The 72,089-nt window shown below is 41.8% G+C and overlaps 1 long non-coding RNA gene across 1 annotated transcript; it reads left to right on the forward strand.

The window, feature by feature from the left end:
• The first annotated feature begins 47,511 nt into the window (after positions 1–47,511).
• LOC115079408 lies at positions 47,512–51,319 on the forward strand. The gene is made up of 3 exons (XR_003853283.1): positions 47,512–47,653; positions 50,913–51,063; positions 51,167–51,319. It is a non-coding gene; the product is annotated as an uncharacterized LOC115079408 (long non-coding RNA).
• Positions 51,320–72,089: the final 20,770 nt, after the last annotated feature.

The raw sequence follows: 72,089 nt of genomic DNA on the forward strand, positions 1-72,089 counted from the left end.
TATAGACATGCGCGCGCAGGTTATAAAATAGTGCGTGTTTATGGGTGCACAGCCCTTTTAAAATCTACCTTTAAGGTTTTCCTTTCTCTCCTGGAGTTTACTTCATCTCTGCTTCCTGCCATGTTGATAGTAACATAGAAATACAGACCAAGGCGGCAGATAAAGACAATCCTGCCCAACCACTTTTCCCATCCATGTCTCCTGTGTAGCTTGAAAGTCCCATGAACCTTCATTCCCTGTGGTCCTGTTTTGTTTATTTCCGACATTCAGGCATGGAAGTAACAAGCCATTTAACCAGGAAAATGATTCCATGTGTTATTTGAAACCAGGGATCCTGTGTTAATACCGACCTCTCTGGCTTTCACCCTGTCTCAATAATATTCATGACTGTGATTGGTCTGGCAAATATAAGTTTCTTTTAGAGCAAAACCTACATACATTACTGTAGATGTATAGCTGGTCACCTCTCTCTATATTAATCTCGATGTTGCAAAAATATTATTTTCCTACAAGATTTATCCACATTTTGTACATCAGTTATTCATCATTTTTATGATACCTACTACTATTATATATTAACCTGATGATTCAACTGAAGAGCTCAGTATATGAAAACTGGAAGTTCAACAATCATCAATAAGTATTTGTATAAAAAAGAAATGAGTGATAGCTGAGGCAAAAGATTATGCATCTCTGGTTGGGAAATATACATTGCATAAGGTAATGAATCAATATCTTTAGTTGCCAGGGGATGCGGTTAGTGCAGTTAGTGTAGCTGGGTTTAAAAAAGGTTTGGATAAGTTCTTAGAGAAGAAGTCCATTAATGGCTATTAATCAAGCTGACTTAGGGAATAGCCACTGCTATTACTGGCATGCCGTGCACATGTTATAAAATACAGGGTCGGCACACGCAAGGCTGCGCAAAATTGGCAGCCTGAGCACGCCGAGCCGCGCAGCCATCCTCCGTTCCCTCCGAGGCCGTTCCTTCCAGCCCCCCCCCCCCACCTTCCCCTATCTAACCCACCCCCCAGCCCTAACTAATTCCCCTCCTACCTTTATTTTACAAGTTGCGTCTGCCTGAGGCAGGCGTAACTTGCGTGCGCCGGCCAACTGCCAGCGCACCATGTTCCGGTCCAGGGGCTGGTCCACAGGCCGTGGTCACGGCCACGCCCCTGGAATGCCCCTGGGCCAGAATCATGCCCGCGGCCCCGCCCCCAGACATGCCCCCGACACGCCCCTCCCCGGGAAAGCCTCGGGACTTACCCGTGTCCCGGGGCTTAGGCTCGTCACGCGCAGGGGGTGGAAGGGGCAGCTTTTCGGAGGTTATGCATGTAACCCTTTGAAAATCTACCCCTTGGTGTTTGGGTACTTGCCAGGTACTTGTGCCCTGGATTGGCCACTGTTGGAAACAAGATGCTGGGCTTCATGGACACTCAGATTGACCCAGTATGGCAATTTCTTATGATAGATTTTAAAATTCACACACGTATGTGCGGGCAGTACGTGCAGAGGGGGCAAATTTTCGATTAACAAGCACGGCAATGCAATCAGGCCTCCTCCAGTTCCCTCCCAGTCCGCTCCCTACCCCGCTAGCTAAACTCCCTCCCTCTTCCCCTCTCCTCTCCCTCCCAAAACCCTTCTTATGAACTTACTTTTTTTTTTTTATTTTATTACTTACTGCTCCTCATCATTGGCAGAACTGGATAAAGGTTTGCATGGACTTTACACCAGTTTTCAACATGAAAGTATGTGTGCATTGCATGAGTTGCTTGTTAGGCAAAGATATATATATATGAAAATGCTATAGGTATTTAGTATAGGACTACTGCGCCTTTCCTAGTCCATGGGCTTCATTTTCAGATCCCCTTGTTTGCAGTTATCTGAGCCCTGTCTCGGGAATGCTTTTCAGCTAGCCCTCAGGTCACGAGATGATCATTCTGGTAAATTAATAAATTGTATCCCTCCCTCCAGCATCAATATTCTTCCTAACACACAGCCTTGAAGTATTAAATGAAAGACCTTCATAAATGTGAACCTTCCAACCTCTTAGAGAATGCCTTGTGCTGCTGGTTCAGAATTTAAATTGGAGGTCTCAACACACATTTTTATCTGGGGGTTTTTTTTCTTCATTGCACAATAAAAAATTTAACTTGAGCACTTAGCTGCTGCTGTTAAAATCGCTGCATGAGGGAATACTCCTCGCAGAACGGATAAGGCGTCTCTTCTGGCACCTTCCGCATTCATAGCAGAGTGGCCTGGGCTAGGTACATTTACATGTTGATAAATTAACACCATTTATTTATTTATAAAATGTATAGTCCTTTGATCCACAAATCTCAACGGATAACAAAGACACACAGACAGTTAAACCATGGCATAAAATAACATACTTAAAACAAATCTGCAATCCTCGTCCCCCCACCATTCCTGTTGGTAACAGCTTCTCAAAACCCTCTCTGGAACATGGAAATTAGGACACCATGTCCTGGCAGGCATTAAATAATAGGAGAATACTACCCTTGCTTAGCATGAGCTCAGTCATTTCTCATTTGCATATGTTGTTCCTTCATTTGCATATAAGGGCTCTCACATTTTTTTCTCGCATAAACTAATCACTTGTTAAACAACCAACATGCGAATTAGAAAAAACATTAAATCCCAAAACATTTGCACCAATCTGATAAATTCTATATTATTGTTTCCTAAGATTAAAATGGGCAGCACACTGAATCAGAATGGGATATTATACTTTAACTGGGATCCAGCTCTTTCATACATTGACTAATGGAAACATCATGCGGCCTATGCAATAAACTTTAGCATGCACGTAAAGGTGAAAAGACATTTCTGCAGTTCTTTGTTTTATTGAATATCTATGACCAAACTACTGAAAAATGCCTACTACCTGCACCCAGTTATAGTCCATAGATAGATTTATCCTTTGCTTGTTTCCAGATGACATCCTCACCCTCCTTAAAGCCCCGCTGAGCTGCCCTCCTACCCTCCTTAAAGCCCCGCTGAGCTGCCCTCTTAGATAAAAAGCTTCTCTGACTTCCCTTCTCTTTATGAGGCACTTGAAAGCCACAGATGTTCCTTTTTCCTTTTTTTTTTTATTCCTCCACCAAAAAATGAATACAACCTTCTTATGGAAAACAACAAAAGGGGTACGACAAGTGAGGTGATCAAATTTGCAGATAATACAAAAATATGCAAGTAGTTAAATCACAAGTGGATTGTGATAAATTGCAGGAGGACCTTGCAAGATTGGAAAATTAGGCATCCAAATGGCAGATGAAATTTAATGTAGATAAGTGCAAGGTGATGCATTTAGGGAAAAATAACCCTTGCTGTAGTTACACAATATTAGGGTCTATCTTAGGAGTTAGCACCCAGGAAAGAGATCTAGGCGACATAGTGGATAACACATTGAAATCGTCAGCTCAGTGTGCTGTGGCGGTCAAGAAAGCAAACAGAATGTTACAAAATATTAAGAAGGGAATGGTGAACAAAATGGAGAATGTCATAATGCCTCTATATCGCTCCATGGTGAGACCGCACCTTGAATACTGTGTGCACTTCTGGTCACCACATCTCAAAAAAGATATAGTTGCACTGGAGAAAGTGCAGAGAAGGGCAACCAAAATGATAAAGGCATGGAATAGCTCCCCTATGAGGAAAGGCTAAAGAAGTTAGGGTTGTTCAGCTTGGAGAAGAGACGGCTGAGGGGGGATATGATAGAGGTCTTTAAGATCATGAGAGGTCTTGAACGAGTAGATGTGACTCGGTTATTTACACTTTCGAATAATAGAAGGACTAGGGGGCACTCCATGAATTTAGCAAGTAGCACATTTAAAACAAATCAGAGAAAATTGTTTTTCACCCAATGCACAATTAAGCTCTGGAATTTGTTACCAGAGGATGTGGTTAGTGCAGTTAGTGTAGCTGGGTTCAAAAAAGGTTTGGATAAGTTCTTGGAGGAGAAGTCCATTAACTGCTATTAATCAAGTTTACGTAGGGAATAGCCACTGCTATTAATTGCATCAGGAGCATGGGATCTTCTTAGTGTTTGGGTAATTGCCAGGTTCTTGTGGCCTGGTTTTGGCCTCTGTTGGAAACAGGATGCTGGGCTTGATGGACCCTCGGACTGACCCAGTATGGAAGTTTCTTATGTTCTGATGTTATATTATCCTAATTTAAAGCTGATTCAATAGGGGGATATTTTTTTCAGAAACACAATAGCAAGGGAGGGGAAAGAAACTCATCAGAGGCCTTTCAGGAACACTGAATTTCTATTAGTAAAATCTTCTTACCTTCAAATGTAGCTGTAAGAACCTTTTAATTAGCTGAAAAGCAAGTGGAGTATGAGAGAACAGTGTTCTGTAGCAGTGAACAGCACTCCTGGCAGCGTGATCAAGGACATTTCTAGAGTATTCAGCAGTTACAGAGAGAAATGATCTTTATTTTAACTCAGGCATACTGGGAAGTTGTGTCCCTCAGGGCGCTTTGTCTCTGGGTCATCAATATTTTGTTTTGCTTGCCTTTTATTCAGGAATTCATTTCATTTTAAAGCTGCCGGGGACTGCTCTGTGACGTGCAGCACCAACTCCTTTCCGTTCTAAGGATAAGTTTTTCCTTTGAAATAAAATTTCCTGTATTGTTTCACTTTGTTTTGAAAATGAAGCAAAAAGAAATCAAGCTTCATTTGTTTTTGTTTTACTTCATTTTGAAATGCAGGGAGGGCTTCCCAACCCCAGCTCGTAACCCATGCGCAGGTGGAAAGGGAGGAGCAATCTGCAGCTGCTCCTGCCTCGCTGGGCCTCCATTCCAAAATGGCACTGGTGGGCCTGGGGGCCAGCGACCTCTTACTGCAGAGAGGAAGCTCTGTGAGGAAGGGCAGATGGACATCCAGGGAACGACATTCATTCCTCCACCGTCGCCGTCTGCCAGCAGCATTCTGACCCAGTGGGGCAGGAGTGGCGTTCCCCCTCCCTATCAGAGGGTGATGGGGCAAGAGTTGGAAAGTGATTGCCAGTGATATAGGAGGGACAGAGATGCCCGTGAAGTGGCACGGAGTAACAGATAGAGAGCGCGGCTAAAACATGAGGTCAACAGGAAGCATTTTAGCAGCTTTTCTTTAGAAACAAATTGTACGGGGAAGCCCTGACATACGTGTCTCACTCGCTGTGTGACCTCTGAACTGTCAGTAAGCAAGAGTTTGGCAGGTCAGAGAGGTGAAAGGTGGGGGGGAGGGGGGGTCTCCCTGACCCCCACCGCCACACCTGGGGAGTGGATCGGAGAGCGCACTTGTGCCCCTTTTGGCCTGGGTATCCGGGGCCTGCAAAGTTTGGCGCCCCAGGCAATTGCCTGTGCCCAGATCAGATTGCAAGTCCCTTCTGCATCTGTCATCGACTTTGTACAGTTCTGTGTACAAGAACGGAGTAACTATTAGGGGCCTGCACTGAACGGCTTTTCCATTTTGTTTTGGCTTTCGTTCTGTTTTCGTTTTTGTTTGTTTCAATTTGTTTTAAAATGAAAACATCAAACACAAAAACATTTGGGTCCGCCCCCCCCCCGGACCCCCACAAGCACTAACCCCATTCAGCAATCCTCTGCTGCTCCCCCCTCCCTCCTGGACCCCCACAAGCACTAACCCCATTCAGCAATCCTCTGCTGCTCCCCCCCCCCCGGACCCCCACTAACCCCATTCAGCAATCCTCTGCTGCTCCCCCCCCCCCCGGACCCCCACTAACCCCATTCAGCAATCCTCTGCAGGTGCAGACCCCTCTTTTTCATTTAGGGGGAGGGGAGTTCATTTATCAAATGTTTTTTTTTTTTGGGGGGGGGGGGTAGGAGGTTGTTTGCCAAACCCCCAAAGAAGCATTAAACAGAAAAAAGTTCCCAAACAAAAAACAATTAAATGGAAGTCACTGCAGGGTCCTCCCGGCTGCAAACCCTGCCCTGGGGGTGGGGTCCGGCCTGGTGCTCCCTGGTCCCGCAACGACCTGCTCAGCTCTGGGGGCCTGCAGCAAGGTCAGTCCAGGTCTTACTCCCTCTTCTTCTGCTCCAAGATTGGGGAGCTCCCACCCTGGCCCCCCGCTTACCCCCCTTCCCGGGTCCAGGCCCTCCAGCCCTGGTCAGGACACTTTAAACATTAATCGCTTGGCCTGAAGGGCAGCGTTGAAGTGACCGCTACATCTGGTGCCACCGGCCGCACTGGAGAAAGCCCAGGCGATGCCACGTTGCCGCCATCCTGCCTCGTTTGTGATCATTTCGGAGGAACCCGGAAGCGGGTAAGAGGGGGTCCGGGGTGGAAGCTCCTCATCCCTGGCAGGGAGGAAGGGGACGTGAGCCCTGGTCCCGGCCTCAGTTTGACCAGGGATGGGGTCCGGTGCCAGCTAGGGAGGCCTTTGCAAGGGGAGAGCCTCGGGGCTAGGCCACCTCAGGGAACCCCCAAGCACGGGGACAGAGACCCTGCCAGGGCCACCAGAAATGCCAGAAAGATGAAACTACCAAAACTGTTCACAAACCAAAAATGGCCTTATTCATTGCATCTCTGACATTTGTTCAAAATGAATGCACATCCTAGGAGGCAGCTGTGATGGGCTAAGCCTCTACACAAAACTGTAGAGCTGGGCTAAGGGTCCTTAAGCGTAATATTGAAACGGACACCTGTGACCTGCGGATTTTGTGTGTGGGGGGAGGGATTTGGGATCACTTCTGTGCCTTTCTTTCTCAGAGAACCCTGCAGAAGGGGTAAGGGTGGTCTGGGTTGGGAGACCATTTATTTTTATTTTTTTCTTTTGTGGCTTTTTTTTTTTTTTAATTTTTCTTCAGGAAATGAAAATGAGACAAACTGAAATAAACATTAAACAAACCAAAATCTGAATAACAAAAAATAAAATAAAATAAGCAATTTTATTCCCATCACATCCTATCAGAAACCCAATATATGCAAACTTATCTCATGCATATTAATTGTGCATATCCTGAAAGCTCACAGGACAGGTTTTGGAACTCAGATCTAAGTAGCACTTCACGTTGAACATCTATTTGGTGAGTCATTACAATTAAAACAATAAATATCTTAAATGTTATCATAGTGATTCACATCTAATGAAGAAATTATGGCTGCACTGTGGCTTACACCTTCTTCCAAACCTTTATCATTGTGATTATCCAATTATCCCTAATATAATAATTTGTAAAACAGCATTTGCCATTGAGAGGTTAGGGTATACACTGCAGAAGGAAGAATAGATGCCTGGGTATGAAAGGAAAAGAATATTGTACTGTACATGCTCATGAGACTAAATTCAAACGAGCCAATTCACTGTTATAAATTCTGAGAAGAAGAACTGCATTTACTGGCCTCCTGCAGGGATCTTGGATGGTAATCAAATATTGTGCTGTAGCCAGAATATGCAGCATGAAGTCAAACCTCTTCCTGGCATGCAGCATGCTGAATAACGGCGAGACGTGGATGAAGTGTACGCATGGAGTTTCACATTGCACCTTACATTTTTCCGCTAGTTACTCTCAGGTGAACACACTTTTGAGTTACTAGCTGAGTAGACTCAGTTGATGAATTTCAACCATGGGGAAGTCTCTAAAACACAGCTCAGAAATAAATAGACATTCTTTCCATTTTGATTGGTTAGTCTTAGTGGGAAGAATGATTTATAACCATCAGCTGTAAATATGTCCCGAGGCTAATGGATTTGTCAATGTTCTTCCACTATTTTTTTACGGGGTCAGGTCTATCATGTGTAAGCTAGTGCAGCACAGATTCTTTGGGTGTGACTGGCATCGTACGTGCCAGGTTTTCTGGCTTGTCACAAAATGGCATGCCTTTTTTTTTTGCAGTGTTCCTTGCCACTTTGTACAAAGCGCCACATTTGTTCTCTGTTTCACCAAAGTAGATAACCCAAATTCCAACAATCCCACCTGCCTGTACAAGTACACAGCTTGAGCAAGAAAGAGCACCATTTATCAAGCCATACATCAACATCCGAAAGCCGTATTCAGAAACTGAGGCATAAACACCAGGGTGTTTGGGAAAGAAAAGACAAATGGAATCTTTGAAAAAGCAAAAATATTTCCGTGAATCTTACCAGCAGAATTCTACATCTTACAGACATCGGCAATTTGAATGACGCAAGAAAGACCTCATTCTGTAAGTTTCTGTGTGTGTCACCACACCGTTATTATATTTCCTTCTACTGGGGACTCCTTGATCCTTCCTAGCATTAGAATTCTAGCATCCTCTCTCAACATCAGAATTTTAGCAAGCTCTCCAGTTCAAAAATTGCTCTCTTGAGACTTTTACGCTCCTGTCAGCTCTTGGATCCACTGAGCCAGACCTTTGCTGAAGATCACGTTCCGACTCTCACTACTTCCCAAGTCCTATTGCTAACTAAAGTTCTCCTCCTCCCCTTCTCCGCTTGACCTGACATTTTCCCCTCTGGTTCAGTAATTTGTTAATTTATTATTAACTAAGCATTTATTAAATATTTATTGAATGCTTATTCACCCCCAGGTTGTCACCCAAAGGGCAACCTGAAGTCCCAGTTTCCCTGCTATTTGTACCACGGTTATGTATACACCCATTTGTTCCATGTAACGTTCTTAGGCGATGTTAAGTTCACTGTTAACCAGCTTGTTCCATGTAATGCTCCCATGCGATGTTATGTTCACTGTAAACAGGCATGATTTGTATTCTATATAAGAATGTCGGTATATAAAAGTTAAAAATAAATATTTATTTATTTATTTATTTATATAGTTAAATATAGTTGCACTAGAGAACGTATAGAGAAGGGCGACCAAAAATGATAAAGAGGATGGAACAGTTCACCTATGAGGAAAGGCTAAAGAGGTTAGGGCTGTTCAGCTTAGAAGAGAGGTCTACAAAATTATGAAAGGACTTGAATGAGTAAATGTGAATCGGTTATTTACTCTTTCGGATAAAGGGGGCACTCCATGATGTTAGCAAGTAGCTCATTTAAAACAAACCAGAGAAATTTTGTTTTCACTCAATGCATAATTAAGCTCTGGAATTCACTACCAGAGGATGTGGTTATGGCAGTTAGTGTAGCTAGGTTTAAAAAAGGTTTGGATAAGTTCCTAGAGCAGAAGTCCATAAACTGCTATCAATCAATAAGGATTAGTAGCTTGGGATCTATTAATTTAATGTTTAGGTGCATGCCAGTTACTTGTGACTTGGTTGGCCACTTTTGGACACAGGATACTGGGCTTGATGGACCCTTGGACTGACCCAGTATGGCATATCTTATGTTCTTATGTGCATTCATTGCTCCATTTATTTGATTTATTTTGGTGATATGCACATATCTCACTAATGAATAGTGGGCACACAGAAATTAATGGTGTGCGTGTATGTATGCTTTGAGTACATACAAGCACACCATTCATTAATGCACACTGACTATACATTTGTCAGAAATCCGCATACCGCCAAAATGAATCAAACAAATGGAGCAACGAATGCACATTCCTATAAAATAGTGCCACTTAGCCGGATATGTCTGAAGTTTTCTGGCTAAGTGGCATTGAATGTTGGGCTCAAAATGACCGTACCTGATCTTCAAAGACACCTAATATTGGCCTGGATTTTCTAAAATCGCATGGCTTTCTGAATCCGCGGTAACAGGGGGTGGGGGCGAAGCGGGGGGCGGGCCTGCGAAAGCCAGCAGCAATTGTACCACCGCGGTGTTATCGCTGCCGGCCTTTGAACCCAATAGCGCCACTGTGAAAGGTGGTGCTATTGGGGGCACTACTGGTGGCAATAACGGGTCTTACCAGCAATAACGGGTCTTACCAGCGAAATTACTGCCGCATCCGCCCCGACGCTGGTGGCAATAACGGGTCTTACCAGCAATAACGGGTCTTACCAGCGAAATTACTGCCGCATCCACCCCGATGCTGCCCCAACTCATCCCCTTCCGGTCCCGCCACTGCCCCGACTCCACCCGTATCTAGCTATTGCATGCAATAGGCATAGAAAATGACCCCCATTGTAAGATTTGCAATTTCCAGAAAATCACCGATACTTTCCCACACATTTTTGTTTCTTTTGTCCTCTTCTCAACAGCAGCCATTTGAAGTTTATCCCACAATTTAGGACCCCTAAATAAGACTAAATATTGCAGTGGGCACATATTGATGTTATAGTCCATAAATTAAATTGGGTTCTACAGTTCTTCTGCAGTACAGAAGACTAATTGTCAAGGCCTTGGCTCCAGTTCTTAAAGCCATTGATTTCTGGCAGAGCCAAATTTCCAATCTTATTACCCTGCGTGTGTCCTTCCTTCCCTTACTCAAAGCCAGGCATGACGTTCTTAAATTCAGAAGAGCACTTTCTCACCCCTAATCTTGTTTATTTCTCTGTGTCATGTTCCATGGTAAAATGCAAAGCTTCTGCCAACAGATTTTGTGTGTAATTGTCCTAACTGAATCTGTCTTTTATCACCATTACAAACCAATTATCTATTCCAAATATTCTAAGCAGAAAACCAACTTTTACTTCTCATATATTTCTAAGATTAACTTTGGCCATGGATTTGAATTGTGCCATTTGGGAGAGATTATATGCCTTGTGAGCAAAGCATACTGTAAAACAACCAAGGAATAAATACTAGAAAAATACAACACTTTTGGAAACGTATACATTTCTGTTTTACATTAAAATATTATGAGCCCAATATTAAAAAAAAAAAAAAAAAAAAAGCTGAGCTCTTAAATTTAGGTGCCTAACAGGGGGAGTCGTCATTCCACAATGTTTACAGCAGAACGATGAGCTGTGAAGGAAAAAGGGGCGGTGCCACCGTAAAATGTCTAAAACATTATCCCCCACAGCGGACCCGGAAAAAAACATTTCCATAACCCCGCCCAAACCTCACCCTAACCCCTCCCCTTTCCCTCGTTTAAATTTTACCACCGCAATGCGGTAGTTATTGTGTGCGATAACGCTCGAACCTACGCGATAACCCCATAGCGCGTTTTGATAAGTTACCTGGTTAATTAGATACCTATTTTCAGTGGAACTTAAACTTGAAATTGTTCAGATGCTTAAGCAGTAGATGCATTTTAAGATTAAGAAACTATACAAAAAACATAACTGGTTTGCTGTCTTCCTTCTTTCATGTTATATCGGGGATGTGCATGCATTTTGTTTTGTTGTTACTTTACATGAATACATTTTTATGCAAATAAAATTGTATTAATGCACATAGAAGCATATTGTACATAAAAGCACAAATAATGAAACAAATGAAAAACAATATAAATTAGACAAGAAAAAGAAAATGAATCCATTTTTCTTGTGCACACCTCTAGGATATATACAGGTAATTTAAGGATGGTAAAGCCCCATCACAAAGAGACAGCCACACAGTCTGAACGGGAACAGTGAATTTCTTGATTATTTCAAAGGCACTCACTGGTGCCCTGTCCCCTATGCTGACCCCTGACAACTTTATTAACAAAGCGGCTGGGTGAACATTACACACGCTGATGTATTGAATGTTATACTCCATGCTTTCCTACTCAATTTGTGTGGCTGGAGAATCAAGGGGACCACTGCACGTGAAATAATGTTAAGACAGAGGAAGAGCTAATTGTAAGAAAAAGACACACACTATGTTGCAAGACCCAGAATTACACTCCCACAAGCCTGTTCAGCCCAGTGGCCCTAATTGGTTTATTGATTTGTTTATAATGAGCCAACAGTGCACATAAAACAGATGCTGAACATAACAAGCCATAACTTCATCCCCAAATAGAATTAGTGTGGCTAAAGGAAAATTATTGTTCTAATTTAATATATTTACCTGAACCTTTGCACCAAGGAGGATTGTCATTGTGAGGACAATTTTCTAAACTTTTTACACTTCATTACCTCCATAAAGGAACATTTTAGGAACAATTTTAGGAACCTTCGTTCCTTGTAAATAGTTACCCAGTTTCTGTTTGCTGATGTTCTTCTATTGTGTGCAAAGTTTACTGTTCTATGTAATGGCAGTGCCAAAAGTTCTGCTTAATGACACTGTCAAAAAGTTTTAGTTTTCTGGAAACTGATACGATGTGCAAATGGCTATCGGTATATAAAATCATTTAAATAAATAAATAAATAAATTTTGAAAACTGCTCCCAGGTATGTGGCTGAAAGTATGCTCATTTGATGACAGCGTGCGCACTTTTAGCAACGGGGAAGGAGTATGCCGGGAGAGCCAGAGGACGTAAACGTCTGCCGCCTGTAACGTGCGCACACTGCATCTGTACCCATGTTCCCCAACACTCCTGAATTTTCAAAGGGAAACTCTGCAGGGAAATTCCCTTTTAAAATGGACCTGCAAGCTGCAGGGGTATTTTGAAAATTGCTCCCCCACCCTCATATATAGCATTAATCCAGTAGGACTTTCTATTTAACCATATTGTTCTGAAAATTGTAAAGGCCCTTCATTTTGTTATTGTTGTGTAACATTAGAACTTCTCCTAAGGCAACGTAAGTGTGTGTTACCTTGAAGAGAAATAGAAAACCTATTAATATCTAAGGCATCAGAAAAGCATTATAATTTACCACGCTCCATTTCAGGGACTGCAGCCTTTCATTCCATTTTGAAGTGAGGTGGTAGAAACGTCTGAAATAGCTTTGCCCTAATAATGGAACTATAATGGGAACTCAGAAGACGACGGGATCACACAGTGGACCTTTCGCGGTTTCCCCGTATCAATGGTTATTATGCAAAACGTAGCTCAGACGGCTTTAGTCAGTGATTTCCAAAGCCAGCTACAAAAGACACAGCAGAAGGTATTTTGTTTTTCAAAGAACAAACAAACAAGAAGAAGAGTTAAATGGCGTCGTTCGACATTTGGCCCTTCTGCAGTAACACGTTTTCTAAGGTTCTGCCGACCTGGCGATGGAGCAGGGATGCACCGGGCAGAGCTCTCGGGAGCCCCTTGAGAAATTATTTTATGAGCAGCAGGAACTGCGGTTAAGTGGCAGCACGACTGCTGCACCCCATAACCTCATGTGCCACATACATTATTAGTGCAGGAAGCCATGCAGGGTGCTGGTACTCATGAGGAGGCGGGAGATCTCCCCCCAGCAGCAGAGTTCAGTCTTTCGCATCCTCCATCCTGGCATCTAAGGGGATAAGAGAGCGTCGCTGTTATCTGCTGGGACCCCCTCTGCCATCGTCACAGCACAGGAAAAGCACCAGCGGGGCAAGAAGAGAGACCTCACCAGGGCTTTTCACAAATCTAAATTCAGGAAACATAATTGTCATAGCAAAATGTATAATAATAAGTAATATATAAAGTCGTTAAAAGGAGAAGAAAGAAGAAGAAGATGCATTCGCAGCACTAATAACATTAATTAAAATGACAGAGGTCCATATTCAGTCACTGTCTGGATATCTGGGGTGGGGGGGGGGGGTGAGGAATTAAAATTGCATGCCTACTTTTCAAAATCCTGTGCATGCAGACTGCTTTACTGCATGGACCCAGGAACGCCTGCTCGCAATCCAGCCGGTAAGCGAGCGTGATGTCAAAGCCTGCGCGCACTTTTATTTGGGTAAAAGCTTTCGAAAATTGTTTTCCCCATTATCCCAATCTTTCTTTCTACGAGAGAAATGTCCTTCCACCCTCTGAATGGAGACATCAAGCAGAATAAGACACAAAATGCTCCTTCTCCTGGTATTTACTGTAAGTGATAAATCACTGCCGCCTCAAGTGTTTCCCAATCTGTCCCTCTCTCTTTCTCTCTCTCCCCTCCCCCCTCCATCTGATTGTAATTCCAGGCTGCTGTGCGACTGACTCGCTGCTACAGCCTGGGAAATGGAGCCACGCGAGAGGTTGATGTCTCGGCTCCAAGAGCCAGCCACCACACAAAAACACAAACAGACACAAAAAAAAAATAGAGAGAGAGAGCCTGCCTTCCCTGCCCAGCAAGCAGGCCGGTACTGGTAGCGGTACTGCTTTCCTTCCCGTGCTCTGATCCACCTCCTCTTCTTCCCTGGGCCTTAACAATTCCATTGTGCTCTCTCTCTCTCCTGTAGGAGTAAAGCCTGCTAGACTTTATTATTTGAAAGAAACATATTTACCGTGTCTCTTATTTAGTGAGATGAAGCACTTATCGAAAGCATCTGTCATTGTTTACGTATAATGAGGCTCCATTTAGAGCGCACTGTTCAACGTTTAAAAAAAAAATAAAAAATCCATATGGGAAATAGTAGCACCCGCCATGCAGTTAGAGAAAAGTTTACTCTTAAGTTGCAGTTTATTTTTGAAATCTCGAGAGCCATTCTGGGAGCTGTCAAATAAGATAGCAAGAATGTTGCAAATAACTTCTCACAGTCCATACTGCGAGCAGGCTTGCTGTGGATGACGGGCTGACAGTGCAACTGAACCTACCTGTTATTGAATACAATGTAGAAATATGGATCAACAGATAAGCTGTCTGTGACATTTTATTCCTCTTTCCCACTCATGTGGAGGGAAAGAGGGCGGGTGGCGGTGCTAGCTTAGCCACTCTACTAATAAATTTAATACATCGAGGGCTCGAGCATAAGAACATAAGAACATAAGAAAATGCCATACTGGGTCAGACCAAGGGTCCATCAAGCCCAGTATCCTGTTTCCAACAGTGGCCAATCCAGGCCATAAGAACCTGGCAATTACCCAAAAACTAAGTCTATTCCATGTAACCATTGCTAATGGCAGTGGCTATTCTCTAGGTGAACTTAATAGCAGGTAATGGATTTCTCCTCCAAGAACTTATCCAATCCTTTTTTAAACACAGCTATACTAACTGCACTAACCACATCCTCTGGCAACAAATTCCAGAGTTTAATTGTGCGTTGAGTAAAAAAGAACTTTCTCCAATTAGTTTTAAATGTGCCCCATGCTAACTTCATGGAGTGCCCCCTAGTCTTTCTACTATCTGAAAGAGTAAATAACCGATTCACATCTACCCGTTCTAGACCTCTCATGATTTTAAACACCTCTATCATATCCCACCTCAGTCGTCTCTTCTCCAAGCTGAAAAGTCCTTGCCTCTTTAGTCTTTCCTCATAGGGGAGCTGTTCCATCCCCTTTATCATTTTGGTCACCCTTCTCTGTATCTTCTCCATCGCAATTATATCTTTTTTGAGATGCGGCGACCAGAATTGTACACAGTATTCAAGTTGCGGTCTCACCATGGAGCGATACAGAGGCATTATGACATTTTCCGTTTTATTAACCATTCCCTTTCTAATAATTCCCAACATTCTGTTTGCTTTTTTGACTGCCGCAGCACACTGAGCCGACGATTTCAATGTGTTATCCACTATGATGCCTAGATCTCTTTCTTGGGTTGTAGCACCTAATATGGAACCCATTGATCAGACCAGCACTGGGGATAGGGAGCAGCACTCTCAAAAGCTAAAAACACAAATATATTTAATTCATTAAAACAGTACCAGCAGCCATTTGCTTGTTCACCTTTATTTCTACCTGAAGGCACTAACTGACGGTCGTGCTATCTGATCTAGAACACATACAGGTTTGAAAGCAGAGATCTCACACTTCTCTGCTCTTTCTGTGTGACTTTAAACGACTTACTTATCTTCTCGCCTTACAAACCATAAGAAGTGTAAATATAGTCAAAACTGAGATGCCCCTGCTCACGTTGGACAAAAAAGCAGCTGTGTAGCACGGTCAAGAAGTTTGTAAAAAAATAACATTTTAAAATGTGCTACTTAGCAACAATCTTGCGCTATATTCATTATGTGATGAGTGCACGAGCCTTTTACTGCCTAATTCTAGGAAATGGCTCCGTAGTGAGTTGAACTGAAGCCTGTGCAATTCAGAAGAAAGTACACTACATTTACCCATGCACTCTGAATCATTTTATCTATGCCTTGCAGCTTTTGATGCTCTGCTAGATAGAACATTCTTTCAAAGCAATAACTTTTTTGTTTGCAGAGCTGTGCACGTTGATGGACATCTCTAAAGAAAAATGATTGCAGACATACTGTAATTACCAGCAAGACAACTAAGTGAAGGAGAATTACATGAAAAATAAACGGTAGGGATCTGCTCTAGCATGTTTGGTTTGATTTTGTTTAGCGCGTACTAATGTTTTAAGCACATGCTAAAATGATGGACGCGATCTAATAAAGTAATTTGGCGCACATTGCATCATGTTAGCACACACAGAAACCCATTTTCTGCACATTAAGACCATTTATCATGCTCTAAAATTGTATTTTAAAATAAACCCCCAAAACAAAACAACACAAAGATTTGTCCACTGCACACTCTTACAAACCAACTTGTGGCTGTGTGGGAAATACGAGCTCAGTTTCTGGATTGACTGCTGCCCACTGACCCTCCAGGGTGCAATAAAGGGAGCAATCACAACCCCCAGGGTAAGAACATTCTAACCTTCACATATGGGTGGGATACAGATTTCTAAATGTAAGTCTGGGAAGGGTACTGTGGCCCCCTACTAATAGCTGGGTTACAGAGTTATCAAGGGCAAGCCCTTGATATCTGTGAGACCTCAAACCCTCTGTCGAAAGTAACAGACAGGCTGATGTTATACTGTGCACTGGCTGCAGTGCACAGCTCAACCCGTGACTGGACGCGTGTTTTGGATGCACGTCCATAACCCCCGATGTAAAACGGGGGTGAGCATGTCCAAAACACGTGTCCAATCGCACGAGTAGGTAATAGCGCTCATCACATGCAAATGCATGTTGATGAGGCTATTATCTATTCCCCCTCATGCAAAAAAAAATGTGCCCCCAAGGCACACATTTTTACTCACCAAAATTAACCCCTGCCCGAAGCAGACATTAATTTTGGAGGAGCCCAAAAAGTGTATAGAAAAGCAGAAAATATTGCTTTTCTGTACTTCCTCTGACTTAATATTGTGGCAATATTAAGTTGGAGGAACAACAAATTTATAATGTCGCGAAAAAAATAAAAAATAGTGACGGCATTCAGGTTAGGAAAAGGGATGTTCAATTAACGAACATCCATTTTCCTAACCCAAGGCTGTGCACAGGTTAGAAAAACAGACACTCTAAAATTGAGCGTCCGTTTTCCGAAGTGGCTGACAGCCACCGCTCCTGGACGCTTACTGCCAAGGAAGAGCTAAGGGCATGCAATTTCCCCTAGCACCTCCTTTTTACCATGACAGCCCATTTATATTTTGCATTGGGCACCCCAGAGAGGTGGATCAGCGTGCGTTAAGGGGGCAGGCGCTCAATCATGAGCGTCCTTTTAATGCATGCTGAATGTGTGGGAGTGAGGTAGGATCCAATTTGGCAGAAAGCTCAAAAGTGTAGGAAGACAATCTAGACAGACATAAAAACATACAAAGAAAGAAAGAGAATATATCAAAAAAGGAATTAAATATTTAATATGCATATAATTGAAGAATTAGAGAGACAATTTATGTAATCATTTTAAAACATTTCTAGACTGCCTTCCCAGTCTTTCTATACAGTCTTTCTATACTGTCTGGTCTTTTTCTGCCATCAATTCTATGTTTCCATGTTTCTATGTCCAAAGTGGTGTGTAGAATAAAAATAAAACATAATAAAAAATTTCAGATTTCAGAAATCAAATCAAAATAAATCACAATAAAAACAATAACAAGCAAAATAAAAATAGTTTAGAACTCAAAACTAGAGAAATTCTAAAAAACCAATACACTTCTCAAAAACAGAAGTTCACAAGTGGGCAAGATATCTGGCTAAAGTTAGTGGGATAACTTATCACGGATATTCAGCAAATCTCCCACTGAATATACTCAGCTGAAGTTACCTGAGTAACCTTACTCAGGTAACTTTGAAACCCAATTGGATATGGTGAAATTTGTACTTTCCAGATAATTTCCTTTCCTTTAGTCCTAGCAGACCAGTCTACACCAACAGGGATTCCTCTGTGAACTAGTAAGAGGAGATAGAGAACTTTTTTCATGTTTTTTTTTCTTACTGCACTTCCCCCTCCCAAAAAAAATCTTCCTCTATTGAAATTATCTGCTTTGTGTGCCTAAAATTTAACAATGTATGCAAAGCAGCTAATGCATAGGTAATCCTATGCAAATACAATAACACCACTTGCCTCAATAAAAAAAAACAACAAGCCATGTTATTGTAATGCAAACTCAAGAGTTGTAGATAAAAGATCCTGGGGGCATCGGGTCAATAAAGTGAATCCCAATGTCCCTGGAATGCTTATTAAAGAGCCACATGGCCCCAAAATAACCCCCTCCCACCATTTAAAATCCCCCCGGGTCTGAGTAGACCCCTACCCACCCCTCCTGCCACTTACAAAGGTGGCCCAGCAGGCCTATAGTAAACAAAAAAAAAAAAAAAGTAAAAAAATAACCATGCAGCGATGCTCTGACCCCTCCCTAGTCCCTGCTTTTGATCAAAATTGCCCCATTCCAATGCAATACTCACCCTTATCAAAACCCCCCCCCCAAGTAACAGACCCAACCCTAGCCCCCCCAACATAAACTATAATTCCTGGTAGCAGAGAGACTTCCCATCACTTACATAGAAAATAGACCCTGAAGTCTGGGGCCCCTGAAGCCCCCCCCCCCCCCCCCCGGGCTCCAGAATCCCAGGAGATAGATCTGTCATGGTCTAGTGGCATCCTGAAGCCCCTAGCTCCAGATAGGTCCATGCCATTTTCCAAACTGGAACCAACTGGCCTTTGCCCTGCTATGTGATAGGCAGCGGGGGTCTACTCACACCCCAGGGGGGTTGCTCATTGGGAGGGTGGCTCCAGGGCACTTGGCTGTTTAATCTGATAGTGGCCCCAGGTGAAATGGGCCTTCCCAGTGATCTTTATCATTGTGGGATTTTTACGCAATTAAAAAATACCACCGTAGACCTGCTGTGATAATTTACTGAAGAGGGTCAAATTATTGCGGGGTCTCCCCTCCATGATATGCCACCCCTCCCATGATAAAATGTCGCCGCTTTATAAATCACCCCCTAAGTTTGTGAGCTGGATAACTCAGGGATGGTCACAGAGGTTGGAATTTCAAAACTCGAATATGGACTTCAAAAGAACCCCCACTAACCATTGAATGAGCTTGATTTCAGGGACATAAAATTAACAAAAGCTTCAAGGAAAAAAGTCAGGCTTTAACCTTTTTATATTTATTTATTTATTTATTGGTTTTTATATACCGGAAGTTCCTGTATACAATACATATCACTCCGGTTCACATTTAACAGAGATAACTATCGCCAGGTAGGCGGTTTACATGGAACATATCAAATATAAAGTAATGAACAGAAGAACTATAATACAGTATATATATTATATTTAGAAAGATATAGAAGGTTAAATAGTCCAGCTCAACCCTGACATTCTTTGAGGGGCCCCTACTATAAAATCTCTTGCTCTAACCTGTTTTTTCTCATAACTTTGAAAAGTGTAAGGATCATCTGACTAACATTCAGGTCCCAATTGGGAATGCTCTCAATCAGCTTTAATTTTTTTATTTTTATTTTTTAACAACCTGGGTCACAAAGCATATGAACTTACGAAATTCTGACAAATACTTTCTCTAAAGGATCTAAAAAAAAAAAAAAGAAAAGAAAAGAAGAAGAAAAAGGAAGGATGCTTTTAACGATAACGTCTTCAGAACTCTGCAGAGCTCTTCCATTCAGTGAATCCATGGCTCATTAAGGATGACTTGAGTTCTGTGTTTCCAAAATACCAACAGACAAAATGTATATCGATGCATTTTTTGTTGTTGCTAGGGTGTGCAATATATATTTGTAATGTCGATAGATGTTGATGCCCTACTTCCATTTTTTTTTTTTTTAAGTTCACCGAAAGGCAGAAGGTAAAATATGTTAGTCAAGCACAAACTATTTTTCTTTTTATAATCATGCATGGGAAACAGATGAAACGAGGCAGATGCGCTGACGGGGAACATTTGAAGTGATTATATTTGTTTGCTGACTCTGTACAACAAGCATGGACTCAGCGGCACTCTGGACAGTAAAATGCATGGTGAAGTTATACTCCTCATAAGTGTCCTTTGTGTCTCTCTCTTTGCTTTTTTGCCTCCCTCGTTACATTTTTTGAGGACCTTGCAGCAGGAATTCTATCCAGGGCCCGCTGGTGCGGTTAGACAGGAGAAAGGCAGGGGTGCAAAAGGGGAACACGTATGCTCATTCAGCCAAAATAACAGAGTACCACAAACGAAGACCCAAAAAAAACCCAACTCAGACCGTCCTGCATAAGGCAAAATCTTCCCCCGCTCTGTGGCTCGCAGCTGGGCCAGAATAACTGAGCCGACAGGATGGGGCAGCTGCTCTTTTTCTGTCATCACCTACCGATGCTACTGTTTTTCGGTACAATTTGGTTGTCTGTACTCAGGAGCAGTGTCCACGTGTGTGTACCGCACCAGTACAAAGAATGACGAGACAAAAACTGGAGGTGTAACATTTTGCGAGAGATTGCAGGCCTGCGATAGGCCCGCAAGCTGCGGATGCCCCAGGGCGGTGAGCACAGAAGTGCCCCGCGCAGTCTGCAGGGGCAAAGTGCCCAGGAAGTTACAAATGAACCCCATGCATGCGCCTGACCTCGCCCCTCCATTGCCTCTTCTCCCTATGCTGGGGACTTTTCCTGCAAGGCTGTAATTTTCAAAGGGACTCTTGTGTGTAAATCCTTTGAAAATCGCAGCTCCCACTCCTGCCCCCATTTCATTTTTTTTTTTTTAGCTGTTATTTTAGGATTTTTTTTTTTTTTTAGGGATTCGGTTTGGTTTGTTTCCCCGATCCAAAATAAACATCAGGAGGTAAATATTGAGAAAAGCGGTGAGTGGGCAGGTTATGCAGGGTTTGTAGGGCATCTTGTCCTGGATATTCACTGATGTGGCGCAACAAGTCTCCTGAGGAATTTACTCACCTAGTCACAGAGCTTTAAATGTTACCAGATATATTCAGAATACAGCTGTGTAAGTGGATCCCCCAGATCCCCACACTCCACCAAAGTAGTTGTGGGCTAGCACCCAATCCCCCAGAACCTACCCTAATCCCCCAATTTTATTTTAACCATCAGGCCCTAGCAACTGAAGGCCAACCTGCCCCAACCCCCATCCCCCCCATGATATTAAAATCAAAAGCAGCAGGCCCCCTCCTGCACCCACACCTCTTACTTCTGGCCACTCCCAGCACTCCTCTGCTAGCCAGCTCTGGAAGCATACACTCCCAGGTACAAGGGTCAGGGAGGAGGTGGTGATTGCTGCAGAATGCCCAGAGCCAAGGGAGACGGCACTGCTCTCACCGGAGCAGGAAGCCATGGACGTGCTGATGCACTGGCCCTTAGCTGCTGAAGGCACCATGCACGGGGGACGTGACCAGATGGGCCCACAGAATCCTGCCATTCTGGCAGCCACTTGGCCTCAGGGCAGGGGAGGTACGGTTTAAAGTTGGAGTAAGTTTAGCAGTGGCCTGGGTGAGATACACCTGCTCTACAAGAACTGTTTGGTAGGCCTAAATTATGCGTTTGCTGCTGTGGGCACTGCAGCCTGCTTGGGTTTTGCAAGCGACTTAGAAGAGACCCTGTTGGACTGGTGGAAACTACACGCAGGCCCAAAACTGCATTTGTGTTTGTTTATTTTCAATTTACTACTCCAGAGACTGCAGGCCGGCCCCACTGCAGACCGTGGTGACAGTCCTTTGCACCACTCACCCTTGAAGCAAGGAGGTGGAGGGTGAATTTATTGGCCTGGAAGGAGCCCTGGACTTAGCTGTGGAAAAGAAATTGCAAGCTATATCCGAACTAACTGCTTCGGGAGTGTTGCATTTCACAGAGCGCTGCTGGATTTTGCACAGCAGCGATGAGCACTGAACTCTGCTCAGCGGTGATGAGCCAAAGCAATCAGAAACGCTGAAAGCAAACATATATATATATTTACTTTCTTTCCATTTATCTGCAAGTTTCAATTCAGTCAAATTTTATATAAGGATATCCCCAAATGTATTCCTTACTAGTAGAGTTGCACCTGGATAGTGCACGGTTGGCGGTCCTAACAGCCACTGCTCCTGTGAGTGATGTCAGATCACAGTAGGTGTTAAGGAAGATGTAACTTTCCTCACCGGGCAGTGGCTTAGGTTTTATAAAGTTTTCCTACGCCCACGTCAGTGGAGAGGGAGCTGTGAGCATCTTTCTGATGGGCAGGTGCTGGTGGAGTCCATGCCTCTCCCACGGGAGGGGGGTGGTTTCCTTCCCAGGAGAAGGACCTGAGGTTGGGCCTTCTCTCAGTAGAGGGGGTACCTGGGGAGAAGTGTTCCTAATTCAAGAAGAGCTGCTCTTTGTGGGAGTGATAGGAAACAGAAGCTAACAGAGTTGTGATGGAGACAAAGAATCAGCCGGAGGTTTATCCAAGTTTGAGAAGTGAAGGGCTTACAGAGAGAGAGAGAGAGAGAGAAGAAGAAGAAGAAGGGCTGCATCCAAACACGGGTACTGGGGGAAGAGCTAATACAGGAGGGTTCCTGCTCCAGAGAGCTTACCTGCTCAGGGTGTGCAGCCTTGTGATACTGTGAGAGACTGGGATATTTTTTCTTGGTCCTGGAACATTGGACGGGGCTTTGCTGTTTGCCTACCATCAGTGGCTTTTTATACTTTAAAGAGTAAATGAATAAAAGGACGTTCTGCACATCACTAGCAAGTTCTAGAGATTGGGTCCCAGCTGACTAATTAAGGATTGGTGTGCAGAAGGCATAATTACTAACACTACCCTTCAGTCTTGACTGCTTTTTTGTTGTTTTTCTAAATCAAAATAGCCTGCTAATTTAGCTGTGAGTGTTGAACTTGTTGCTCAGCTTATCTAATATTAGGGACTTGGGTTTTCAGCGCGTTGAGGTTCTCTCTTCCTTGTGGGTGTCTGAAGGAAGTATGAAGCATTGTTTTCAGCAGCTACAGAGATTATTTAGTCGCATCAGAACCCTGGTTTATTTTTCTCAGGGGACTTAGTCCAAGGGAGAGAGAGAGAGTCCTTATCAGGAAATTCACCCAGAATTCAGAAGGCGACTGACTTGCCCCTAGCATTGGCCACAATAAATGCAAGCTTGTGTACTGAGAGTCTCCTGCACAGATTACAGCGCCCCCTTGTGGACCAGATCCGGAGGTCACAAAACCAGTAAAGACAATTTAGCAGCAGCCTTTGTATCCAGTGTGCTGGGTTTTTTTTTTTTTCGCTGTCTGTGTTTGGATCGGAGTGCAGATGAGCCCCAAAGTGATTCTCCCCGACCCCACCATGCAACACTGCCTGGGAGACACGGCTATTGCCCTCTTAGTAAGCTCCAGGGCCTGTGTCCAGATCAGGGCAGGGACTACATTTATAAAAGTTAAAAAAACAAAAAATGTCAGAAATGATTAGAATCAACTCCTTAATATTCGGAGTTGTTCTGGGTAGACAGTAGAACCTTTCTGGGTTTTCCTAGGCGTATTTCAAACAAATTCCATTCCTGTGCACACAGTTCCTGATCTCCTTCCTTTCCAGCAAGCCCATTCTCTCCCTCCTGCTCACATCTATGGCAACGACGTTCATGAAAAGATTTAGCAAGCCTGCAGATTTTTGCTAATCTGAGCCCACAAACGGACATTAAACCAGCGTACCTTTTTTTTGTAAAGAAATAATTTGTAATACTGCTGTTATCTTTCTGTGGCTTTCTCCCATGGCAGAAAGAGTGACTGGCCAATTCAAACGATAAGGTGGGAGCACAGCTCTCACAAGCAATAATACCTGCAAATGTTTAGTGTCCATTTCTACCTTTAGAAATATAACTTCTGTCATGCCTAACTACCCAGGCCAGCTTGCTGATATTTTGAGAGCACCGAGGCTTTCGTAAACAAAGTAATCTGTGCAGTCAAGCTATGAACATCAGGAGACACAATGCCTGAAGTGCCTACCCAAAACAACAGTATAAACAGTTTCATTAAATTCAGGATTCCCTTATGAGTCTGACCTACACGGTTGAAGTGTTGGTTTCTCCTCTGTGAATGGAAGATGCAATGGCAGTGCAGACTGAGAACCGTGTACTGGGAGAAAAGGGCAATGTTTAGATGGGTCCTGGACATTTATGATCAACCAGCCATATCAGCAGGAAAAAAAAGGTTTATTACCATTAAAGGTAAACACTCCTTTAGCATTTCCTCATATTTATGCTCGTAAGTTTCGATAAAATAAAATGCAAACACAACAGCAATGATGCGGTTGTTTAAGGTTATTAAAGTGATTTGATCCCATTTTGTGAGGCACTTTTCAATAGCTTAAGGCCACAGAAGACTAATTTTGAAAATCAGCTTTTGAAAATACATTTATAAGGCTTTTTTTTTTAGTTGATTTCCTTCCATTTTTACAGACAATTGAGTTAAATGATGCCAAGCTAATAGTTAAAAAAAAAAAAATGACAAATAGTGAATCCATTTACCAAAGGAGGCAATAACAATAAAGTTGCTTTTCCAAAGTTTTTATCAGTCAAGTCTCTCGGAAGATCTGGCTCAGGAATTGTAGTGCTTCTAAAATTACCAATCCAGTTTGCACAAAGGCTTGCATGCATATGTCCTGCACACATGTGTGAGGCACTCCCGATGGTGGCGTTGTGGAGGGGTTTGGATTTAGGCTTCATACATTTTGATTTTCAAAACTGTGCTCATGCATTTCCTTGAAAATTTCATGCATATAAATCTGTACAATGTTCCTATTCTACGGCTGCTTATTAGTTCCCACTGGCATTTTTTTTTTTTTTGGATTGGTTCATCACTGGTGATTTTTCTGACCTTCTATGCAGCTTGACCTTCTAGCCAAAAATCAACACTGAAGTTTTCAAAACCGTGTTGCAATCTACAAAATACTGGAAGTGGATAAATGAAAGCAGCTTCCTCAACTAGACTATATCTAGAGTGATAACCCCAGCCATGCCATGTGTTGTCTAGACCCAGTGACTCCTTCTCCTGTGGCATAAAACAATACCAGAGGAGGCGGTAATAAATGCCACTATAGATAAGACATGCCTTGTCCTTCCCACATATCTAGGGAAGCTCCGGTCATTTCATTGCTATTTTATCATTTTCTATGTCCCTGCATTACCAATTGATATTTGCAGCTACCCCCCCACCCTGTTAAAGTACATTAGATTGTCCAAAATTCTATTTTTTGTCTTCCTGGTGCTGAGCGCTGATAAGCCTTATCCTCTTGGACACAAGGTTTTTACTTCCTTATGTTTTATGAGTGGTTCCCCGCCTGTTATCTATCTTCCTTCCCTACAAGTGAAAATACAGATTTTCTATATCTCAACCCAGCTACACCTGATTTTTTTTCAGTTCTGGTATGTAATACAGTTTGTCACGGTATTAAATACCAGCTCATGCTAAAAATAATCAGGTCGATTATTCGAAAAGCTGACGAGTGGGAAAGTTAGCCAATTAAGGGAAGATTTACCAGGCTGTGGTAGTTCTATTGCAGCTAAAGTTAGCACGAGATTTACTAACCTGCAGTATTGAGTACCACAGATTAGTAAATCATGCAGTAATTTTTCGTGCATTGGCAAGGTCAGGAACTTTATATGTTCCTAGCCGTGGCAATGCATGCGGATAACTCCACACCCCAGGACTATCATATTTTAAAGGGCCTAGCCAGTCCCTTAACCCCCTACCCCCCCAGTCCCAAGTACCATGACCCCCTTGCCTACTCCCAGAATCCCCCAAAACATATTACAAGGTCCTGAGGTCTAGAGGGCATAGGAGATACCATTTTTCAAAATGGAACCGGTGGACCCTGATGCTCCTTGCCCTGTTCTCCTCCACCCTACATGGAGTGGAGAGGAAAAGGTGATCAGGGGTTGACCAGTGCCATTGTAGGAAAAGGGTCAATCCTGCCCCCACTAGACCCCCATGGATTTGAAGAACGTTTAGTTGGTTTTCTGGAGGTGGGCTATGATGGGGATGGTGGTCAAGAGAATTACATTTAAAAGGGCATGGCTTCTACTCTGGGGGCTGGAACTAACTGGCTTGCAAACTTTCACTTTTGTTTGGCCACAAGGGCTTAGGCATGGGTGATGGGGCGGCAGAAAGGAGCCCATTCAACCATCAGAGATGTTTTGGGGGGGGGGTTTTCATTTGTTGCTGGGGGGTGGAGATGATAATTTATGGGACTTGCAGGCCATTTAAATGGTGGCTCTGGGGGGCATCAGTTTGCACATTACCATGTTTTGAGACATAGATTTTTATTGAAAAATATGGTTTGCTAAATTTAATGCAAGCTGCTTTATTTTGATTTATATAATAATGAACTGTTTTGTATATATTTTCAATGCAGCTTATTAACAAATCCTCATTCCACTGAGCTTACAGCATTGCAGATAATATGCAGAATTTTAAATTCCGTGCATTCTCAGTACATTAACACTTTTACTGCATAATAAAATGCTGTTTAATGCTGGTTAGTAAAGTAAGTGTCCTGGCTAAATTGTCCTCGAAGTTCAGCCCAGAGCCATTTGGCATATATTCTGCCTACGGTACCCAGATAGAGTTATCTGGGTAATTTTGAGGGAATAGCTAAGGTATTCAGTTAAGTGATGACCACTGAACAGAGCCACATAGTCAAACACCGCCACTTAGCGGGATAAGGTAGAAGTTATCCCGCTAGGTGGTGCTGAATATCTACTTCTAACCCACATGACAGCTTACCAAATACTGCAAAACAATATAGCAGAAGAGCAGCATTTGATAAACACACACACGAGATAATATATCCCCTTTCCCAACCGAAATCCTTACAAATATAGCCCTGGCTCATTTACATCCCCATGTGTACAACTATTGCAGTGCGGCCAAATGGCATTCCCCATCTTCAACTGTCCATAGCAAAAATCCCCCCATCCCCACGAAACTGCCCCCAACTCAGGCTCTTATCTCCTCCCACTCAAGTTAATACTAAGTACCACAGCTATTGGTATTTATGTATTCACTGCATTCAGGAAATGATTGGGGACAAGCTAAATTCTGAAGAGGGATTTAGTCACTTCACTGCTCCTTGTTCCTGAAGGGAATAATCATGTCCAAAATGTACTGAATAAAATAAAACTAAACGGCAGTAGCTGGCAGAATTACCAGGACTCGGCGTTAAGCTGAAGGGGAGGAAATGGAGGACACTTGTGAAGGTTCACGGTAGGTGCTGGGCTGTGGGGCTGATTTTGATACAAACCCCTTTGCATATTGACCCCCAAGAAGTTTAAATATCAGTTTAGTTAAAGAATAATGACGTCATCAAGGCTTTTGAAAGTGGACCTTCTATTGATTGACCTGGAGTAAGTTGCCCTGTCATGACTTAGTAGTCATAAACATATGCAAATTTCTGTAGTAAAGCAGAAAACGAGACATCATGAAGTATTCACATGGTTCTTTGTTACACCTCCCTCTGTCTGACCTATGCCACTTGCAGAATCTCCTTTTCCTACATTATAGCTATATCTTGGCCTTTTAATTTAGCTTAAAAATGATTTTGTTAGTTTGGAAAATTCTTCCATAGAGTTACATAAGCTGCTGCTGCTTTTCTGCGACTGCTGAAAGGTTTCGTTGCTTTTGCGTTTTTGGGCTTCAAATTGAAGTTCTGTAATGAAGATGGAAAAAGGACTTAAGGACCTGATTCACTAAGCTTTTTTCCCCGTAGATAAAGAATGGGAGAAAAGCCTGAGTGAATCAGACCCTAAGTCTCAGTACAAAATTGGGTCATGCGAACCTTGTTATTCATTCTCTCGGTGCTTTAGGAATTGCATTCTTATTTCTTAGAAACAGAAAAACAATTGCCTCAAAGTAATCCAATCACCCGCTTGGTCTATGCTGCCCTTCTGTTTACATCTGCAACAAAATCGTCCACTGACTTTTCAGGCAGCTGCTTGTGCTGCTGGAGCGGTGTCAGTTGCGGAGCTGAGAATGAGGCACGGTAAGACTCATCATTATATTCTGTTCAAGGTAAATCTTTCCATCTCATGGAGTGCAAATGTGGCAGAACTGGAAATCCTTAGGAAGTTCAACTTCCTTTTTTTTCATGAGGGATGGCTAGGGAGAGGGAGAATAGTATGGAAAGGGAGAGAGATAAGAAGAAGAATGAAACAACATGATAAAAAGCAGATAAATATATGGGATATTCTATGCATTGTGGCACCATGGCCGAGAGAGGCATAAATATGGAAGGAACTCATGTATGACTGGGTAACCGGCCAGGGCACAGCATGCAGTGTAGCTCAGCCCGTATGGAGAGCATGCAGTGTAGGACTTCATGGTCACTTCAGTAGGTTGTCATGATCCCGAAGTGGGACCCTATGATGTAGGCCTTGTCAGAATAAGCAGCAGGCTGATGCATTGGAGAAGCAAAGCCCGCCCAAGTTCTGACATTTCTTCTTCTCTGACTCCTCTCTCGGTTTAGATGGGTGAGAAATCTGATTAGATTGCACCAGGATTTGCACTTTATTGGTTTGTCATTGGTAGCATTGTATCAGTGAATTGCAATGGGTATCCCTGGCACAATCCACCTCTTATCCCAGGTACACTATCAAGGTATAGATAGACGGATGGACTGTCACGTTCTGAAATAGGTTTATTCAGGTAGCAGGATCAATATTAACAGAGTGCAGCAGATCCTTGGGGGTATGGTTACTTGTCCAGGTTGGCGTCTTCCCGCTGCTTCCTCAGTTTTCCCCATTTCCAGGGTTTGGCCTGACCACAAGAGCACCAGTCTGCTCCCCTGTGGTCAGGGTCCAGCCCCAGCAGTGGCAGGACAAGGCATTGACGAATCAATTGATGAAAAGAAAGAAGGAGGAAATGAAATATGGAGGGAGGGCAAGGGAATTTAAACATGAAAGGAGAGAGAGAGAGAGAGAGAGAGAATAAAGAGATATGTGCAGAGGGGGCAGCCTGTCTCTGTCAGAATTCACAGACACATAGGAGTCTTTCAGGAGTTGCAATGTGATTGTTTCTGCTTTGGACCCTGGAACTGGAATGAGATCATCATCATCTCACGGAAACATGAAGGCAAATAGAACTGAAAAAAATAGCGCATAAAACAGCAGGATGCCAGCTACCAACACCTGGATCCTCGTGCAAGTCTGCTTTAACAGATATATATATATAGAACAGTGCTCCCCAAACTTTCCACCAATGTCACCCCTTTTTGGCAGTTAAAAACGTACATGGCAGTCAAATCACACTGAGCCCAATATTCAGTAAGCTGGCAAGCAGACAAGTTATGTGGCTAAGGTTATCAGGTTAACTTGTCCCAGATATTCAACAAGATAAATGTCCCACTCAATAGTTATCCGGCGACATGTACCTGGCTAACTTAAAAACCTAACCGGCTATGTCTGAATGTAGCCGGTTAGGCAATATCTGGCCTTGTGTGGCCTTTTATTTATGTGACTAATTGTACACCATCTAGATTGTCGGTCTATAAATAAAACAAATAAATTAAATAAATAATGTGCCAATTAACTGGACAACTTCGAAGATATCCAGTTACGTAGCAGCGTAAAGATTAAAAAAAAAAATGTAAATCAGGCCTGTGGCCTCCAACTTTCATAAGAGGCCCTGCTGAGCTGTGCATCCCGCACCCCTAAAGACCTCCATCACCTGCTAAATTTGGTTGCGGTGTCCACAGGTTGAACCCCCACCACCCTCTTCCCTGGTTCAGTGTTAAAATTGAAATTGGGTCGTCATCCCCCTACCTTTCACCCATCTGCAATCCCCAAGTCCAGAGGTTCCCCTACCCCTCCCCCCCCCAAAAAAACCAAAACTTTCCCAGCCGAGAGGAAGTTTGCAGTCACCCAGACAAACGCAGGTCCTGTAATGAATCTGCCTGACTGGCCGCTGTCAGGGACCAGTGGTCTGAGCCAGCACGACATTTCTTAAGGTCATAGCACCACGTTAGATCTTTTACTGACAAGGCCGTCCTCACTGGTCTTAAACTCAATAGTTTGGAGGCCTCGCTATACTGCACTTGGGAATTTTAATTAAGGTTCTTCTATGAGATCTGGAAAACTCGACTCTTGGTAGCTGCATTGTCCTGGAGATTGCTGGATTTGGTTTGCTTTCGGCTGAGTTTTATTTTTTTTTGCTTTCAGTTTTAAGTAAAAATGATTTAGTAATTACACCATTTCCATTGGCAGAAGTCTCTCTTTTCATAAGACGTAATCTTGGCAATTAAGAGAACAATTCAGCAAATTGTCTGTATCATCTTGTCTTGTACTCTGATAAAGATAGAATTGTAAAAAAAGGAGCTTTAATGATTTAAGCACTGGAAGTAATGCATTTTTTTTTTTACTGAGTTTGATTTCAGAGTCTATTCAATAAGATTATATTATTGTGACACTAACTAGGGCTCAGTAGTTAACCCAACTGTTATTTGTGTTATATAAAACCATTTTAGAGTGTATAAATAACTTGCTGTTTGATATACCATCAGGAAGAAACCCAAACTGTTTTTCTAAACAATGGCTTGAATTGTTCTAATAAAAAATCAGTGGATGCATGAAATCTGGGGGCTTGTGAATGCTTCCCTTTATTCATTCTGGAATTCTCCTCTTTAATGGAAGTGACAAAACTATTTACAGCTGCAATATCATCTAGATTCATCAAAATAGCAACTGGCCTCTTCTAATTCTTCTTTATTCCCAGGTTTTCTTTATTATTTGTTGCCCTAATTCTTTTTTTTTTAGCTCTTATGTTTTATTGTTTATTTTTTGTAATAAGTGAACTTATTCTAATAGCCATGAACCCTATTTTAAAACAAATCTCCTTTGTTGGAAATTCTGCAACTGTTCCTGTTACAGGTATCAGTGTAATGTCTGAATGGGGTTCTGACGAGTATCAACGCCTCAGAGGCTCCATTTACTGAAGTTCAACATTGTAGAGTGGATTAGGGGCCTGTTTACTAACACACAATAAGGTGCTAATTAATATGCATTAATGCTCATTAATGTGCATTATTAGTAAAAAGGCTTTATTAATCTCAAGGGGGTCTATTTACTAACAATTGGGCCTGTTATTATTAAAGTTTTTCTCCCAGTCTATGGGGAAAAAAGAAAAACCTTAGTAAACTGGGCGCTATGTGCATTAATTCGAGTTGGTAAATAGGCCCCTTAGTGCATTAATAATCTGGTTTTCAGGATAGTAACAATAAATATGCATGAGATTTGCATAGGGAGGCTAATTTTCCAAGGAATTTAGATGGTTAAGTAGTTACCCAGATAGATTGACCCCTTTGAAAACTACATGTGTATGAGCAACTTGATTTAGCCACAGCAGAAATGGGTGAACTGGGAGGCAGGTCAGAGAGGTAACTGACTTTCAAAATCTATGTATGCCAGTGTATTTTTGAAGCTTTAAAGTGAACATATATGCACTACCTCTAATGTATGCAAATCTATATTATGTGTATTCATTGTGAACAGCCTGAAAACCTGACTGGCTAGGTGTGTCCTGAATTGAGAACCCCTGTCTTATATCTTATCAAAACAAGGGTCATATAGTTTTATATCAGAAGGTTAAAGTATGGTCATCAAATCTGAATAGATTCTTTGGAGCATAATTTAACACAATGAGAGAAAACTCAACATCACTTTAAATTGTCAATCGATTTGTCTATACTTTAAATATGTGGATCTATCTGATACTGAAAGAACAACTCAACTTTAGACAATTGATCAATTTTATGAGCACTTTCAACAATACACTTTGCAAACTCATAAGAACATGCCATACTGGGTCAGACCAAGGGTCCATCGAGCCCAGTATCCTGTTTCCAACAGAGGCCAAACCAGGCCACAAGAACCTGGCAATTACCCAAACACTAAGGGGGTCATTTTTTTTTTTTTTCAATTCTTTATTTATTAATTTTCATATGATATACAGAAACAAATTCATATTTAAATTATCAATACTCCTAGGGCAATCGTTAAGAATAGAAAAGAAAACATTTAGGAAACAAATTATACAATCATTTGTTCCTATCTTAATATCTCTATCATATCTAAATATTAAGCGGAATAGTGGAGGGAGGGAGGCATAGGGGCGGACCCTGTGATGACTTCGCTGACAGCGAAAAGGTAGGACACCTTATCATTGCCAGTAGCGTGCCCAATAGCACCACTTTTCATGGTGGTGCTATTGGGTGTGAAAGCCAGCAGCGATCGCACCGTGGAGTTGTGATCGCTGCCGGCTTTCACAGGGCCCCACCCCCCGTTACTGCCGGATTTTCTAAGGTCTGCGACCTTAGAAAATCCAGGCCTAAGTCTATCCCATGCTACTGATGCAATTAATAGCAGTGGCTATACCCTAAGGGGTAGATTTTAAAACCCCTGTGCCGGTGCACCTATTTTGCAAAGGCTGCCGGCGCGCGCAAAGCCCCGGGACGCTCGTAAGTCCCAGGGCTTTGTAAAAAGGGCGGGAGGGGTCGTGCCTGAGGGGCATGTCTGGGGCCAGGGGGCGGTCCGGGGGTGGGCCGGGAGGGTGGTCCCGAGTCCATCGGCACTGCGGCCTGTGCAGGGGATGCCGGGGCGGCGCGCAAGTTACGCCTGCTTGAAGCAGGCGTAACTTGCGCAACAAAGGTAGGGGGGGGATAGGGGAAGGGAGGGGAAGGTGGGGGGACGTGGAAGGAAAGTTCCCTCCGAGGCCGCTCCGATTTCGGAGCGACCTCGGAGGGAATGGAGGCAGGCTGCGCGGCTCGGCGCGCGCAGGCTACTGAGTTTGCGCAGCCTTGCGCGCGCCGACCCCAGATTTTATAAGATACGCTCGGCTACACACGTATCTTATAAAATCTGGTGAACTTTTGTTCACGCCGGTGGCGCGAACAAAAGTACGCACGCACGTATGTTTTGAAGATCTACCTCAGCGTCAACTTGATTAATAGCCATTAATGGACTTCTCCTCCAAGAACTTATCCAAACCTTTTTTACACCCAGCTACACTAACTGCACTAACCACATCCTCTGGCAGCAAATTCCAGAGCATTATTGTGCGTTGGGTGAAATTCTTGTGTAATGTACTTGATTAGTTTAAAAAAAAAATAAAAGCATTGTAGCAGTATAACTGGAGAGGTACTATAATTACAGAGATCAAATAGAGAGAAGAGAGTGTAACCATTAAGTTTGAGGAAAAAAAATGTTTAAAATTAAGGGATTGAAGGCATACGATAAGAATGAAGAAAGTTTATAATATGAGATAGAAAAGACTTGAATAAAATCTCCTAAAAGGCTTGTGCTCCTGTCTTTATAATTAAGTAGGTAGGAAGAGTCACTAAAGAAGGTAGAAGATCCCCTACTGTAGAATGAAGATGTGCAATAGTGAATGGAAAGCCAGCTCAGTCTCTGCATGGGTTAACGTTTTGGATTTGGATCACAGACTGCAAATCTAGGAAACAGAGCAACAAATGGCAAATTCCTCACAATCCAATAATTCCCATCTGTATGCAAGCAGGTTTGTGAATCTGGGATCTCTCTATTTGAATGTTATCCTGCAGTAAGAGCTAATTCTTTCAACATATCAGCTAGTCTGCGAATATCTTGGCTTTACTGATGCCCCTTTTCTGCCTTTAATTCTAGGCCTTCCATTTCTCTCTGTCCTAGCACATTTCAAATTAATTTGAAATATATTCCAAGAGGAATGGAGGCAGTTTACGTTGTCATTTAGAACAGACTGAAAATTAATTTCTAAATGCACTGAATAATAGCATTAAATGTGGGCTCATACATTACTCCAACAAATGCAGCAGCTGAACACACTTAGTAAAATCCTGTGATAGATCACAATACAAACAGCATTCAGTACAGCGACTATACTGACTTATTTTTTAATACTTAAATAGATAGATCCCACAGCTACTTTTAAATTAACTCTGTCTCATGTTGGACTGTGAAACCTTTGCACTGGGAGCTTTCACTTGACATCAGAGAGACTTATTGTATTATCCAAGGTATGTGCCATACAGTAGCTGCAGAAAAGATGAAACATGTACATATTTTGTATGTATGCTCTGCAAATGAAATTCATTTTCCACATTGAAGTAGGCAGCTCTTGTTGAGGAAATATTGAATATCACTCAATAGGCAATTTTAAGTGCTTTGAAGCATTGTACATTAATATGACACGCGCTTATAATATAGCTTAGATTTTGCTTACTGACATTTTATCACTAATCATAAGCTTTGTTATTATTATTTTTTTAGCACCGTGGACATATGCTTGTCGATCTACACAGTGAATTTAATTTCCCCTTTGTTCTGTTTCTGCTTTTTCAGTTTTCTGAATTCTTCGGGGAGGATAAAAGGAAAGCAGCTTTGAAGTACCTCTCACTGATTGTTAATTATTGACACACAGATTGCTTCCTTACACCTGTGGCTTTCAACAAGGCGGCATAAGAAACCGACACCATAGAACCTTCTTAACAAAAGTCATGCTCACATCTATAGGCGACGATGTGCCTTATACGAAGACGTCATGCGAGAACTCATATGAAGGAAGTTAACTTATTCCCCCTGGGGGGGGGGGGGGGTCAATGGGAGACGGCATTTCTGTGCTCCAGCATGGTCTAAGAGAATCAAAACCTTTCTCCATATGAAAGGAACGATGCTTTTAGCCTTCATGTGACTACTTTTTTGCTTAATTTTCTAGACAAGTATTTTCTGCCAGTGCGTGTTTCCACGTGCAAATCCCTGACGTTGTTGCTCATAGGTAGTTTATTTGGCTGCTTAGTTTCAACTCTTCCAATGTGTAAAAATCTGCCAAGGCAATACATGCCAACCAAAAATGCTTCAATAAATACCATAGTAACAAGTCATCTTCAGAATTATAGATACTCCTACTATAACACCCACAAGTGCTTATCATGTGCTAGCGAAAAAACATTTATGTGGAGTAAAAAAAAAAAAAAAAAGGCAAAACATATGTCTTCAGTCTTTTATAGCCAATGAAACATGCTGTCAGGGCTCAGATATCCATAACAATTTATGAATATTCAGGCAATGTGTCATGGACTTTTACAGCCAAATTAGCATCTGTTTTAAAAAGCCCATGCTGTACTTCTGTAAATGACATAAATGCATTGCAGAATTGTCAGCACAAAACTCGGACTCCGAGTATTGGAATTTGGAGGCCCCTCTCTGAGACGCATGGAGTTCCTCATACCATTGACTAATAAGAAGGAGACATTTTCAAACAGCGTCATGCACAAGCACAACAGCACAGTGAGCTTCTCTCTCACGAGTGTCATGAGCGAGAAGGTTATGGAGAAAAGAACAGGAGAGAGAAACAGAGAGAGAAATTGTAAATATTGGAAATAAGTCTGAGGAGATTGCAGAGTCTGAGAACAGATGAACAATCGAGCTTGAGAAATGTGGAAAGGCCCCATCAAGCCCAGCAGGCCCTCTCTGACAGCGGCTGATCCATGTCAGTGGCCAGGAAGTATCCAAGCACATCCATTGCTTCTCCCGCCCAGGGATAAGTGGTGGCTTTTCCAAGTCTGCCTGGCTAATAACTGTTGATGAACTTTTCCTGCAGGAATGTGTGCAAACCTCCTTTAAAGCCATCGATGCCAGAAGTTTTTACCCTCCAGCAAAAAATTCCACAATTCCAAAGCTGAGTGGAAAATGATTTTCTCTAGTTTTTCTTAAAACTGCTACCTGTCAGATTTATGGAGTATCCCCTAGTCATAAGATTAGTTGGCAGGGTAAATAATTGTTCCACTGCACTCGTGCTGTTAGATACCTCGATTACCTCACAATCATTTCTTCTCAAAGGTAAAAAGCCGTAACTTGCTTAGCCTTTCTTCACAAAGAGGTTCCCTTTTATCATTTTTGTTGCTCTTGTCTGTAACTTTTTCTAGTTGTGCTATAATGTTTTTCACATAGGGCAACCAGAACTGCAGACAATATTCAAGGTGCAGTGGCACCATGAATTGATACAGAAACATTACGATATTCTTCATTTAAAAAAATAATAATAATTTCTTACATTCTATTTGCTCTTTTGATCACCATCACACACTGAGTTGAATATTTCAACGTATTGTCCACAGTGCCTGCAAAAACTTTTCCTGGGTGATTACTGCTAATACTGAACCGAGCATCGTGTGCCAATACAAAGAATTATTTTCCCCATGTGCATTGCTTCATCTGACATGTAGATGCCCAGTCCCCACATCTGGCAAGATTCTTCTGCGGTTCTTCACAGTCCGCTCGTGTTTTAACAGCTTTGAATAATTTTGCCTCCTTTTCCAGATCATACATGTAAACATTAAACAGCATCGGTTCCAGTGCAGATACCACACACTCCACTATTCACCCACCTCCACTGAGAAAACTGACCATTTACTCCAACTCTCTGTTTCCTTGTATCCACTTAGCAGCACACTGTAAGGCATTGGCTATCTTATATCTTTTTAATTTCCTGAAGAGTTTCTCATTTTCATGAGGGATTACGCCAAAAGCCTTCTGAAAATCCAAATACACTACATCAACTAGCTCATCTTTATCTATTTGCTTACTTTTAGTGCAGTTAGTGTGGCAGGGTTTAAAAAAAGGTCTGGATAAGTTCTTGGAGGAAATGTCCATTAACTGCTATTAATCAAGCTGATTTGGGGTAGATTTTTAAACATATGCGTGAGCGTCCTTGTGCGCGTGATTTTATAACATGCACGTGCCAGCACACGCATGCTATAAAATCTGGGGCAGTGCACACAAGGGGGGGGGGGGTGTGAAATAATGCAATTTCCACGAGGTGATGCATCGCAGCCTTCCCCAGTTCCCTATCCCCCTTCTCATACTCCCTCCCCGACCTCTTAAAACAGCCTACCTTTTTTTTTCTTTGTTTCAGAACTTACACAAGCTCCTCAGCTGACGTACGTTGCGTGCACCAGCAGGCTGATGATGCGTGATCCCTCGGCACGGTGGCAAATGGACGCTCTACCAGCCTCCTCCAGCTACGCCCCTCCCCGCCCCCTCTCCACCCCTTTTGTGAGACCCGGCTCTTGTGTACGTAAAGGGGGTTACGCGAGTGGCCGGGCCCCTTCTCAAATGCGCGCAGCGTGCGCAAGGCCCCGCCATGTGCATAACCCCCGGATTTTATGCACGGGGTTTTTTTTTTTAAATGTGGCCGTTAGGGAATAATCACTGCTATTAATTGCATCAGTAGCATGGGATCTTCTTAGTGTTTGGGTAAGTGCCAGGTTCTTGTGGCCTGGTTTTGGCCTCTGTTGGAAACAGGATGCTGGGCTTGATGGACCCTTGGCTGACCCAGTATGGCACTTTCTTCTCTTCTTTTGTTCTTATAATAGATTGGAAAGGCAAGACTTCCCGTGCTAAATCCATGTTGATTCGTCCCCATTAAAAAGGTAACTTTAAATTAGCGTGTGGGACTTCATTCATATGCTGGAATTTTAAATTGTACTCACAGCTGAGCATGTGTGGTTTAAAATGTGCCTACCGTGCACATGTGTGCTCTTAAGTATTTTGCATATCTTCCTCAGGATTTTGTCAGCTTTAACACTTGCAAATAAATAAGTGCATTTTTAGAACATGCTCATGTGAAGAACAGTTCCAGTTTTACCAATTATTCCTCCAGTTTACCTATCTTGAGGTCATCCAGACCCCTCCCCTCTGGTTCTTCAGCCTGCACTCCCCCCAGTTGATCCAGACTCTTCACCCAGTTGTTTTAGGACTAAACAGAGATTTATGCAGACTTCCACCTCATCAAGAGCAGAAGTAAACAGCTCACTGTGCACTGTGGCCACCAGACTTAAAATTTGGATTTCCTGCCCCTTTCTTTTTTACTCATGCACGCTCATATAAATGTGTAAATTATGGCTTTTAAAATATACATTGTTCATGTGCAGCCCATATACTCACATATATGGGCCTTTTAATTAGAGCAATGCTTTTAAAATTCTATCCATATTCCTAATAGCTTCTACTATTTACACAGCTTGCCATCAAGTTCACTGGTCTATAGTTGCCTGGATTCCTTCGTAAAACTTTGTTACATTGGCCACCCTCCTGTCTTCAGGCACAGTGACTAATTTTAATGATAGGTTACAGATTGCTAGCAACAGGTCAGCAATTTTATATTTGAGTTCTCTTAGAATTCGGAGGTGAATACCATCTGATCCTGATGATTTGTTAATCTTTAGTTTGTCAAGTTGCTCTATTACATCTTCCAGTTTAACAGTTATTTGATTCAGTTCCTCCAAATCATCACCATCAAATATAGTTTCCAGCATGGTTATCTCTCAGACATCCTCCTCAATAAAGACAAGCAAGAACTCACTCAGTTTTTCTGCTATGATCCTGCTATTGCTGAGTACCATTAAGGGAAAATCTATGGTTATAAATGGGAGAACAAACTATGAAAGATCTGAAAAAAAAATGGAATAATGGAAACTGCAAAAGATAGAAAGAAAGGATAGATGACAGAAGGACCTTGTCATTGGAGAATCCTTCATTTTCACTTTGCTTGAAATGAAAAAAAGAAATATTAAATAAGCAAACAATTATATATTAATCATTACTTACTACAAGTATGAAATAGATTCATTATTATAGTGATAAGAAAAACATTTGTAAAGCAAAATTGCTACTGTAACTTTACAAATATAAACAGAATTTTTGTTTGGCAATATACAATTTTAAACAAAAATGCTTCCCATTAAGTTTATAGGGCAAGAAATTCTGGATATTCAGAAAGATATTGCGCACAGAAAAAGGGCACAGTAAGCTATTGCCACTTATTAGCAAGCAGTATGACAACTTTGAATATATATCATGTGTTTCTCAATTTTTGGCTTTCCTATCATTCCATAGATCATTACATATCTGATGTTCTTCCTAATGTCATGTTATATAGTTATTCTTCTGACCTCTACTTTTTAAACTAGTATGTAGCATGAACATGAGTTATTTTTAGATGTGATTGGCATGGTAGAGTTAATCATTTCTCTGGCAAGATTTGTCTCTTACCAGGATGAGAGACTCAACCACAATAGTGTGTTGAGTAATCGTCATTGTCAGCTGGCTGAACCTCCGGTCAGATTTTCTGCTTAATAACATTATCATTGGTTTAAGGGTTCCTTCTTTCAAGCTTTATGACATGCAAGACAACTTCATGGACTTTCATTGCCTTGGGATAAAAAGTAGACTTAATGGGCTTTCTGTCCTTTCTGTATTTGGCCTCCTGCTTGCTAGTAGCCAGTGAACACTCGGCATCCTTCCAGTCACCTATACCTGAGGACTGACTGAAGTTCTCACTTGTTCTTGGTTAAAAGACAGGAAACAGAGAGTAGGATTAGATGGTCAATTTTCTCAGAGGAAAAGGGTAAACAGTGGAGTGCCTCAGGGATCTGTACTTGGACCGGTGCTTTTCAATATATTTATAAATGATCTGGAAAGGAATACGATGAGTGAGGTTATCAAATTTGTGGATGATAAAAAATTATTCAGAGTATTTAAATCACAAGCGGATTGTGATACATTACAGGAGGGCCTTGCGAGACAGGAAGATTGGGCATCCACATGGCAGATGAAATTTAATGTGGACAAGTGCAAGGTGATGCATATAGGGAAAAATAACCCTTGCTGTAGTTACATGATGTTAGGTTCCATATTAGGAGCTACCACCCAGGAAAAAGATCTAAGCATCATAGTGGATAATACTTTGAAATTGTTGGCTCAGTGTCCTGCGGCAGTCAAAAAAGCAAACAGAATGTTAGGAATTATTAAGAAGGGAATGATTAACAAAATGGAAAATGTAATAATGCCTCTGTATTGCTTCATGTTGAGACCACACCTTGAATACTGTGTACAATTCTGGTCGCCACATCTCAAAAAAGATATAGTTGTGATGGAGAAGGTACAGAGAAGGGCGATCAAAATGATAAGGGGATGAAACAGCTTCCCTATGAGGAAAGGCTGAATAGGTTAGGGCTGTCAGCTTGAAGAAGAGACGGCTGAGGTGGGATATGATAGAGGTCTTTAAAATCATGAGTGGTCTTGAACGAGTAGATGTGAATCAGTTATTTACACTTTCAGATAATAGAAGGACTAGGGGGCACTCCATGAAGTTAGCAAGTAGCACATTTAAGATTAATCAGAGAAAATTCTTTTTTACTCAATGCACAATTAAGCTCTGGAATTTGTTGCCAGAGGATGTGGTTAGTGCAGTTAGTGTAGCTGAGTTTAAAAAAGGTTTGGATAAATTCTTGGAAGAGAAGTCCATTAACCACTATTAACTTTGTGCTCCTTCTAATATAATTATATTTATGTTTATGTTAATAATTTAACTTTTATTAATGTTATTTAGCTTTTTGCTTTGTTTAAAATTATTTCATTATTGACATTTAAATGTATTAGACTAAGGAATTTTACTTCCTGCTTATTCTGTTTCATTGTAAACCGGTTTGATATACATTTTATGCAGGAAAATCGGTATAAAAAAACTAAAAATAAATAAATAAATAAATAATCAAGTTGACATAGGGAATGGCCTCTGCTATTACTGGCATCAGTAGCATGGGATCTTCTTAGTGTTTGGATACTTGCCAGGTTCTTGTGGCCTGGTTTGTTGGAAACAAGATGATGGGCTTGATGGACCCTTGGTCTGAACCAGCATGGGAATTTCTTATGTTCTTATGTCGAACTACAGACTGTTCTTGAGGGGTTATGCAGGTTGCTTTCTTTCCCTGGGAGGGGTTGGTATTCATGAACTCTATTGCCTGGTGCACGTGAGTGGAGAAGTGTACAAGCAGCACCTATATTTAGATGACTTCCTATTAAGTCAAGGAAGGTGTTAGCTTTTTGATGAGATCTAGCTGCTTTTTAAAACAAAATTATAAAGAGAATGTTTTGTGGATACTGTATTTGCTTTATCTCCTCAGAGTAGAGTCCTAATTGATTAGTTCTTGAGAGCGGCCTGAATAGTTTCCATGGCTCTGGCATAATTATCAAATAAAGATCTTCCTTTTTCAGTTGCTTTGCTTTTCTCTAATTAGGTTTCTGTTTCTCTTCAAATCTGCAGACATAATAGACCTGATTGTAAGCCATAGGTGTTTGCAGGGTTTTGCAATAACAGTTTGAGATATGATACTTTCCCCACTGCTTTCTCGTTCATAAAGCCACATATGTGTTTTTGTGCATCTTTAAATGAGATAAGGTGGTGATTGAACTGGAGCTGTTTTTGACTGTGCAATTAGCTTAAACTCATATTATAGTGACTGTGTTCATGGTACTCCTGCTAACTTATTCCCAAAGTTAGGAATAACAGAGAGTAGTTTTATTTCAGGAACAGGATAAAGTTGATTATGCATATTGCATGGATCCAATAATCTATAATGTAAATTAGAGTGAGGGTCAGTCTAAAAGCTTGCATGAAAGGAATTTGGTTGAAGTTCTATAGATAAAGTTTAATTTGGAATTTCTTTTCAATAACATAATCAGTTTTATTTGCTAAAGTCATTGAACAGTTATCTGTAGGAAACTTGGGCAAACTGGGCCCTCAGTCTTATGAGAGCAATCCTGGAAGCCATTTCCCCAGGTAAAAAAGCAATGTACCCGGATACACTGGCTATCTGGCACTCCCCTTCCTCAGTCCCACTAAAAGTATGCATGCAGGTCCTCCTCAGTGGTGCACATGCTTTTAGCTGGCCCCAGAGCATGTTCTTTAGCTCAGGGATGAAAATATAGCACTCGCAGGATGTATTTTAAGATCCGTGCATGTCATTTCCCATTGAAATGTCGCCCACCCAAAAAAAGCAGATGCAAACATCTGAGAGCGCCTTCTACTCACGGCCAGTTTTGAAAGGGAAAGTACCAGGATGGCAGGTACAAAGCTCAGCACCAAGGCAGGACGTTTCAGAACTCGCCCCCTATATTGTAGCAGGAGAATTGTAGGAAACGTTTACCTAGAGAAGATCAAAGGGGAACACTGAAATTCATAAAAAGGGGGCAGAAATAGAACTAAATCAGAATATTAACAACATGGAAAACTAATATAATAAAGACTTCTGATATTTAGGAGTGATCCTAATGAATCTCAGATTTACTACTTATTAGCACGGAGCGTCCTGTAGTATTGTGAAAATTTAAGCTCTATAAATATCGCATCAGCCTAATTTCCCAACACCAACAAACATCTTTTGTAGAACAAAGAATTCACCCAGAGCTGCAAAAATAGCTTCCATAAACATGATCACCGTTTCTTCTGACACAGATTATAGGAGTGTGTTATTTTAAAATGGTATTTATTATATCATTTGTGTCATTTAGTAAAGTACACATCTTGTAAAAATCTAGCACCTATTAAAATGAAAGAAAAGACAGAAACAATGTCCAGGGGAAAACAAAAGCCTCTAAACAGCATAAAACTGAAACAAAAATGACATCACATTTTCTGCCCATTTTCTTGGAATTTTCTCTGAGATCAGGTTTTTGCAAGTTGAGATACATTTCAGAGAAAAATGATTTTCATATTTCAGTACAGTTTTTTATTGTTACGCGTTATTCATGGGACTCCCTGCCTCTAGTATCCAGCTGTGGCATAGATTACAAACATCTGCAGCTAGGTTAATAATGAGGGAGCTTCCCTGGGACCCTGTAACTCTGCTGTTATTTGAATGACATCGGTTGCCCCGCCAGCAGTGTATTAAGTTTAAAATATTGATATTATTATTTAAAGTGACTAAGATGGAGGGTCCTAGGTATTTACCAAGTTTCCTGGTCCCATATACAGCACCCAAGCTAGAACTTTATGCTTTCAGGAAATGGGTTACCCAGAAGTATCTTCTGTCAAACTCTTTCATCTGAAAGAAAGTAGGACAAGGGCTTTGTCCGTGTGTGGCTCAGTAATGTCAAATGCCTTATGAACTATTAATGATAGAACATTGTTTAGAAACAGGTAAAGGTCAACATTTTGAAGATGCTTTTGGGATTATAAATGTAATGTGCTCCTGATTATCTAAGCTTGTACAAAACTGTATTTTAATGTTTTGTATTTGTTATTGCTTTTCCGATAGTAGGACTTGGAGACTGAGCATGCAAATGAAATTTAATGTAGACAAGTGCAAAGTGATGCACTTAGGGAAGAGAAATCTAAAATATAGGAATGCAATTCAAGATTCTGCATTAGGAGTCACCACTCAGGAAAAGGATCTTGGCATCATCGTGGATAATACGTTGAAATCCTCTGCTCAGTGTGTGGCAGTAGCAAGGAAAGCAAACAGAATGCTAGGGATTATTCGGAAAAGAAAGGAGAATAAAACAGAGAATATCATAATGCCTCTGTATCGCTCCATGGTGCAGCCTCATGAGTATTGTGTGCAATTCTGGTCACCACATCTCAAGAAAGATATAACAGAATTAGAAAAGGTTCAGAGAAGGGCAACCAAAATGATAAAGGGAACGATTCCCCTATGAGGAAAGGCTAAAGAGGTTAAGACTCTTCAGCTTGGAGAAGAGACGGCTGAGGGGGGGATATGATGGATGTCAATAAAATAATGAGTGGAGTGGAACAGGTAAACGTGAATCGGTTTACTCTTCTAAAAAGTAAGACTAGGGACATTCAATTAAATTACTAGGTGATACTTTAAAACAAATAAGAGAAAATATTGTTTTATTCAACATATAATTAAGAACTGGAATTCATTGCCAGAGGATGTGGTGAAAGTGTAGCTGGGTTTAAAAAACATTCAGATAACTTCCTGGAGGAAAAGTCTATAAACCATTATTAAGGTGACTTGGGGAAATCCATTCCTTAATGCTTATCCCTGGAATAAGCAGCACGGAATCTGTTTTCCTTTTGAGATCCTACCAGAAACTTGTGACCTGGATTGACCACTGTTGGATACTGGGCTTGATAGACCTTTGGTTTGACCTAGTATGGCCAATCATATGTTCTTATGCATGAGTTAAATTAGCATGCACCGCCTGCATAGTATGCAATTCTATCTCATGTATATTAATTGCAGATATCCTGAAAACCAGGCCTGTTGTGGCTCTTGAGGACAGGAGTTGGCTATCCCTGGTATAATACATAGCTTCCTCTTTTATTATCTAAAGTATATATACTGGAAATATTTTCAAACATATAATATTATATGAGCAACATTTATTCTTTATACATTGCCATTACGTAAAGCCCTGCACAAGATAAATCACACTACTATAGCTCTCTTTTTCTATAAACTATATAATCTAAATTGGTGTGCAAATGAAGTTAAATAATTTTCTCAGGCTCATACAAAGTGAATGCTGGAAGTGGGATTGGATCCTGGAGTTTTGGGGCTTACAAAATTATTTTTTTTATTATCTTCCACTTTTTGACACTCGGGAAGGTAATTTTTTTTTTTTTTTTTGAAAGCTTATTTTTATTATGAAGTTTCCTTGCCATAGTACAACATATATAGTGCACACTGATAAGATCGTCACAACTATCAAAACACATCAGTTACACAAGTATGCAGGAGAAAAACACAACAATCTTAACCAGAATCCGTGTGAGACAAAGAGTCGGGAAGGTAATTTTTAAACAGCTGCAAAAGGCACACGTGTGCGTGCATATGCTGGCACGTGTTGATGGACGTGGCCATTTTATAACATATGTACATACATGTGTGCATGATATAAAATAGGCTACATGTACGTTTATATGTGTGCAATTTTATATGGATGCACGCATGTGCCCGCAAATGTGCCTCAACCGCATAAGTGGGGGATTTTGGTTCCTTAGCGCTCCGATGCAATGACTCTTTTCCTCTGTACGTTCCCAGTTTGCCCACTTACAGGATAGGACTTCTAACTGGGTAATAAGCCTCCCTGTGAAACCCCGCTGACCTCAAGTTTTCTTTGTTTCAAGACTTATAAACCATCCACAGCAGAAGTCAAGTTACACAGCACAAAACCCTGGTGCGCATGCAGGTTTCCTTGAACTACGTAGGATGCTCATGCCCCCATCCAGACATTGCCCACACACCTTCCATCCCCCCTTTTTTAGCAAAAAAAATGTTTGTGTGCTTTTTACAACCCGCACGGTGCGCACTGGCCCGACTTTTCGTGTATCTCCCTGCTTTGGTGCGCATAGGGCTTTAAAATTCACCTTTAAGTTTGTACCTGACACAAAGGAGGGTGAAGTGGCTTGCCCAGGGTCACAAGGAACGACAGTGGGATATGACCCCTGACTGCCCTGGTTCATAACCGGCAGCTCTAACCACTAGAGCTGCTCCTCCACAACTTGCATTAGAACTACTTAGGGTCAAGGTCAACCTAACTGGTAATATTGTAGTCATGCACGATCTAAATATAAAGCAGTGGCCTGAAGTATAGATTTCACTGTTGTTGATTTGCATTCTTCGAAAAATAAAAAAAAAAGTAAATTGGTCATATTCTATCACTTATTTCAAGCACGCTTCAATACATATCTAATTAGTATTTTATTGACAGACATCTCTCATAAAATAGGCAGCATTATACTAGCTTATTTGCATAATTATCATCAAGTCCTTAATTAGCTACAATAACAGATAAAGGTAATGCAGGATTAACATTTCGGATGATTATTTGTAACACATAGCATATGTAGCCATTTAAGCTTTTCAGATTGTCTTGTTATTTGGAAGACAATTTCAAGGCAGTTTAGTTAAGGTTAAAAGAGATGAACATTAAACATGCCTAGATTGCCCTGTCTGAAAATTGATCTCCTCTGCCATGTTTCATTTTTAATTAATTTTTTAAATGCTAGCACTGTTGCAACCTCTAAGGGCGGTGGGGAGTGGTACAATAGATCCCACAAGACGTTTGAGGGGAATGGACGTTTTACACTTTCGGCAGCTGTGGCTCTTTAACTTGCAGTCCTGGGAGCAGTGGGACCTGAATTAGCACTCTAGATGCTCCCTGGGAAAGTTAGCTGCAACTCAGGAGCTGTAGCCGGCTTTCATGAAAATGTCAGCTTGCAATTTTTCAGGAAACCTGCATTATTTTATTAGCATGAATTGACCTTGTAATGATCTGTTTTGCGTGCATTTGAGAAGGATTTGCATGCAAAGCAGTTCATTAACATATTAGCATTTTTGAAGGGAAAATAACGCATGGTATTTAAAATACCACACATTATCACTGCCGCAAATGCACTGCAAGATAAATGCTGCTTTCTGCATATTAAATAACTAACGTAGCTCGGTTAATACCCCCCCTAAGTTAGCCAAACAAATTACTGCACCCCAGAATGCCCCATCCCACCCTTCACTTAGCTGGCTAACATTTAAGCCAGATTAAAAGTGAGCCAGCTATGTGGCAGTCTCTGACCATGGCCTAATATTCAAACATTGCCACTTAGCTTGCTACGTCCAAGCCTAAGCATCTAAGTGGCACTGAATAACAGGCAAATAGTTTCTTCTGAAAAGTAACAAAAAGACACAGAAGACCAAGAGTCCCCATGTACCTCACTGCTAGGTAGCTTAGTGAAAATGGATCCCCTCTCCTGTACCTTCCCCATGTGTTGGGACAGTGCGCTCAAGCACTATTGACCTTGGAAATGCGTTAACAGGTTCAGACATGGAACATTGTGGTCCTTAACTTGGGAGTGGAATATTGACGGCAACAAGGATAATTGCCCACTGCGGGTTCATAATGCGTGCCCCCTCACAAGATGCATAATACTCTTCATTTGTTATGGTTAACTTCTGGTAGTAGAATTAAAACAGATATGCATGTGGCATTCATCTCTATTTCTATTCACTCTGGAATATATTGCAGTTTGCAGGAGAAGAAGGTTTAAACCAGATTGTCCAACAATAGATATGGCTACTACTGCAAGAAGGCAACAGTAGTGCTAAATAATGTGAGAAAAAGATAAAACAGTGACATTACACAGAGCATTTACCTAAAGATGAACAGTGCTAGATTGCGATACGAGTGCTCATGGCTTTACAGTGCCCAGTGCAAACTCCTCTCCCACCTTTAAAATTTTCTTGCCAGTGGTAGGAAGCGATGTACACTGTGGAACTACTTGTCTCAAGGCTGATGTCTCTAGCTATTTGGGCGATGACGGACAACAGGGAGAAAGTAGTATCAATGTTTGTCTTTCTACACTGAGGTTTACCTGAATAGCTGGCTTTGATTCAAGCCACAACCTCATTACAATTAATCCTAGTATTTTTTTCAGAATGATGATGTATCAATTAAAACAAATTCATCTTGCAGTGGGGGCTTGCTCAGAACCCTTTTATCCGGAGAAAGGAGCCTATGAATCAGTAATTGCAAAGCATTGCTCAGCTTCTCCACTTGCTTTCATCTTGTGAGGAGATTAATAGCCATCCTTGGGACACCAGCTGCTTTCTATTTATCAACGGATGCCAGGGCTGGCAGCTCTCCTGGAGGACTGGGGGAAGGCAGTGTGCACATCCTTGGAACCCTGTGCGGGAAGAATGAAGTAATAACAACAGCAACAACAAAAAAAAGTGCATCGAATGTGGATTCCAAGGGAGAGACTCCCAAATGACCCCTTTTTTTTGCTCAATAATCATAGCCTTCAATATTTCTATTTTGTTCCTCAGCTCCAGTGACTGACCACACTGAAGGTTAGTGCAAAGCATTAAATTAAAATACCATATAGTAATTTGCTCTCCACAAGTGAATAATCTGTGTCCTTGAGGGTTTTGTAGCCTGTTGCCAGTAAGTGACAATTTCGTTCATGCCTCATATCCACAGGAAGGTTTCAGCCTATTCATGGAAAAGGAAATGGCATTTTCCATGCAATCAATTTGTTTTAAGGACAAGAGTATCAGCATTTCTTCGCCTCTGATTGGCTGACTGTATGCTTCGCCCTCATTTAAAGTGCCCTATACAGCTGAGGATTTATTGGGCTTAAAGGGTTTTGCTGATCTTTGTCCAGTAGATGGCATGAATAGAAGAGCAGATTGATTGGCTAGGGCTTTGCTGATTTCCTGCCCTCTCAATTCAAAGCATTGCTATGGGGAATTGCAGTTGTTAAAGGGACCTAACCTGGAAGAGACTGTCTAGATTAGTAAAAATTCTTCCATTCCTTTACAGGTTTTCTGCCTTTAGGAATAGGTATACATTTCCCTTGAAGAAAAACAAGCTTGCAATGCATTTATGCTCTTTGCTGACTAAAGTCTGCCAATGCCCTCCCTCCTAATACAAAAAAATGGGGGAGGGGGTTCAGTTAGTTGCAAAATAAATGTAGACCCCCCCCCCCCCCTCCTGGGTATCTGTAACCTTAAGAAGGCACCAAATCTCAGAATGGTGCAGAATGATTTTGTCTGGTTTGGTTCAACATTGAACATGAAAATCTTCCTTGATTGAATCTAGATTTAATTTGCACTTTTGTGGAGTTACCCTATACTTTTATTGTCCCTGGGCTTTAGGGCAGCTGGAAATCTTATTTTGACCTATGAGACTTGCGGGCCTAAAGGAGAAGAGAAATGGGGGGGTTGGAAAGAGGCAGGGGGGGTTAATAGAAACATTTTCCAAGAGAAAGAAAGCTCTAGAACTGGGGAGGTGACTCAGGAGCAATGTCTAGAGATATTTTTTCATGGAAAGGGGGGTGGATGCCAGGAATGCCCTCCCAGAAGAGGTGGTGAAGACAAGAAAATGGTGATGGAATTCAAAATGATATGGGATAAACCCAGAGGATTCATTGGGTTAGCCTTTGGTAACTTCTGTATGGAGCAGCACTTACAATCCTAAACCCGAAGGTGAGACGGTGACGTGCATGGAGTGGCAGGTACAAGAACGGAGAAGAAGATCAGCACGAAGCCAACAATTACTGGGAAGACTGAATGGACCATTTTGGGCTTCATCTGCTGATATTTACTATGCTACCATCTTACTATAAAAAATAGCAAACACTTTGCAAAACCTCCTGTCCTATCCTTTTAAAAGTGTATTGCCTTTAAGCACGTGACAGAAGAGACACCTTTGAAAACAGACCCACCAGAGCTATTGCCATCTTTGATAACATTTTGGCCATCTGAACCTACTTCCTCCATAAAAATAAAAAGTTGATGAGAGTTGGGTAAAAACTTTGGATAATTTGATTTTCAGCTTTGACTGTAATAAGGTTTTGCAAGCAAGAATTTTTAGATTTATATTCCGCTTTTTGCAGCACTTCAAAGTGGATTACATAGCCATACTGTAGGTACTTCCCTAAGCCCAGAGGGCTTACAATCTAGGGGGGTCATTTTCAAAAGCGATCACACGCAAAAAGTCCCTTTTCGCGTGTGATCACTAACTGGGGGGTGGAGTCGGGGGCGGCACCAGGGTCAACACATCGCTGGCAGCAAAAGGTATGGACCAGGGGATCAGGCATCCCCCAGTGGGCCAGTCACTCTAATCACATGATCTGCCGAGCCGCACTTGGCATCTCCGGGGTAAGCCTGGGCAACAAATCCCCAGGCCAGTCATCATCAGGAATCCACCCCTGGTAAGGACCCTTTTCACACCACCTTTTATGAGGGGGCTATTGGGTGTGATCACTGCCAGCTTTCTCAGGCCTGCCCTCCCCCCATCACTAGATTTTCTAAGGTCTGCAACCTTAGAAAATCCAGGCCTAAGTTTTTCCTGAGGCAATGGAGGGTAAAGTGACTTGCCCACAGTCAGAAGGAACAACAGCAGGACTCAAACGCTGGTCTCCTGGTTCATAGCCCCCTGCTCTAACCACTAGGCTACCCTCAGAATGCTTCTGATGTGAAGATTTAAGCCAAATCTAAACCAAATGCCACATCTGCAAAATGGTGGACGTGTGCCCTTTGCTGTTCTACTGATAAATGAAACAAAAGAGTTTTGTGGGAGCAGTATAACTGCCCACATGTATGAAAGAAAAATGCTTGTTTAAGAATGTAAGAAGTACAAATAATCATGTATGCATGGAATGCGGAGAATAACTGGTAAAGTGCAAGCTTCAGCGGATTGCTGGAGGGTTTTTATGGCTATGGCTTTGTAGTGAAACGCGTGCTTGTTGGGGGACTTATGGCTTTTGAATCTTTATTTTATATATGCTGCTGACTCCCTCATATTAAATAAAGGAATTGTTTCTGTTCTCAACCTGTGGGCCATGAAGGATTTTTTTAATGATTACCTCCTCAGGCTTTGCTTTGGTTAGTAGCTGTGAGGACTGGCTTTTTCCAGTTTTTTGTTTTTAGATAATTTTCTACACCATGGCTACACTTATAGGGTTATCAGTTCAGCTTTTAAAATGGGCCCTGTTCTCCTCAACTCAGTCTGACTCAGATCAGGTAGCTATGTAGCTCAGATCGGGAACATATGCTGTACCATTTCACATCATTGTTTGGTGCTAGCGCACTCCAAAACTTGTTTCTTTCCTAGTCCCTACATTTTACTTTCTGTCATGGTCTCTTATGATTTTTGACAATCTCAAATCGCCTGTGTGGGCTTTGGGTTCATACCCTTGTGGTCATCGCAGTGCCTGTATTATGTCTGAATTTCTTCATCCATATGCTGCTAAAAGATATTTATTAAAATGCTCTTCTGATTGTTACTGGGGTCATTATGTGGTTATTTGCTGATATCCTCTTTTATACATGGGAAAAAACTATGAATGGTGAAAATCCACATCTCCAATCAGTTCAGTTGCATCATTGAGTCACCTTTAGTTTCTCAATGGTTAGAGTTCCACCATTCAAACTCAGATTTGTTTTGTTTTTTTTTGTCATTGAATAACTGCCACCTCATTGCTGTGGCATTAAATTCCCACTACAGCTGATCCGCCATAAGCAGCCTTGATTTTTCACACCCCTCAGGACAATAAAAAAATTGAATGTCTGCATTGTTTATACTCTTATTTTTTTTATCAAACAGGATTTTCTTTACTGTGATTGGCTTTCACTGCATCTTTTCTGATTGGCTATTGTTTGTCACATGCCCCTTTGGCACCCATTTTAAAAAGCCTTCTCTTTACGTTGCTGTGAAGCATAATGGTGATCTAAGATGGTGGCTACAAGCTAATCAGGTAATGTGACTTGTTACATAATATGTTACGTATACCATTGTTTTATAGCATTCAGCTTAGTTTTCTGTCTACTGATTGTTTTTAATCTCTCTTTTGTTTTTAGATTTGTTTATTGATTCATCTCCTTGAGACAACTTATTAAGAAGCATGGCTCATGTTGGGAATTCTTGCTAACGTAAACTTGACTGAAGAGTTTTGCTCATTTGATATTCATTTGACTACCTTGAACTTACCAGTTATTAATTCTGTGATGATTATATGGTCACATGATAATGAAGGTCTACGTTAATTTTCTTAAACTGTTAATTAATAAAACAAACATTTTTCTTTCATAAAAAGTGGACAGTTTCATTGCTTCTTCTAAAACTCTTTTGATTTTTACGTTTGGTAATGTTCCTTCCATTTTGGATTTTGCTTGTACTGATATTTAAACCTTCCTCCTGAGCCAAGTACAAGGGACCAGTTCATACTGAGCAGAGCTACAGTAATTATTACTAACATATATGACATAAGCCTTCATCATGAACTGCACAGGGGGGATAGAAATAGATGCTTTCTTACAGAAAGACATTCTAATTAAAAAGCAAATTAAATGCAGTTTCCAGGTAAATACTTCATTGGGTTTTGCAAGCAAGGCCTCACTATCTGATGTGCATTGCTATTCAAAGAATACAAATTGCAAACATGTATTATCATACAAATTGAGTTAAGGAGATTATTCATAAAAATTACAAACTAGAAAATCATTTATCTGGCAATAAGTGCCTATAATGACTTCTGTGTTGTAAATTGTACAGGGCTGCACAAGTCTTTAATTCAATCTGCTCCTCTATATTTTATTTTCTAGCTATGTGAGTGACATATCTTGAGATCTGCACGCAATCCAGTGATTAAAGCATGTTTTAGTGATTTTTCCATTCTGTTGCATTTATAATCATATTAGTGAAGATTATTACTATATTAATGCCTACGATTAAAAAGTTAATTTGAGAGTGGGTACTTGCGCCATTCTTTGTTATTAATGCAGATATTTCACAGCTTGCACTCATGCCTCACTTCATCATATTTGTCTTCCCATGCCTAATGCCATATTAATTGATGAAACATTTTCCCTAGCCCATGATAAATACACCTCTGGTGACTGTACTATTACTGGAACTGAAGGGAATGTCAATGCAAAATATCTTTATTTCATGGATATCAGCAGTGACTGGAAGGAACCAGTGTGAATTTTGATCCAAACCTTTGTCGGTTCCCTCATTCTTTATTGAGTCCATCCTTCTTTCACTATAAGCTGATTCCCAGTCCCTTTGATCTATCAGTTACTGAATAGACTCCAGCCCTGGCTTAAGCTATGGGAACCCAAATTATCAAAGGATTAGTTGTTGACAAGAGAGAGATGTACTGCAAACTATGAATTGGGTAAAACGTGTTTGCAGATACCTAACAATGAATATTATTCTTGGCAAAGCTTAACTATGATGCGGAGTAACTCAGGATATAAATAATACAATTATTGTGTGTATAAATAAGTTTGAAAATTCCCCCCGTGTTGAATTATATTGTACATGAAAGAGTACCATTCTTCTGTACATAGACAGAGAGTGTTGTACATGTACAGTAATGTGTCACTTGATTACAAATGATGTACAAGGAATAGAAAAACATACAGAAACACACGGAGGCTTCCTTGTCCTCATATGTATGGGAGTAAGATCACCACTGGCGGTAAAGTCAAAAGTTCCATATTTTGACTTTCTGAGAGCTCTGCGATCATGGTCAAAGGCCAATGAATTCAGACTGTAGGCTAAGAATTAGGCCACCAATGAATGCTAGATGTGATTAATGCTTCCACACTGCTACCCAGTAGAGCTGAACCTGGCAGTAGTGGGACCTAAATCAGTGAAAAATAAAATCCCTACCTCATCTTTCATTAAGATTGTACATCATGGATGCATGGCTTGGCTCAGATGTTGGAAAGCTAAGTAAAAAAAGATAAAACTATCTTTTATCTTCAACAGATGTGGCATCACATAATTATACCACATAACTTTTACAAATGGCATGTTGAGGAGGTTGAAAAAAGGCAGACTTATTTTTTACTTTCAAAGTTTTGTAGATGCATGGCACATTGTAATAGCTCTTGCAGCAATAATGATAATTACATGATTCATAGCACAAAATCTCTTGGTAGTTGCATAACATGTAAAATATTAGAGTATGATGACTGCTACTTCATTGTCTCTGCAGCGCTATTAGATGTATGTAAGGGAGAAGAGAAATGGATGGTTTCTGGAAATGTTCTTATTACAGCAAGGCCATGATCAAGAAGAATCGGGCTATAGCATTTGAAAAGATGGGTTTTAGGCAGCACCTGAATAAGGCCAGGGAGTGGGAATGAGGATCCCCTGCTACAGGTATTAAATTGCTGCAACCAGTTCATGACTCATAGCGCACCAACAGCATAGTTCAATACAGTGGTGATCCTGATTAGCAGGGTTTTGGGTCAAAAGAACAGTGTGCCAGGCTAAATGGTTGAAGCTGTTCATAAAAACAAAATTACTGAGCACATGCATAAATAGATGTGGTTTAATGGCAGAGAGTCAACATGGTTTTTGCAAAGAGAAGACTCGCCTTACTAATTTGCTAGAATTTTTTGAGGTTGTAAATAAACAGGCAGACAAAGATGAGCCGTTGATATATTGTATTTGGATTTTCAGGAGGCATTTGACAATCCCTCGTGAGAAAATTGGACGGTGCTATTATGGATTGGTAATCGATTAAAAGACAGGGGTAGGATTAAATGGACAGGTTTCTGAATGAGGACAGTGGAGTGCCCCTGGGTCTGTACTGGGACCTGTGCTATGTAGCATAGCATAGCGCTGCAGTGCTATACGGGGGTACAAATTATATCACAATGACAGAGAGGAGCACCCGGGAGGCAGTGTGACGCACATTTAAAACTAATCAGAGAAAGTTCTTCTTCACTCAACGCACAATTAAACTCTGGAATTTGTTGCCAGAGGATGTGGTTAGTGCAGTTAGTGTAGCTGGGTTTAAAAAAGGATTGGATAAGTTCTTGGAGGAGAAGTCCATTACCTGCTATTAATTAAGTTGACTTAGATAATAACCACCACTATTACTAGCAACAGTAAAATGGAATAGAATTAGTTTTTGGGTACTTGCCAGGTTCTTATGGCCTGGATTGGCCTCTGTTGGAAACAGGATGCTGGGCTTGATGGACCCTTGGTCTGACCCAGTATGGCACGTTCTTATGCTCTTATGATGTGGAGGAAGGATTGAGGGAGATTACCAGATTTCCAAATGACACAAAATTGTTTTGAGTCATTAATATGTAGCGGATTGTGATGAACTGCACAAGGGGCCTCTGAGTCTAGGAGACTGGGCTTCTAATGGGCAGATGAAATTTAATGTGGACAAGTGCAAAGTGATGCATGCAGGGAAAAATAATCCCAGTTACAGGTACACAAGGCTGGATTCTGTGTTAGGATTCACCACCCAGGAAAAGGACTTCAGCATCCTTATGGACAATACCTTGAGATCTTCGGCTCAGTGTGAGCAGCAGTCAAAAAGGCAAATACAATGTTAGGAATTATTAGGAAAGGAAGAGAGAACAAGACTGAGAATATCAGAAATAATGCCTTGTAGAGATCCACGGAGCGACAGCACCTCCAGTATTGTCTGCAGTTCTGGTCTCCTCATCTCAAAAAAGACATAGCGGACCTGGAAAAGGTACACAGAGCGACAAAAATGACAAAGGGGATGGAAAAGCTCCCCCATGGAGAAAGGCTGAACAGATTAGGGCTTTTTAGCTTGGAAAAGTGATGACTGAGGGGATATGAGTGAGATTTATAAAATCATGAGTAGGGTGGAACGGGTGAATAGGGAGCGGTTATTTACTCTTTCAGACAACACTAGGATTAGGGGACACTCCATGAAACTAGCAAGCAGCAGATTTATAATAAATCATAGGAAGTATTTTTTCACTCAGCGCACACTCAAGCTATGGAATCTGCTGCCAGAGGACGAGGTCAAGGCAAGTAATATAGCAAGAGTCAGAAGAGGACTGACAAGTCCATAAACGGTTATTAGCCAGGTAGATGTGGGAAAGCCGGCGCTTATCCCTGGGAGAGAGAAAAAAATAGAGCAACTTTTGAGTATTTGTGACCCAGACTGGCCACTATTGGAAACAAAAGGCTGGGCTCGATGGACTTGGTCGGATCTGGCATTGCACTTCTTATGTTTCAATCTTGTAATGACAGAAGAAGAGCGGACACTTGTGAAAAAATGTTATTTATTTATAGTCTACCTATAATAAACCAGTCAAGCTAGGCAGATTTGACAACTTTCAATAATTTTGTGCCATCAGAAATTTGATCACCTCACTTGTTCCCATTTCCAGGTTGTTAATACATATATTAAAAAGCATTGATCCCGGAATAGATCTCCCCAGGGCATTCCACTATTCACCTTTCTCCACTGAAAAAATTTACCAGTTAGCCCTTCTCTCTGTTCTTTTCAACTAGTTCACAACAGAATATTGCCTCCTATCCCATGACTTTTTAATTCCTCAAGAGTTTCTCATGATGGACTTTGTCAAATGCTTTCTGGAAATCCAGAGACACTACATCTACCAGCTCACCTTCATCCACATGTTTATTTAAACGCTCAAAAAATGTAGCAAACTGGTGAGGCAAGAAGTTGAAAGAAGATCAGAAGTTCATTAAATCCAATCTTTTTTTCTGATTGCCTAACAGTTCTTATTGTTAGGAAATAAGGATATGGTGATAAGGCCAAATGCAGGTGAACACTCCTCCCCCCGTGTTAGAATAAGGACCCTTCACAACAAAAAAATCACTTGGTTATTAGGAGTGTGCATTCATTTTGAAATAACATGAAAAAAAAAAACCACAAACCAACCCTCTGTTTCATTTCATATCATTTTTAAAAAGATGCCAAAAAGAAAATTGACATTTGTTGGATTTTTCCTTGAATTTCAGAATGCCACTGACACACAACACCCCTCTCGCCCAGTGCCACTGCAATACAAAAATGCAACTCCTAGGGCCTGCCCCATCCTTCCATTCTCCCTGTTCTCTACTGCCTCATCCATGGGGGGTTGAACAAATGGGGTAGAGGTGAACCCCGGTCACTAAGTCCCATTGTGAAAAGGGTAATGGTTGGACCTTCGGTCAGTGCCATTTTGCTGTACGGCTGATACCACAGGTCAGGGTCATTTTGACAGGGCAGGAGCGGGGATGATTTTGATGGATTCAGCCCCAAAGACGGGTTAAGACGGAGTGATAATGAAAGCTGAGAGGGTGATATTTTTAGAAAGAGGAAATCAGTGGATGTATTGTATCCCTACAGAAAAAGCAATCAACAGTAAAGGAAAGTTAGATTTTATGAAAAAGTGCTCAATCACACTGTTACCTTCACTGGAAAACTAGCACATTATTTAATAACTCAAAAGGCAACAGAACAAAAGTGAATAACTACTTTACCACACTGCATTTGTTTAAAACTGTGATGCAAGAATTAAGATATGCAAATTAGAGTAAAAGAAACTCAGCAGCAGCAAAACAAGCCAATCCTCTTACATCTCCTTGCAAATCATTCATGCAGCGCCCAGATCTATTTTCCCAACCTTTAGGCTTGCAATGCATACACACATAGGGTCATTTTCCAAACTTATCATTACGCAGGTAAACAGTCATTTACGCACATAAAAATGGCCTTTGAAAATTGTCCCCCTTCACCGAGGGTAAAAGCGTCCGCACTGAGAACAGTGGGGAAACAAGGACAGGCTAGGTCGTGGGAGAGAAAGCAAGTGCAGGGGTTTTGTTTTAAGAATCATCACAGGAACTTTCACGCTGTTACTTTGCACCTGCTCTAAACCAAGTTCCCACTCCCCGCCCCCTACTATGGCCACATTTTCAAACCTCTGCTGGGAGTTTCCCTTTGAAAATTAGCTTGCGGGCCCCCAGGTACAATTTATTTATCACTTCCTGCAAGTCCTGTGGGCACTTTCAAAATTGTTTCCTTCGCTGGGTTTCCAAAAACGACACTAACGTCTGATCTACTGCTGCCGCCTTACACCTTTGCCACATAGCTCAGGGTACAAAACCACTGCTGCTGTGCCACAGATTGCAGGTCACCCTTTGAACAGTTTAATCTTAATACAGAAGGAGAATTTTCTTTGTGCTTATGTGCGCCCAAACCAGTGGCTCGTTAAGTGAAAGCAAGGCTCCCATTTATCTTGTAAAAGTAGTTCCTTTTCTTGGAATCCGATTCTCATTATTAGTGCGACCTTTAAGGGTACCGCTTGTTGACAAAATATCATCACATGGAATTAGTCACAGAAAGCAGATCTTGATCGCTGCCTCTTTCTCTGAAGCTGTCTCTGAGCTTATAAAATAAATACATGCGTCTCAGCTTTAGGATTTAAAACACTGCATTCCACTATAAATCATTCTGCTTTGCTGCATTTCTTTGTAAGGCACGGCAAGGGAAAAAAAAACACAAACATAATTGGTGCAATCTGTTATTTACAGATTTGTGGGAAAACACAGGTTGCAAACTAATGTGCTGAGTGCGTGTGTGGAAATGCTGAAAGTGAGGGAGGAAACGCCAGGCCCGTTTCAGGACTTGCACAAATCCTGGTTGGGTTGGTCTATGAGCCATGCGCCTTCGGGATTGCACGGAGCACATGGTCTTCTGTGCGTGTGGACTACCCTGGAGAATTTCCACGTGGAGAGAAAGAAGACCGCTTCTGTCTTTTGGAAGCGAGCTTGTTAAAGACCAGAGATCCGTCCTTTCCAATTATGTCATTTTCATTTTTAAATATAAAAGACCATGAAAAAAAAAAAAAAAAAAAAAAGATTCTCTCCTTCCTGCCAGGGGCTGCTAAAAATCTGGGTTGGTATTAGGATACATTGGATTAATTCACTGAAAGGTGGCTGGAGAACAAAGGAACCCAGAAAGCAGCCCAGTCCTTATTGACTTATATTGTGCTGTCTCAAGCATCGGGCATGTTGGAATCCACCGGTGAAGAATTACCTTTTAAAAGGGGATGGATGCTGACATTTTGCACAATAGCAAAAAGAAAAACCCTTAAAAAACAAAACCCCTGATCATTCTACGACTCAGGTTTAAACCAAACCCGTGTGCAATGTGCAAAATTTTGAAGTTGGCAAGAATTTCCCTGAAGTCTGACGACACTTATAGAGCGGAAGGACAAAGGGCCAGGGGGCCAGGGGCAAAGGGAGGGGATAAAGGGGCAAACACTTTCTAAATCAAGTCATTTTTTCTTGCACAATTTTAGTGCAGTTCATCTCTAGATTTAGGATCCCCCCCCCCCCCCCAACACAAAATGGAAGAAAGTATTTAGCAGATAGGCCCTTTAAGTTTTCTACGACTTCAGGATGGAGGGGAAAACATCCTGGGCTGGAGAGGTTTGCTGGAGGTTGAAGGGCAGTAGTGAGGGTGCTGGGGGGGTTTCTGAGGCAAAGGAACCGAAGCCCCCCAGAGTTTCCCTGAGGAAAGCAGATGCAGCCAGCAGGAGCAGGGCATCCCTGCGAGTTTGTCAGGAACAAATGTTCATATTGTGCCGCCTTTTTTATGGCCCAGCTCGGGTGAAACCATCTCAGACCAAGATGTATTGATGAGCTGTCATCATGACAGGGGAAGGTGAGCACTGAACTGCCCAGAGGGTATTGGTTTGGGCATAAATGAACCATGCCAGCCTTCCAAAAAAAGAAGCTTATTATGCCTCAAAGACGGAACTTCTCTTCATCTCTTCAAATGAAAACAATCTTCCTCCACCTTCACCGCACAATGCTCACATCACCTGTACGCACGTTAGAGACCTTGGGGTAATAATAGACAATCGTCTAAACCTTAAAAAAATGGTCAACACAACTACCAAAGACAGTTTCTTCAGACTACAGGTTTTGAAACGACTGAGACCACTCTTATTTTTCCAAGACTTCAGGACAGTCCTCCAGGCTCTTCTGTTCGCCAAAATAGATTACTGCAGTGCCCTCTTTCTAGGCCTCCCTAAATCTACCACCAAACCACTGCAGATGTTACAAAATGCGGCAGCGAGACTGCTGACCAACACCAGCCGCGGTGAACACATCTCCCCCGTCCTCAGAAACCTACATTGGTTACCAGTAAATTTCAGAATCCTGTACAAATCTATTACCCTAATACACAAAACCATCCATCAGCAACTCCAACTCGACCTGGATATCCCTTTCAAACTCCACTCCTCTAACAGACCAACGAGAGATATCCACAAAGGCACTCTGAAATTTCCCCCTACTAAAGCCACTCGCCTCTCTACGACCAAAGACAGAGCTTTTTCAATTGCAGGCCCAGCTATCTGGAACAATATCCCAGCAAATCTCAGATTGGAACCCTGCCTCTTAACCTTCAGAAAAAGACCAAAGACGTGGCTCTTTCACCAAGCCTTCCCAGATCCACCGGATAATCACTAGTTTGAGCCTCACTTCTTACAAGGACTTTGACACACTTCCTCCTGAACAATGGACACTGGCATTTCCTGGTTAAAGCATATGCTCTAACCCGTTAAATTATTCGTATCATGTTATATTTATTCTACCTGCCTCTATCTTCCTTCCAGCTTGTCTTTAAGCCTCCAAGTTTTCCATACCTTGTTGATTGTAACTTTGACTTATTCCTTTTCCTTTGTTATCTATTATTTACCAGAATTGTTACCTCAGTTTTACCCTTTGTTAAAATGTAAACCGATCCGATATGGTTATCTACTATGAAGGTCGGTATAAAAAACTGCTAAATAAATAAAATAAATAAATTTCAAAGAAAACAAAGCTTGGTCGGAGGCTATCGAATGTTTAAGGCTGCAAGCTTTTAGGTTCCCTAATTATGCCCCAGCTGAGCAGGATATGTAAGACTTTTCCTCCTTTCTGGGATGGTCCTCGTCTCCTCCTGTTTTATGCACCCACCACCCTTTCTGTAAAGAAATGCTTTGCTCCTGAGTCTACCCCGTTTAACTCTCATCCCAAGCCTCCTTTCCATGTATTCCTTTTCTCCAGGGTACACATGTGTAGCTGGTTCTGTCTCTCCCCCGCTGCTTTATGTTGAAGACTGTGGACCATTTTGGTAGTCACCCTCTGGATTGACTCCATCCAGTTTCCATCCTTTCAATCGGGCCGATTCAGTAAAATGCGCGGGAGAGCCGGCGCTCCGCGGCGAGCGCCCGCTCTCCCAACGCGCACCCAGGCCACTCTCCTGGGCGTGCGATTCAGTATGCAAATGAGGGCCCTGCGCTAATAAGGAGCTGCTAGGGACACTAGTGCGTCCCTAGCGCCTCCTTATTGGCAGAAGCGGTGGCTGTCAGCGGGTTTGACAGCCGACGCTCAATTTTACTGTCGTCGGTTGTCGAACCCGCTGACAGCCACGGGCTCGGAAAACGGACGCCGGCAAAATTGAGCGTCCGTTTTCCAACCCGATTTTTTTTTTTTTTTAAGATTTTTTATTTTGGGGGCCTCCGACTTAATATCGCCATGATATTAAGTCGGAGGCTGTACAGAAAAGCAGTTTTTTCTGCTTTTCTGTGCACTTTCCTGGTGCCGGCCGAAATTAACTCCTGCCTTTGGGCAGGCGTTAATTTCTGAGAGGTAAATGTGCGGCTTGGCTGCACATTTTACTTTCTGTAATCGCGTGGGAATAACTAATAGGACCATCATCATGCATTTGCATGTTGAGCGCGCTATTAGTTTTGCGGGGGGGGGGGGGGGGGGAGGGGTTTGGACGCGCGTTTTCCACACGCTATTACCCCTTACTGTATAAGTGGTAAAGCTAGCATGTTGAAAACGCGCATCCAAACGGGGGCTAACGGTGCGCTCGGCCTGAGCACACCGTACTGAATCGGCCTTCAGGTCTGACACACACACACACACTCTCTCTATCTATCTATATACATATATATATATGAGCCTTTCCGCATACTATCTATATACATATATATATATGAGCCTTTCCGCATACTATCAAACTTAAGCACAGTCATAAAGACAAGCCCAGGCTCTGAAGAGAGGAATCAGTTTATTAACATTGGCATTTTAAGGATATTTTTTCCATCTGATTAAAAAAGGGGACATACCTTCTGATTGCTCTGTTCTTTTAAATCATATCGTTCCTTTCATCAATGGCTGTGATTCTTGTGTTTGCAGAAGAAAATTCACGGCGCACCAAGCAATGCAGTTTGCTCACTCCCACACCCATTCCAGCCCCCTCTTTTTTTTTTTTTTTTTTAACTTTCAACAAAGTCTTCACTGCTTGTGTTGAATGTCTTGGGACCACAGCCAACAGTACTGTCGTGCTAGCCTGGAACTTAATAAAAAAAAAAAAAAAAAACAACCTGTATCAGAGCCATCAGAAATGAGGAATTGAAAGAAAAGAACCCATCTCTTTAGAATTCACTTCCAAACAGGGACTATTGCAGTGATCATCTGATAGCAGAGAGTTTCTATATCACTGAAAATCCGCAGCAATTTTATTTTTTTTTTGATGGCGACAAAATCATTGTCTGCGAAATGTAATATCCTGTGTTTTATCTTCCTCTCACTGCATGTCAAGTAAAGTAAGAAACAAAAGCAACAACCAGAGCAACACAAAAACCCCCCTTGTAGCTTCACAAAGTGTGATTGAGGTTTGTACCTCCACAGCAAGACCAGCGTTAAGACCTGCAAAGCTAAGGTTGTATTGATCTGCTAAGAGGAGGTTCATAGAGGCAGCTTTAGCGTCTTAAGGAAAAGATATTTTTACTTCTTTTGTTGTTCTGTAAAATTGACTAATAAAGCCGGAGTTAAACACATCCCTTTACGAAGCAGGATACAAAGCGTTCCATTAATGAACACTGTGCAAGAGTGGCGTGCCCTGTAGAAAACATGCCGGTGCGTTGTTCCATAACCACAAAATATATGTGCGGAGACAGAAGGGAGCCAGGTGCACGTATTAAGGCGAGTTTTAAAAGCCCGGGACGTGCATCAGCTGGGGATACGCAAAGAAGCTGGGCCTGTGCGCTCGCCGACCCGTTTTAAAAAGCGCCCAGATATACGCATAAAACCCTCTGCGCGCACACCTGAAATGTTTCAGAAAGGGGCAGGCACAGGCTGGGCAGGGCATTGGGGGTTTCGGGGCCTGGCCAAGAGATGGGCGTGTAAATAAACATGTCCCAGCGCACACCAAGGTCCCCTGTCGCGTAACTTTGCTTCTGCTATGGATAATGTGTAAATTACTAAATAAAAGGATCAAGCTATTTCTGAGGGGTTTAAAGGATGTGGGGTAACTGGGGGGGGGGGGGGGGGGTGTAGGCTATCAAACTGAGGGGTTTTGGAGGACCCAGCTTTTCAGTGGGAGAACTGGTGAATGGTAAACTGGCAATGGTCTGGGTGCCCACCCTTTTTAAAATTCCTTGACTTACGCGGTAGAAACTGTTTTTGTGCGCTCACGCACATGCCCACTTAAAATTTGGTGCACATGTGCATGCAGCCAGGCTGTTTTAAAACATGCAGACATTTACGTGCACAAGTTATAAAATGGCCACATCCCTGGGCGAACGCCGACGCACGTGTGCCAATATGCGCTCACGTGCCAGTTTGACAGTTTCCGCCCCTGGAAGCGGCCTTGAAAGTGTTATTTCCCTGTGGTGGGGAAAGACCTCATCATAACTGTGTTGATGACTACTGAAAGGACGAAGATCCCTGCAGAAATGCGAGTTATATACAAAACCCCCGGGTGGGTTCCTTTTGCAGTTTGCAACCAGTCAAGATGTCAGCTATAGCAGGCACACCATTCCCCTAACATTGAAAGAAGCACCGCTGTACAGTATCAACCTGAAAGATGACTAAATAAATTATTATGATAACAATCTGTACATAGACTAACCCGACTAACATAAAAAATATGTAAAAATCTATTTTGTAGAGTGAGGCACGACGTACAGAAATTACAAAGAATCTAGCAGTTCTAGTGACAGGTCTGTTCAGTCAGGAGTACTTCCAGAGGACGGTGGAAACTGGCAGACCTCAGCATCACAATTTCCTGTACGGAGAACAATATCCAGTCTTGTTGGCATGCCAACCTCAAGATACTGAATAACCTGTTGAGTCCCATCTGCGAGCTGTACAGATGCCAATTTTCAGTCTCCTCAAGGCACTTGCAGGACTGCGAGAACTTTGTACGCACAGACCGGCAAGCCAATTTTCAAAAGGGAAACCCTGCAGAGTTTCCCTTTTGAAAATATGCTGCAAGCCAGTGCCACGATGGAGTCTTTACCCTGTGTTCTTTATGGATGCAAAGCAAGTGGGTTAAAGTGGCATAAAGAAGACGTGGGAATTTCCAAACTGGATCGCTGTGCTTACTTTTTCTGGCCAGCCTTTATCCCACCCATGGCACTGCCCCTTTTCTCCATCGGGAGGGGGGCAATAAATTTACCCATGGAAAATCCCTTCAAAAATTACCCCAATAAAGCTTGCAAAGCCCGCTCTCGCCAATAAACATTTCTGGAATGTTCATGGAGCTGTGAACGCTGGGTCTCTACGTCCTGGAGTTCTACACGAGGGGGCGTTCTGTCAGACCCAAGAATGTGCATCTGTGCACGTCCTTTCATCAGAAAATAATGAAACACCATATGCTTTATACAAAGAAGCTACATTTCGATAATAGGCATATCTGGGTCCATAATACCCTATCTCTGAAGCTCTCTCCTGTGTCCTTCCTTCTCGTGCCCCTCTCCAAGAGGCTTCCAGACTCCTGTCAACTATTATATTTCTAAATGGGAAAAAATGCTAATCTTCAGTATTTTGCATAGTTGTGGGATGAAGTCATAGGAAACCTTTAGTGATGGGAATCTGAGCTACAGTTGCCATGGTGTTCAAAAGTCTGAATTTCATTTTTCTTCATTTATCTCCAGAATCATAAAGTTACTATAAAGCAGCTTTTCCCTTTCTGTAGATGGAAAAATACCTAATGTAGGATAGACAGATAGACAGACATATATATATCTCTCTGTATACTGTAAAAATATGAGGGTCTCCGTGTGATCATTGCTTCTCGTCTGCGCATGGGTGACGTAATGACCTCATCCAGAGCAGGAGGAGGGGCAACAGGCAGCAAGGGAGGAGCGCCGTCTGCATCGTGGGTCCCGCCAGGGCAGCAATGGTTCCAGCAAAAGAAAAGCTGATGAGCTTTCCTGGTCCCCAGCAGCGCAGCAGAGAAAGAGACGCAGCAGCAGCAGAGGCAGCAGAAGGACTGGTGGGGTTTTCTCAGGCCCTACCACCAAAAAGGGAGCAGTGGTGCAGACAGCAGAACTGCTGGTGCGAGAATCCTGGGCCCCCCCCCCCCCCGCCATAAGGAAACAAAAAACAAAAAAATGAAGGCACTGGCAGAGTTGGTAGTGAGAGAGTGGGGGGAGGCTGGAGGAATGGGGCTACAAAGGGAGAGCAGGGAAAGGGGCTGCAGGAAGATGTAGAGCGGAGTGGGCAGGAGCACAGCCCCTAATAAGATAAAGTGATACTGGGAGGTGCACAGTGTAGGAGAGCTGGCTAGATTACAGAAAATGAAATTGCAGAGCTGCCTCTGGTGAATCATTTAAAACTGCCACAGCCACAATACCAGAAGACTGGAGGGTGGCCAGTGTGATGCCAATTTTAAAAGAGGTCTTCAGGGGAGATCCAGGAAACTATAAACCAGCGAGCCTGACTTCTGTGCCAGGCAAAAATACTGAGCACATAAATAGCCATAGTTTAATGGGGGAGAGGCAACCTGGGTCTTGCAAAGAGAAGTCTTGCCTCACCCATTTAGTATATTTATTGAGGGTGTAAACAAACATGCGGACAAAGGTGAGCCGGCTGATAGAGTGTCCTTGGAGTCTCAAAAGACATTAGACAAAGTCCCTCGTGAGTGATTCCTCAGGAAACTGGGAGGTCATGGGAGCGGAGGCAGTGTCCCATTGTGGATTGGTAACTCTTCAGCTCTAGAGCCTCAGAGCAGCGCTCTCGCCTGCTTAGGTATTACTAGGACAGAGACAAAGGAAGCGCCGCGTTAACAAACAAGCACTGATATTTTGCACAAGATAAAGATTCCATTGTACGTTTTACTTGTGTCATCTGCCAATTGAATTGCTTTTGAAAAGATTTTCTAAGACGCAAAACTCAGTATTGGCACAGTTGTGTTAGGGAGCTCACAGTGCACCTGTTTGTTTCTGGCCTCAGTTTAATTAGCGCTTCATGAAATAAAACCTCCATTTGAAAGAAAAAAAACAATAAAATAAAAAGTCCCTGAGAAGCTGCTGGTATATGCATTGTCTGACTCGGTGCTGGCACTCACTCTCTCTCTCTTGAGGACAGATGCTTAAATCTCCTGAGCTTCATTAGGGTAGTTTATCAAGTCTCTATTGAAAAGGCTGGCTATCTCTTGTAATGTTTGCAAAGCAATGTCGCACCTATGCCTACAGCAGCATAAGCCTCAATAACTGCAGACAGCCTGCTTACATGACCAAGTTAGCAGCTTGGGTTATTAACACAGAGGCGTCTTGGGCCTCCCTCTAGTCTGTGGCTCACAATTTGCAAAGGAAGCTGGCTAAATCTTCTCCCTACCCCCCTCCTCAGTGGGGAGTGGGGTGTCCATTTTTTGGCTGCCTACATCTAGTCGCCCAAATCTAGATGGCTAAATTTAACCACTCATCCCCATTCAGTTTTCAAAGGAGCTGATCTGGCCACTTAACTTTCGATGCCAGGTGGCCAGCTCTTTGAAAACTGACCACCCCCCCCCCCCCCCCACGCCTAATAGCGCTATAGAAATAATAAATAGACATTTTTCATGACTGATTTGTGTTATTGTAATGGATTTATAAAATGTAAAAGTGAGAAGAAATGGCCTGGCATCTTGTGCAGGCAGCACAGGAGAGCCACAGACCAAGTCACAGGGGGAGCACGCAAGACCTACAATGCCCAAGGGAAATGATTCCTTTCAAAGGTGCGCAACACTTAGGAAGTCCTACAGCTTATCTTGGCTTGAGTTTTCTTTGTGCACATACAGAGAAGAATTATCAGCACAGAACAATTAAAAAAATTTTATAAAAAAGCAATTTCCATGTAGCAAAATACTTCAGTAAGTAGGCATCTAAGCACATTAAATTTTGACATTCAATGATTTGTCATTATTTATTCTAAAATTATTTGTGCGTTCATTTTTTTTTTTTTTCACTTATTCATGCCTCTATCTTTATTGCTGCGTGTGAGTGATGTCACTGTTAAAGGACATGGGAAAGCAGGGGGTTAAGGGAAAGTGGTTGCTCAAATGGATATAAATGTTGGGACAGGGAGACGTGAAGGTGTGAAAGTGCGGGGGAAGCTCTTGATGCCTGGGACCGCTGGGAATTGAATCGGCCGCCGTCAGCAGCCCCCCCTGCATTGTGTCTCGAGGGAGCTGCACCACTCGAAACGTCAGTCAAGGCTGTGCACATCTTCCATCCTGTACAGGCAAAAGAGGCAGTCCAATGGATATTAGAGATGTGCTCTGGGTAAAACTTTTGTGTCGGGCTTCGTTTCGGGCCCCCCCCCCCCGCGGGAATTTCATTTTTCCCATGGTTCGGGGGGGGGGGGGGGGTTCAGGGGCCCCGATTTTCAGGTTAGTGCGCACTATCTCCCATTAGCACGCACTAACTCAAAAACGAATTTTTCCCAACATTTCAGAAAATAATCAATTGTTTTTCGGTTCTCCCGAATCATTCTGAATTAGGAAATTTCATCGAGATTGCCTAATTCAGGGAAAAATGATTGCACATCCCTAATGGATATATTTAGTTTGGAGTTGAGGAGTGGAAACCGTACACATGCATTCAGTTTCCAAAAGTAATGTATTGCTATTTTGTGCCACGCCCCCACTCTGCTGCTTGCAAAAAATACCAGCGACAAAGAAAGTACACATACTTAAGGAGGCAAATTCTCAAATGCGTGGGGATATCTATAGGGCAAGCAGGGCTTTGCCTCAGAAATGTCCCTTGGAACACTGCAACCAATGCACGTGCAGAGATATATGCATGCACACCACAACCAATGCACATACAGAACTACATGCATGTACACTACAACCAATGCACATACAGAACTACATGCATGCACACCACAACCAATGCACATACAGAACTACATGCATGTACACTACAACCAATGTACATATAGAGGTATGTGCAGGTTCACTGCATGCGAAGAGTTATATGCATGCATGTACATAGTAACCAATGCATGTGTAGAGGTATGCGCATGCACACTGCAAACAATGCACGCGCAGAGTTATATGCATGTACAATGCATGCAAATATTTTTATGTGCATAGTGGGTGGAGTCTGAGTAGAGGTGGGATGTACATTCATGCTCTTCGCTTTGAAAAAGTTTGGAGTGAATTTTCAAAGGAGTTACATGCGTAAAAGTAGCATTTATGCTAGAAATTTTCAGAAACCCACTTATTCACTTAAAACCCAATTTTTACAAATGTAAATCCTTTTGAAAATGACCTCCCAAATGTGGAAATTCTCTTTGCAAAGTGCACGCCAAATAGTGTGTGAAATTGTGTGCTTGCTTTAGCCAAGATAATTTTTCTGAAAAATCTGTTGAGTAAAAGACTACAACATGATACAAAACATAGTGCAATAGAATTAAAGTGGACTTATGCATGTACATCCATTTTGAAAACTGATGTAGCTCATGCACATATTTGCTGATTAAGTCATCCACGATGTTCCAAAAACTATCCCCTTAAAACACACACTTTGTGCTTGCAAATATTCCAAAGAAAATTTCCGATCTTGTTTCCATTTGCAAGTTGTTTGAGGTCCCCTCTATTTTTCTGAGTGACCTGGGGAGCATTGGGGGATATTTTTGGTTATCCTATGGTGGCCCCTCTCTCTCTATGGCCAGAGAAAATGCATATTACTGCAAAACAAGAAAACAAGACCCCCTCAACAGTACCCAACATCTATTCTGAAGCTGAAATTTTTCCTTGCTGAGCAAATACCTCCAGCTACCTGCCTGTTAGAGCAGCAAACTATCAAAATGCACTGAGGTGTTTATTCATTCTAGTTATTTATTTATGTATTTATTTTGACTTATCTACTTTATCAGAAGTCTCTGAAAGTGGTTACAATAAAGTAATCAATTCCAAAACCTTATATCTCACCCTCCCCATTTTCAACCCTCCAACCTTCTCCTCCCAATCCATCTTCGACGAAGCTCCCCTATCAACTCTCTCCTTTCCACATACCCATTGGCCCTTGGTAACATCCACTACAAATAGAAATATCTTGACTGTTAACCAGCAAAACAGCTTGGTCAGATACACATTGCATAAACAAGAGGATTGTCAAATAAAGCAAATACTATATCATATTTTTCTGAAATTGTTTATGTTTAGATGAGGAGGGAAGCAAACACTCTGCAGAGAAAAATAATTCATTATTTATAGAACAATAAAAGCAAAGCAATACTCCATCTCTGCCTTGAATATTCCTTTCATTCATAAATAAGGCATATTTAGGTATACATGCAGTTATTAATTTCCTGTTTTCATAACAGTCATTTAACTTTCACAGCAACATATGATAAACAATGAAGTTGATGTTTTAGTTCTGCTGTTAGTTTAATTCATTTAATATTACACATTTGATCCTGCACATTATCTCTCGAGATATGCAGATGCCATTAGCCTGTAAACTGACCTCTTTTCAAAATCATTTTGCTATAATCACAGAATAGAGAGAAACCACTTAAAAAATGTCCCAATTGAGTTAAATTTCAAAGCAGTTATGCACATAAAATTAGCATATATGTGAGCAAGTAGTTTGTACTTGCTTGTGCATGCTATTTTAGATAGACATATCAAAAGTACATACATGCTTTCGGTTTCATGCACACATTTACATACGCAAATTAAGTGCGTTTTGCTGTGGGGCCAAGAGATAGACACTATTTTATAAGAGACTTATGTGAGTATATTTGGCAACTTATTCATGCAATTTTACACCTGCTAATTATCTAGAGCACTTGAGATCAGATCCATCTGTTGTCTGCTATTGGTGGATTGGAGGTCTGGGTAAAGTTTAGGAGGGTCTCAATGACCTGAAGGAGAATAATGTGAACTGGTGATTTCAATTTGCGTGCATATTTTAAAACATACTGACTTCCATGTATAAATCAGCATTTTACGTGAGCAAGTTATAATTTTTTTCACTTGTAAAATGTATGCACATATATTTATAAAATAGGTAGCAAGAGTGCACGCTTTCAATGCACTGCTGATATTCACACAACCAAATATTTGAATATTTTATAATCTTCATGTACCTGATATGCATTTGTTATAAAATACTGTGGTAGACCTTTGCAAGGCCATAAATGCACATACATCTCTGTTTCCTACTTTTAACTAAACTGTACCCAGAAAAAGCAATGAGGAGCATGGGATCTGCTTTAAAGGGATTGCAAATGTTTGTCTTAACACCCAAAGACCCTCCCCTATTAAACATAGCAATGGAAAGATCTCCCTTTCTATGGATTTTCCTTATTGCCCCTGATCTCGTGAGACCCTCTCATAAACAGATGTGCAAATAAGTAAAAGGTCAAACTTGAAGCAGTCAAATTTCACCCTGGTTCAAGTGCAACAGAATTTAAAGTTTTCCTTAATTAATTAAGTGCCCTGGGGGTGAAGGGGTAATTGCAGAGGAGAAAGCTAAATAAAGTCTGACGCATGATCCTCTTCTCCCTGCAACCTCTGATGCTCACTCCATTTGCTTTTTCCCCTTCCACTTGTTTTCCTAACCTCTTCCACTACTCCCACCATCACTTTCTTGACCCAGCTGTTCTCTTCCTGCCCTCCTTCACACCAGCCTCTTCTATTCTCTGACCTGTAGGGTTGCCAAATGGCTCCATTTTCTTTTACAGACAGGTTAAGCCTGTCCTGGTTTTATTGCACTGAATGCATGGACTTGCAGCTCTGATTTACCTATTGATTTTTTTAAGCATAGCAGGGCTACAAATCCCTACAAAACCAGGGATAAAACCAGGACTGGATCATCCTGTCCTGAAAAAAATGGAGCCAGTTAACAACTCTATTGTCCTGCTGCTCAGCCTTCCTTCAGCATTCTCCTACCATTGCTACAACTTTCTTTGCATCACCTTCCTCAGTAAGAAGGAGAAGGGGGAGGTCAGAAGAATGAGGGAAGGAACTGAAGGACAGAAGGAGAAAGTAAATGGAAATTCTGGTTGGGAGGAGGGAAAATGTGGGGGACACAGGGCTGGAGAAAGTGGTACTGTATGAACCAGAGAAAGGGAGGTGGAGGGGAAGGAGGAAGAGATTACCAATGCATTTGGAGAGGGGAGAAGAGAGAAAAATGGTGAGTCGGAGGCATACGATTTCATTAAAAGGGATCTGTCAAACCAAATGGATGAACCTTCCAATTTTTTCCCAGGTTCATCACCTTGTTGGGACCATCTTTTTTTTTTTTTTTCCACCTCGTAGTCTTCTCCTTCTTTGGGCTTCCAACTCAATCAAAACTCATCTCTATGGGACGATTGGTGCCATAAGCCTTAATTCACAAATCCACATTCCATCCTCCTTCCCCCTACTCCCCACCCCCAGCCCCCCTCCTCTCAATGTTTCCTCTCTCTCACCCAACTTGCTTAGTCCACACATCAGGACTCCTTCCAGAATCCAGCAATCATGGACTCCAGTTTCGGTGACCAGTTGTCACTGTTGCCAATGACTGGGAGTCCATCCCCCCCACAAAACACACACACACACACATACACACCAGTCCGCACCATGCACAACTCCAGTGAGTCCTGGTCCTGGGGGTTTAACTGAGGTCCTCTGCAAGGCAGTGACAGTACTGAGGCAGAGCCACTGGGAGCCTCTGTTAAAAAGTTTGCACATTTATTCTTTCAAGTCTTCCCTGGTTCAGTGGATTGTCACTCACAAATGTCTGCTGAATTATCATATCTGTATTGTGCATTACATAAGGGCTCAAAGCTCATTAAGTTTTTGCTTTTTTTTATGTAATCTGCCTTGTGCCTACCTCTAGAAAAAAGGTGACATTTAAAATGTCTTTGAATACATAAATAAAATAATTTTATAGGAAATAATTAATAACAGCAGCACAGTATAAATGTTTACAGTGCCTTTCCCAAATGCTGTATCTCATTGAGCCTTAGCTTGCAATCAGAGGTTGGGTTCATGGTCACTTTGCTAGGGAGATGCCACATGTTCTGTCACATAGGAGCCTTAATCCAGAAGGGCGTTTACTCATTCTGAGCCTATGGCATAAGCAGTGTGCTTGAATATGAATCAAGAAAGTTCAGCAAACAAGTTGTACTTAATAATTTTCTAAAGCATTTATACAAATAAAACTGTGTTTTCCTCGTGTCAATAGGCATTTTGAAAATTTCCCCAGGAGTGGTATGCATAAAAGTTGGAGTGGAACTGATTTTGCATGTACTTTCATATATATTTTATGAAGAGGCATTCTTGGAGGTGCAGTTGGGAGGGGGAAACTTTGATTTTTTAAACTATGCCCATAAATGTTCCCAGGAACATTTCTACTTATTCTCCAGCAGCTGTCAATATGTGCCTATGGTCCTGCTTTTTTTTTGAAAACAAACTTATAGTCTCTGGCCTTGATCTCATGAAAGGAATGCTAGTCAGAAAGTAAAATATTGTTATTGTTTGCAACTTGTTTGTTGACCTTGATAAGTACCTATGTTAAAAGAAAAATATTTATTGAATATGGTCCATGACCTCTGTAAGAGGAAAGAGTAAATCTTATCATTATTACTCAAGAAGAGGTTGATAAAGTAAGGCATAAGGAGGCAGATTCCTCACACAAGGTCACACAGAGCATTATAGTGATGGTAGCATGGTGACTTACTAAAGCCAGTGAAGCTCTCAGATTGACACTCGTT

The sequence above is a fragment of the Rhinatrema bivittatum genome, chromosome 17 (genome assembly GCF_901001135.1).
Source record: "Rhinatrema bivittatum chromosome 17, aRhiBiv1.1, whole genome shotgun sequence".
Taxonomy (NCBI): Eukaryota; Metazoa; Chordata; class Amphibia; order Gymnophiona; family Rhinatrematidae; genus Rhinatrema; species Rhinatrema bivittatum.